Genomic DNA, 70,754 nt, shown 5'->3' with positions numbered 1-70,754 from the left:
GAGACAAGCATTCTCTAGTATGAAGAAATCAGACAACACAGAACCCATGATTGTTGAAAAATAGCTATTCCACAATAAAACAGAACATCAAAATAGAAAAAAAAAACTTTGAAACGGAAAAGTCATGAAAAAATGACAACCACTGAATACAATAAAATACAGAAAAAAGAAACCCTGTAGAAGAGAACCCAAGCATTATAAACTTAGACAAGGTAAAAGAATAATCTGATGAACAAAAATAGACAAAGAATCATCAAAAAAAAAAAAAAAAGAAGGAAGCCCTGCTAGTTTCTTCATCTTTCAGAGTACGGAGCCAGGTGAAATGGTCTGGAATTGAAACATCCTTAAAATGACTCTCAATTCACATTGTTTCTCACAATATTTTTTCTTAATCTTAGGGACTCTTTAGGGATGACATTTTTCTGGAGCACCTGGGTGGCTCAGTTGGTTGAGTGTCTGACTCTTGAGACTCAACTCACATCATGATCCCAGAGTCATGGGATAGAGTTTTGCATCAGGCTGAGCTTGGAGCCTGCCTAAGATTCTCTCTCTGTCTCTGTCTCTGTCTCTCTCTCCCTTTGCCCCTCCCCAAGTCTCACGCATGCTCGTGTGTGCGTTCAATTTCTCTCTCCCTTTAAAAAGAAGAAGAAGAAGGAGAAGAAGAAGGTTTTTCCAAGGTGAAGACACATTGCTCTGTTACTGTTAAATTCAAGCAAAACTTGACAACTTTATTTTTGAAGAGGTGTGTGAAATAATCCCATTTTATCAAACTGATTCTATTTATGTATCTGTATATATTCTTAAAGAGATATATGGAATGACCACCACCTAATTTTTTTTATTTTTGCTTGAATTCTTTATGATAACACATTTTTAATAAATTCAATAAATTCATTATTCCTAAAGGGAAGAAAGACAAAGAAAGAGAGTGAGGGAGGGAAGAGGGGAGGAAAGAAATATTCAGGTACAAAAACATGACTCAGGTTGGTTGATGGCACTCACTCCTAAGACTTTTGCTAGAACCACTGGGGATGGTGAGGGCTCTCTTTTTGCCTGGGCTGCTAACCTGTTCAGATGACAACCTATAGACAGCAAGGGCATCCATGTGGGAGAGACTGTGAGGGGATTAATCTCAAAGAAAAGCAAACACATGGAAATAGAGAGAGGTTGAAGCCCTGGATCAAGCTATGCCTGAAGCCTGAGTCTTTTAGTACTGAGTCAATAAACTGCCTTCTTTGCCTAATCCAGGTATATAATTGTCTTCTATCACCTGCAACTACAAGCATTCCAACAAAGCACCCTCCAAAGGCCCTTCTAGGTGCAATTTGGGATTTCCTTTGTCCTATAAATGTTTACCTGCTAAGCTCCTGCTAATACTCCTGATTAAGTCTCAGTTGCACATCCCATTCCCAAGGCTAATTGTCAAGTATAGCGGTTGGCAAGTGGCAGAGCCCACTGAGCCAACCCAGAAGCAGAACCACATGCTGCACGCAACAGTTCCTATGTGACCAAGACACATGTCCATCCATTCACCAGCCTTATGCTTCAGAGAATCTGCCCCAGCTGCTCTCATCACCCAGGTCTACATCTGCTTCCAAAGACCTACACAGGAGGGCTGCAGCTCTCCCGCTAATTTCCAGGAAGGAAAATTCTGGGGTAGAGAACAGAAGTTTAGATCAAGCATCAGCTTAAAGGGAACTTTGATTAAAAATAGAACTACCCTACGATCCAGCATTGCACTACAGGTATTTACCCAAAAGACACAAAAATACGGATTCAAAGGGGCACATGCACCCCAATGTTTGCAGCAACATTATTAAGAGTAGCTGAATTATGAAAACAGTCCAAATTTCTGTCGACTGATGAATGGATAAAGAAGATATTATATATAATAAAATATTACTCAGCCATCAAAACGAATGAAATCTTGTCATTTGCAATGACATGGATGGAGCTAGAGTGTATTTTGCTAAGTGAAATAAGTCAGTCAGAGAAAGACAAATATCATATGATTTCACTCATATGTGGAATTTAACAAACAAAACATATGAACATATGGGAAGGGGGAAAAACAGAGAGAGAGGGAAACAAACCATAAGAGGCTTTTAAGGATAGAGAACAAACTGAGGGTTGATGGAGGGAGGCAGGTGGGGAATGGGCTAAACGGGTGATTTCAAGGAGGGTATTTGTTATGATGAGCACTGGGTGTTATACGTAAGTGATGAATCACTGAATTCTACTCCTGAAACTAATATTGCACTGTATGTTAACTAACCAGAATTTAAATAAGAATTTAAAAGGACAAAAATACATATAGGAACTTTGATAAAAAATCCAAGCTGACTTCCTCAAGGAAAGTGGTCCTGTGGGAGAGCTGTGTATGGTCAGCCCCAAAGGCTGCCATTGATGAGGACAGTGACTTAGGAGCTCGAGGTTTCCAAGGGCCCCAGAAAACAAGGTGGGGTGAAGGTGAGAGGCACCAGCCAGCACATCCCCAACCGTGAGCCTGACAGGTCCTACACTGGAATTCCTGGCTCATTCCCAGCTTCCCTTGGCTTGTCATAGGGGCCTACCTCTCCCCAGCCAACCTGAATGTGGCCCATCTCTGAAAGGCCCAGATTCCAGCCTGGCCCAGTGTTCAGAACTGAATGAACAAATGAGTGAGTGACTGAAAGAAGTATATTCTGTGTGCCTGGCATTATTCTTGGCTCTGGGGGCCCTAGGAACTTAAGGCAGGCAGGCTCCCAGCTCTGTGGTGCTCACATTCTTTCAGATCATGCTAAACCAGAGAAAGAAGAGGCCATCTGGGCAGGAGCTGGGCATTCGGGACATCAGACCACCTTGTGCAATCTCTGTCAGTTAGAATTGCCTGACCTTGTAACTGGCGCTAAATGTCTCCTGTCCAAGCCAATTTCTTCAAGTGTCTGCACCAGGCATGGCATTTTCAGGTTCCCCTGAGCAGAAGAGCTAACATAAGGTAGCACAGAGAAGAGTCTTGGGGACAGGAATCCAGGAGAGGAAGCTCCCTCTCCTCTCTTGAGTTCTTGAAGTGACTGAATTCAAGCTGGTTCTAACTGTCCACTTCTGAAATGGGCTTTCCCATAGAGTCCTCATGTGGAGATGAATGTCACAATCCGTTTTACTGGAATCTAGAACTCATTGCTATAGCCAAGACCTGGGTGTGACTCTCCAGGGGACTAGGGACTGGGGGTCTAAGCAAATAAGCCCCATCTTCCCCAGCAACCAGCCCTGGAGCTCTGCGAGGACAAAACAGGAGGTCTTGGGGGTCCCCTTCTGCAGGGCCATGGGACCTCCCTCATTCTCTGTTTGCATGATAAAGAGTGCCACTCAGATGCTCAAGGTCAAATAAGTCCAGAGACTTTCTATGTCCAACAGAGAAACAGAGAGCAAGCAAGTACACCAACTCTCCCTTTAAAAATCAGTAAGCGAATATATCTAGGCATCTGGGATGTAGAAAGGAAAGGGAGCATGCTCCCCATGTCAGCAATGGAGAAACAGAGGCCCAAAGAGGGGAAGCGACTTGCCGGAAGTCACAGAGAGCCCCCACTGTGGACCCCTGGCCCAGAGTTCCTCCCTGTACCGGCACACCGAAGCTGGTCAATCCTTGCCTCCTATGCTGAAGTTACTGAAACACAGCCCAGTTGTCAAAATATCAGGTGCAAGAAGGCAAGAAGATCATGTGCGAAAAAGAGCAATAATTTGGGTATTCTCCAAAATTCTCCAATTGCTTGAAAAATAGTGCCTTCTCTGAAACTTGCCCCATGTCTAATGTGTTACCAATATTTTATAAAGTCACAGATCAAGTTGTTTCTGATGTTTCCAGGAGCTCCATGTCAAAAGCTGATGTTAATATTTTGTGAGAGACAGGCATGGTGGAACAAATGCAAAAATCAATGCCATCTGTCTCCAGGAAACTACTCGAGATTCCAGACATCAGAGAGGCCTGACGCAAGCAGAGTTAGGAGCCAGAGCCCCCACCCAAGACAGAGAAAGATGGGAAGTAAAAAGATTCCTTTTTGGTCCAGAGAAATACTTTGGCTGTTAAAAGATGAAGTTAATGAGATTGGGCCATTTCTGAATGATTCTTCCTTCTTTAAAACCCTCAACCCCAAAACAAGTTATAACACAATCATCACACTTTGCAGCAGAATGGTATGTGGTCGGATAGCAAGAGGGACTTCCTCACAAGTGATGTGAAGCTCGGGAACAAGTCAACCAGTGAGGCTGATCATTGAGAAGCCTTCAGCAGGCACACGATCGGAAGCCGTCTCTGGGAAGTCAGGCAGAGGGCATGGTTGGGAAGGAGGCTTCAGAGACTCACCAGGCAGACTCCCAAACAATGTGGGCTTGAGGAAGGGGCCAAGGTGGCTCCAGAAGTCCAAGCTGTAGGACACACTGTGACACTGAGCCAGCCATCAGCTGGCCATGTAGCTGAGCCCTACATGGTCCTTCCATGTAGGCATTTGTGATTCCTTGCGAATGTGGCCACGCCAGCCCTGGAATTCCTGAAGACTTGAGAGCCTTTAGAGTGGCTTCCCTTCCCACCTGGCATCACGGCGACTTGTGTACATCTTGCCTCCATGGTGGCCCCGTGCCCATGATGCAAGGTCTGATGACCAGATGTGTGAGGATGGGGAGAAACGGGCAGGCTTAAAATCTGAAGTCCAGCCCAAGGCTTGTCCTTATCACTGCCTGTCACTGCCATGGATCATCGTAGCGGGCCACACCGCATGCAGCTCTGTGCTCCCCAGCTGCCCTGGGCATCAGTAATGTTTGCGGGCCCGGCAAACAGGGCACTCACCCCACCATCCCACCTCCTCCCTCTGCTCAGGTCAGGGTCTCCTCTCCTGGATGGTGCTGCACGGGTGCCGGGGAGAGTTAGCCGAGGTCTCCCCATGACACCATTTCCTCTAACCCTGTGCCCCAAAGTGACTGAAGGGGCCACATCTAATGTCCTGTTCATTCCCTCTGCAGCCTGGCTTCCTGAGGACCACCTCAGCCTCTTGCTTGGTTGGCTTGGGGACTGCCACAGTCAGAGAAACTCGGTGGTAAGTGACTTTCACTGGATGGTGGAATCAGAGCAGATCTTCCAGAGGACGAGGCACATGGCCACTGCAGTCAGTTATTAAGTTTATAACGAGCGAGGGGCCCCTGTGGCTGGACAAACGTGACTTACTGTGGGTATGGCAGAATGTTTAGTGACAAGAGGCAGAAACAACCAAAGATGGATCAGGAAGGGACTGGGGGAGTTAATGGGCTCAGGAGCCAAACCCCAGGAAGGGTGGAGTCCAGGGGATCAGCAGACAACTGGGGTTGTCATGACTCTCTCTCCTCTCATCTCCAGTGAGCAGCATCCCATCAGACACACTTCCTTATAATAGCTGGATGTTGGCAGCCACAGCACCAGGGCTCACAAGTTCCTGGCTTCCTGGGGAAGGAAGTGGGCATGGGAAGTGGGGCCACTCCATTGGCTCCACTGATTTGGTGGCCTGGATCACACACCCCTCACTGGCAGCAGCCTCACCCTCCCTCAGAGTCACATGGTTGAGCAAGGGAACATGCCCCAAAGAGGAAGGATACTGAGGTTCCAGAAGAGGCAAAGGTAGCATTCCAGCAAAGCAAAGGATGCCCGGGCCAGGAACACTTAGAAACCCTCTTCACCTAGGGCTCCTATACTGGCAAGACCTAAGCCTGTATGAGGACTATATACCTTCTATTACCTATATAGAGCCCTTTCCTGGCTTCATCCCAAACCACAGGGAAGCTGGCAGGCAGTGGAGAGGGGGTGGTGGTGCAGAGGCTCCCCTCTCCAGAGAGATGTGCTCTGAACATGGCCCTCAAAGCTTTGGCCTCAGAGAAATACACAGTCGCCTCAATGAGTGTGTGTACTTGTCCCCTAAGGCTGCCATAGCAAAATACCAGAGATTCGGTGACTTAGACACCAGACATTTATTTTTGGACAGTTCTGGAGGCCAGATGTCCAAGATCAAGGTGCCAGCAAGGTAGGTTCCAGGCTGAGGCCTCTTTTCTGGGCTTGCAGGTGGCCACCTTCTCTCTGTGTGCTCACATGGCCTTTATTCTGTGCATGGGGATGGGGGCAGGGAAGATTGGTCTTCCTCTTCTTATAAGGACACCAGTCCCATCAGATTAGGACTCCACTCTTAACACCTCAGTTAACCTTATTACCTCTTAAGGACCCCATATCCTGAAGGTAAGGCTTCAGCTTATGAAACTGGCGGCTAGAGCAGTGCGCCATGATGAGTGGGGGGCAGCAGAAGAAGCCTGCAGGTCATTGGTGCATCGGTCAGCGGGCACTGCCCAGTCTTGGAGCACAGTCAAGCAGAAGCAGGGTGTGCTGCAGCCAGGCCCTAGTCAGGCCCCCTGACCTTGCCCTTTGAGCCATCCTGCATCCTCTCTGCTACTCTGACCACCCCAGGGAGCAGACCCTGAGATAGACTTTAAGCTCCAGGAGTTCTATTAGGGGACTGGGAAGGAACAGTGCAGGATGTGGCAGTAAGCAGGTTATTGCTAGGAGCGACCCGCGGGCACCCCTGGGGCACTGCAGACCTCAGAGTTGCCCCACCCAAAAGGTGGAAATGTGTGGACATCACTGCTGAAAGCTGCTCCTGGGATGTTGGCTCCCAGATGTGTAGCAGCACATGTTCCATGGCCAGAGAGACACACAAGCAGAGTTGCAGTTACAAACAGTAAGATGCTGCTGGTGTGGGGCCACAGTGAGTGACCTGGGGACACGGGCACACCAATGGCAGTTGCTACACTCTCCACGCAGGTACTTCCATGGGGCGGTGAGCAGCCCCAAGTGACCAGAGAAGGAGGACCCCCAGCAGGGCTTGGTCCCAATGGACAAGCCCAAGCCTCATTCAGAAATGACCAGAAGCCACCAAGGGGTGCTGAGTGTCTCCCGCCAGACACTCTCCTGCCCCCCTGTGAGCGCATGAAGCTTCGTGCCCAAGAAGTAGCACCGCCCCGGAGTACAATCCCCCTCCCGGGTCTGTGTCTGCGGCAGAACCGGGACACAGACTCAATCTGCCGTGTTAAATCAAGTCAGATAATTCTACTGTCTGCATCATAATTAACTTTACTTTCTTCACAGGAATACATTACAGCAAAATATATTAAGGAATTTTTTTAAAAAAGAAAAACCATTTTCCTCACTAGTATTATTTTCAATGAGCTAAGTGATGTTAGTTTTGAAATTGCAATCGGCAGAGAAAGCACGCGCACACAGAGTAATGGACAATTTTAATTTTCAACAATCGTGATTGTGTGAATAATGCTACTAATAGCTTCCACGGTGGTTTATATTCATTTGCCTAAAGCCAAACCCCAGACTTCTCTACTGAAGAATAAAAAGGTGAGTCGGGCCAACTGGTACACGTCTTGTGCCTCCCGCCCCCTCCTCTGGAAAACCATTCTGTGCTGTACCCATTTATCAGAACCATGCGGTGTTCTGGGCCCTTACTGGGGAGCAGAACAGTTTGGGGAAGAACTTAAATTTAGACCCTCTGGCTCATGACCTGAATCGAGTATCAGAGGGTGGGGGGAAAGCTCTGTCATTCCCCGCAAATGACTCTCCACTGCCACAATTATGAATCGCTCCAACACAAAACATTCAAATGGACAGCAGCAACCGGCACGCTGTGGGCTCCTTTAAAAATAAGCCCCATTGTTCCCCAACCGCCTATTAATAGCTAGAAAAGACATCTGTTCCTAATTTGGTCTTCTCAAATCAAGAAATCTTCCCTTCACTTCCCTCCGGGGCCAGGATGAAATCAATCAAGTGACAAAATTTATCAAGCACCAGGCACATTCCAGCCCAGAGCTCAGAGAGAAGTCTGCAGTCTGACCCAAGCCACCCGAAGGCCAGTGGCCGGAGGAAGCGTGCACCGCCTCTCCAGTATCGACGTCCTCCCACACTCAGCACTACAAAGATCTCTAAGGAAGACCCCTGTATGGGCTAGTCGCACCCCTTTGGTACTCAAGACCCCAGCTCCACCACCAAGGGCTGGCTGTTCCACCAGACTCCAACTCCAAGCAGAGCTCCCCTGGGACTCCACCAGTGACAGCCTGCTGACGACCCCTCAGGGTGACTCTTCTAACCCCTGAATATCTGTGACTGCTAAACACACCTAAAACCCATCTCCCACAGAAGGATGGATTCCACTCTCAGAGGCCATATAGTTCATGTCAATTCTTCTTCCTATGTCAGTCCCTCGACTACCTGAGTAGAGATGTCTACCTACTGTCGGGACTCATCTCCCGCTTGGATACCTGGATAGCAAGGGGCTCGTGATGGACCCAACTCCCAGAAAGGACAATAGAGTCTAGTCATGTCTAGTGACATGAGCCACATGGCGGCTCTCCCTCATTCCTGGGAGTGTTCATGTGCCACCTTCCACGCCTGTTCTTGCAGCTCCAGACCCACAGCACGCCCGCCATTGCTCTGACACTCCACACCCTCCCCCACCCCAGGGCCTTTGCCAGCTCTTCTCTCTGCACAGCATGATTTTTCTCTGGCTTCTACATGGCTTGTCCCCATCTGTCCTCCAAATCCCTGGTCCTTGGAGCAGCCTTCACTGACTGCCCTGCTGAAGGGCACACCCTGCCATGCCGAGGCATGCCCCTCTTTTTAAATTCTTTGCAGAGCAGTGAGCACTGCCTGCTCTATTTCTCTTCTTTCTTAGTCACGTGTTTGTTATCTGACTCACCTTCTAGAATGTAAGACCATGAACAAGTGCAGAGTAAGAACTCAATAAATGGTTGTCATCTGAAGAAAGAACAGTTTTCCAAGCAAAAGAAACAGCAGCCAGAGTCAAAGCACTAGAGAAGCCATGGAGCCTGTTGGTTCTGAGCACAGGCTTTGGATGGAGAAAGATCTAGGTTGGCCGGCTGTGTGGCCTTGGGCAAGCTCCCTGACCATCCTGACTCTTGGTTTCTGCACCTGCAAAAGGAGGACCATATAGCACATGCTTCCCCTTGATGTGAGTGAGGTGGTGCCTGCAGAGCACTTGGTATAAGAGCAAGGTGCGTCCTGAGACAAACCCTCCATCCATGAGGCTATGGTTAGTAGTGGGGAAGCTGTGGTCGGAGCTGGGGCCGCCCAAGGAGCCCCACATTGCAGAGGGAGATGAGGCAGGCAGGGTGGCGGGAAATATGAAAGCTTCTGTCCTTGACTACTGCACAGTGTGAGGGGCTGCCCAGCCCCTTGGAGCTGAGGGTGGAGTGGGCAGAAATAAATGCCACCCCTGAGGCCCAGGCTGGGAATCTGCCCCTGACTCAGCTGTTTCTCACTGTTCTCCTTTCTGCCCTGCGGAGGAGCTCCCAGCCCACTGGGGGCCTTGAGCTCAGAGGAGGGGACAAAAAGGGGAACAAATCCATAGCTGCTTTCATCGGCTGCTTACATCCCCTGAGAGCAAGGAGGCCAGTGAGAAAGGAACAGGCCTTCAGCATCCCTTTCAGGAGGCCCAGAGCCTCCCCCTCTGCCCATACGGGTCCCCTAGGTGGGGCTGTGGGAGAAGGCAGATGCCCTGGAGATCCAGGCTCCCCCGGGCCTGCCTCCAGGCTCCCCTGGGCCTGCCTCCAGCCTCATAGACCCAGTGCCCCCTGCGGCTCCTGGGACGGGGCCAAGCTGCTTCCGTTGGCCCCTGGTTCCCCAGTACACAGCAGGGATTGTGTGGCCTGCGGCAGGCGCTGAGCCACAGCTGAGGGGACAAGGCCCAGCTGTTCCTGGAGACAAGCGGGCAGCTTTCTTCCCACATGAAAAGGGAACCTGTGTCCCCTGGGGGAGGGGAAGGAGGAGGAGGAAAGGGGCCAAGGGATGCCTGGGCAGGGCTGTAAACACCCCTCCTCAGGGTCCCCACTGTGCCCCAGAGTGGGCCAGGTGGGGCCAGGAAGGGGAACTCAGCATCAGGTCCTAAATCAGCTTCCTAGGTTTGGCCATGGCTGAAGCCTGAGGCCTGGCCTGTGGTCCTAACCCCCATGTGCCCCTGGGCCTGCCCCTTCCCACTCTGGCCCCAGCTTCTTCACTGTAAAGAGGGAATTGGAGTGTTTCTCCCATGATCCTTGCAAAAGGGCAGATTCAAGGAAGGGGAAGGACTGTTTCCTACGAAGGCTAGTCTCTCTGCTTAGAGAGGAAGCAGGACACAGGACACATGAAGCGTCTGAATGGCTCTGCTGTAGGACCCTGCATCTGCTTGGCAGGTAGACCAGCATGGTCCAGGGAATGTTGTGGGCAACCACTCACACGTGCAAAACCCAAGACCCCAGGAAGGCACCCAAGAGGTGTTGATAGCAAGGTTAAGACAGACCATGCCCCCAGAGCCCAAATGCTCCATCACAGAACATGAGGGCCTTCAGAGCCCTCGTTGTGAAAACTCACTAAAAATATCCAAAGTCAGGTCTCTTTTTATGTTTCCTCTTCCCTGGGTTTTATTAATCAAACACTTCATTCTTTAGGAATAAGGAATATTTCTACACCAGTCTCCACACACACATACACACACACACACACACACACACACACACACTCCCCAGGGCAGCCCAGGGAGGGGCCTGTTCCCCTGGATTTCACTGCAGGTTCCAGGTCTGGATGAAGACAGTCTGAATGACCTTCATGAGTTCCAGGTCCTCCAAGGCTCAGTGGCAGAGCACTGGGACCTACCCTCCCAGGAGGTCACAGTCCATGTCACAGAAGAGGGACACACAATGTGCCAACAGGGTTGGAAGAAGAAACCATGAGCACTTCAGGGAGAGCTTCTAGAAGGGGGCTGAGCCTTATAAAAACCAGCTATGGACCACTATTCAGGGAGTGATTTTTAGTCAGGGATAAAGACCGGGACAGATACTGCCAGGACTCTTCCAGTCTTAACGGACAGACACTGGGGTCCTGGATATGAAAACAGAATGGGAAGGTACTGGCTAGGGAAGTGAGGACTATGGGGGTGCACCTCTCTCCAGGCATGGCTGAACCAGGGACATCAATAACATCATAAGATGATCTTTCTATGGGTCAGCTCTGGCTTCTCCCCCAAGGATGCAAAGGTGGCTCTGGCCATCCTCACAGCCCAGCACTGTGGTGACCAGGGAGTGCTGCCTTCCTGATGGCTGTGGCCAGACTCCTCATTATGACATGCACATGACGTCCAGCCAGTGCCCTGTGGATCTCTGAGCCTATTACCATGGACAGGACTCAGAGTGCTCTGACTGGCAAGATCTGGGTCACATTTACATCTCTGAAGCAGGGAATGGCCGGGCCCACTCACTCCAGAATAGGGTGTGGGGGGAGGAGTTATCTCCATTTGGAAAGAGCTGTAGGCTTTTCCCTTAAAGATCAGCTATTCATGGCCCTGTTGGCTCAGAAGGTAGAGTTTGAGCCCTACATCTGGTTCTGAACACTAACAGTGGGGAGCCTGCTTTGGATTCTCTCACTCCCTTTCTATCTTCCCCTCCACCACTTGCTCTCTCTCTCTCTCTCTCTCTCTCTCTCAAAATAAATAAATAAACTTTTAGAAAAAATTAACTATTAACTATAAATGTGAACAGCAAGCCAGTATCACCTTCCTCCACAATGTGGGGACTGGGGGGTGGAAACTTAAAGAGTAGAGAGAATGAGGCTAACGTGCAGAGAAAGAGCTTAGGGAGAGAAACAGAACAAGAGTTCCTGGATCAAGCTCTGCCTGAAATCTATTCCAGTTCTGTGAATCAACAGACCTCTTTTTTGTTTGTTTCAGGTAGTGTGAATTATTTTTCTGTCACTTGCAACCAAAATGAAGACATGTTTAAATTCTTGTCTTCCCAGATAAATGGTGAGCTCCAAAAGATCGGAAATCATATCTTCTCCAACTCTGTACACCCCATACGAAGCACAGGATCTGGCATGGGTAGAATGCTTAATGCATGCTTGTTGAATGAATGAAAAAGTATTGATAGTGATCACAATGATGAGGTCTTCTTTCCTTGCTGCCCTCTGCACATTCTTAGCATTTGTAGAGCACACTCCTGCACTCCACTGTGCCTGCACACAGCATCATCCCCACCCCTCACAATAGCCTCAGATTTGGGGTGCAGCAGGGGGGCTGGCTCCCCATCCTACAAGAAGAATGAGGGCTGAGGAAATTGTCACCCAGCCACCTTTCCTCAGGGATTGTCATTTGTTGCATGTTGATTAAAATGTTTTTGAGAGGCCCGTTTATGATACTAGGGAGCCACCTTTTGGACAGGTGGTGTCCCTGCCTCCTCAGAGGGTGTCCCCTCTCCAGAGTCTCCCTAAAGCTGTCGATATACCCAGGCACCTACTGATAGAGGGCTTGTGCAAAGCAAGGCGGCAAAGACTCGGACATGTTTTAAGAGTGAGATGGAAATCGTTAGCTCCCATTTTAATTTAACAAGCCCAATTTTATAAATAAGAGTGAATTTTCCCAGGCTATTATATCTAATTATGCATTTACATCAATTCACATTATGCGGTTCTTGAAATGTTAATACCAAAGGCAATTTTCTGCTGACGGGTGGCATGGAGAAGAGCTTGTTTCACATTACAAGTCAATATTTTTGGAAATAATTACCCAGTTGCTCACTAGAGTCTGCACTGACTAACCCAGTAGCTGTGTCTACACAGCCCCCAATTTGAGATGCTACGAGGGGAGATCCCCCGACAGGGAAGGAAGGTGGGAGGGACTGAGGGCCCCCCCCTCCCCCCCACTGAGTGACGAGTCCTGGCGGCCTCTGCTGGCTGGTGGAACAGGCTTCACCCTGGCTCCACCTAGAACCAGGACTGTGTCCTCTGACTGTATCACTAAACTGCTCCAGAGCTCAGAGTTTCATCTGCAAGATGGGAATGACACTAGTAACTCTCTCCTGGGGCGTAAACACATTTACGCCTTCACTCATTTGTTTGTTCAAGAAATGCTTACTGCAGGTTACTCTCTGCTGGGCGCTGGGTAGATACACAATGCAGGGTAATGAAGATTATGCAGAGAGTAAAGCCCACTGGACGTCACTCTTGTTCCTGAGTGATGACACATCTGACGGAGGTCAGCAGCTACAGACCCCCAAGGGGGCACCAGAAGGACCGCCCTCCAGCACACGCCCCAGGAAATTTTCACAGGGCTTCTCCCAAGTGGGAGGCAAGTGCTAGGTGCTGGGGCCATGGGACAACTAGGCATCATCCAGGAAGAGGTGGCAGAGGCCAGGTCGGGATGGTGGTTCATGAGATGAAGAGAAATGGATAAATCTGAGAGATATCCCAAAGGTGAAATCACAAGCTGCTCCCACCCCGGGAGCAGCGGAGAGAAAGGCATTGAAACCCCTCCTGCCAGGCTATAGGGAGGGTCAGGCCAGTTACTAAGCCAGAGATAACTACCAGGTTCATAGAGGACCAGGCTTTGGAGAGGGTCAGGCTGGTCAGGTTCCCTTATGACATGTATGTGGAAGTGCACACAGACAGAGGACCACCTCCATCTGTGGAGGCAGAGAAGAGGGCCTGGGCCCAAGCTGCCAAGCCTCCAATGCCCGGTGGCTCGGCAAAGACAGCCAGCCCCCTGTAAGACAGGTAACACAGCCAGTAGACAGGTAAGACAGCCAATGCAGGAAGAGGGAAACCAAGAGCTGCGGTCACAAAAGCCAAGGCTAGAGCTTCAGGAAGAAGAGAATGTGTAGAAGGTCAAGATATGGACTAAAAAGTGTCCCTTACACTTGAGAACATTGAGGCACTGAGGTATCTCACTGGGAGCCATTGCACTAAAGGCATGGAGTGCTGGCCCAGCCTGAGGAGGACTGGACAGTGAGGACACAGACACAGGACACAGACCTGCCCCAGAGGAAGGGGAGAGAAAGGTAGGTGGTGGTCTCTGTCAGCCTCTGCAAGAAAGCCTGGAATGACACAAGCCCTCATTCTCCCCAGCCTGGGGTTCTTAAGCCCAGAAGGGAGGGACAAAGCAGGCAAGGCAGGACCTATGGCCCAGCACCTTCTTCCTGTGTGTGAGCCCAGCCTCCTCACCTGTAAAAGGGAGAGGAATTCTAGACACAAGGAGGCTGTGAGGGTGACAGGGTGTGGATCCTGGCTGGCACCAGCACCAGGCCCCAGCCCTCCAAAGCCAGTGCAGGTGAGAGATCTAGGACTGGGGTGGGGGTGGGGGAACAGCATCCTCACCCAAACTTGAAATGGATGGAAAACTCAGGTGAGTCTGAAAACTCCACAGGGCCATATCTCATAGGAAGCTCTAGTCTCACAAGTATCCCTAGAGGGTGCACAGGGGAGCTGCCCAATCCTCTGTCTATGTCTCCACGGGCTTCAGATAAGGCTTGGCTGGGAGAGGGAGAGGGCTCCACCAGACTCCTGCCAGGACAGCTGCAGCTGGGCTGGGGCTGGTAAGAGGTGAGCCCCGGAGGCCCCAGCATGCTAAACCCATGAGGCAAACAGGACCCCTGGGCCAGGGTGTAGGCTGCAGATCCCGGAGGTTTATTTTTGTGGCGGAACCAACATTTAAAGATTCGATCCTGCGTAGAAACCTGGATTTCTACCTTCACTAGAAACACTGGAGCATCGGGCCACCTCTAGGTGGGGCATGAGAGCACCAGTTGCCCCAGTCCTCCCCCTCCCCAGTGATCCCCACCAGTCCCTTTGCCCTTTGCAGTTCTGCCTGGGCCCCGGATGGCCTCAGACCTCGCACCTTGAAGAGAGGTATTGGACTGCAGCCTGCCCAGAGTCCCCATCCACTCACCCACCGAGAGCAGCCAGGCAGGAGAAGGGAGGGGTGGGGGAGAGGGAGGAGGAGGGAGGCGGAGTAGAAGGAGGGATGGGGAGAGGGAGGAGGAGGGAGGCGGAGTAGAAGGAGGGATGGGGAGAGGGAGGAGGAGGGAGGAGTGGAGGGAGGGATGGGGAGAGGGAGGAGGAGGGAGGGATGGGGGAGAGGGAGGAGGAAGGGGGAGGGAGGAGGACGAAGGAGGATGGAGGAGGAGGGGGAGAGGAAAGGGGAGAAGGAGACATTGAAGAGGGTGGGAAAATCTGGGTCTCCTGCTTCCCATTTCATGCCCACAGGAGGCAAGCAGGAGGCCCAGCCAGCCACCTGGCTGCAACTTGCCACCCAGCCTTCGTGTGTGACACACCAGCCTGCACGCACACACTCCACATGCATACACACCATTTGTGCACACACTGGGCATATGCACACCACTTACACACATCTATGCTGTTTGACACACCAGTTGTCCCTGCAAGCAAATGCTGTCTCTGCACACACACACACACACACACACACACACACACAAACACACACACGGAGGGCATGCTGTCTGGGCACAAGCATGCCATCTGCACGCATATGAGAGCTACACCATCTGTAATAGGTACACTTGTGCATGTGTGGACACACACACACACACACACACACACATCCTCCCTGCAAATGTGTTGTCAGTGCACATAAACATTGCAGGTGCCCACCTCCTGTGCCCTGAGGTCACACCCCTGGGACCCCAGGTCCTGGAAAAAGGGATTCGGTAGAAGGCTGGGCTCATTTGGAGAGTGTGCCTACACCAGATAGTCTTTGAGGGGACAGGCTGCTTGCTGCAGGACGTGTGTGCAAACTACACAGTGACAGAGGATGGCAATGCCTGACGGCAGGCCCCAAGGGTGCCACCCTCCCAGCCCCTCCCCTGTCCAGAGATGGGGATGCAGGAGTGTGGAGAGCCATGCCCCTTTGGTTTACTCCAGGTGCACTCTGCCACTCTTACCATGAAGCACCCCAGCTGTCACCCTAAGCTCTGTCACCTTGCACAAATGTACCGCCCACTGCCCCTCCTTCCCCTCAACTTGGCCACCACGGTCTCCTCCCACCTGTCCCCAGCTGGGGGTTCCAGGAGCCATGTCCGGGCACAGGCCGCAGTGCTGCCATCCTGTGGGGCCAGTGCTCTCAAGGACCCCCACCGGGAGCTCCACAAACACGGAGCCCACCAGAGTCTCCTCCTCCTTGTCCAGGCTTGCCCTTCCTGACCCACCTGCAGAGCCCACTGTGAGCCACACACCCACCAGGCACTCTCGAAAGGCTTGCCAGGCTGGGTTGAAACTCTGAATGCCACTTCTCTAAAGTGCCACAGAGCAAGATCAGAACTTGACAAAAATTCACACCCGTTCTGCACCCTTGCCAGCTCCCTGACCTGAAATGAGCAGGACCGGTGTCCTGTTCTCTGGGGACAGCAGGGAACTGAGCAGAGAGAGGAGGAACAGGGCACAGGCCAGTGTGGCTGGGGGCCTGGTCTCTCCCCAGCCTCACACCTCTTCCCAAACAGAGAACCTTATTCAACAGCATTTTTCCGCTCTTGGAAAAGGAAAAATGACATTTTGAAACATTACTGTGAAAAATTAATTTAGGTCTGAAGCATCAAAGACGTTTTGCAAACAAAACGAAGGCATTTTGTGGCTGGCTACTGCCCGAGTTTAAATCCCCAGGTGCCTGGGTCCAGTCAACAGGCCCTGGGGGAGCAGGAACCATACCCACCTGAAACAGCTCTCCTGGAGGAAAGCCGTGGCCCGACTCCAGAGCCCAGAGGATGAGAGAGCAATCACATGCATGCAAAGCCAAGGCAGCCCCTGGCTCCCCAAGCAGAGTGACCTTTTGTCAACTTCGGACGGGAACACAAATCTGCCGTCACTCTGGATCGGCCTTGATTGGATCAAAATCCCATTGGAAAACAGGGGGGAAAGGCAATAAAATCTCCAGAATTGATATTAAACCACTGACATTTCACAAACCGAGCTGCTCTGGCAGCTGCCAGTCTACGGGCGGGAGGAACTCTAAAGGGGCAAGTCAGGCGTGAAGGTCACGGCGGTGTGGAGGAGACTCTCCCAGACCCGGGCATCAGCACCGAGGGACCAGGAGCCCAGAAGGCCAGGGTCCAGTATGCTCAGGCCAGGGTGGGGGCCCCTGCCTGGTGGTCCCGTCTCTTCTGGACCCACACATTTGCCCAGGTGCACCCCAGCAAGGGACGGCTGACCTCCAGGGCCATCCAGACCAGATGCTCTGTGGCTCTGAAGCCAAAGATGATGTTAAACTCGGAGCTTGAGCCTGTTCCCCTGACCCTGGTCCTGTACCTACTGGAGCCTAACAGTGAGGAGGGGCTGCCGTCCAGGATGAAACCAGGAAAAACAGACATTCCTTTGAGAAATCTGCCAGGAGCTGTGCCTCATGCCCCTGCCATCCAGCACACATTGAGCACCTGCCACATGCCAGGCAAAGTCCAGGAAGATACAGGCCAGTGTTCTTTTCCTGCAGGTAACCCAACTGGGGCAGGAGCAGGGAGGCAGGCTGAAACAAGGTGCTACCAGAAGCAGGCGCCTGTGTCTGCCACTATGTGTGGACAAGGAGGGGGGACCCGAGGGCCCTCATGTTTGCTCCCAAACTCTGCCAACTCTAAGCACAGACCTATGTGTGTTGGCCTCACAGGGAAAGCAGGAGGGACAAGGAGGCCCTGTCCAGAGCTCAGGGAGCCCAGGAAGCCCCTCCAGAGGTGGCACATCCTGCCATCTCCCCCTCCCCCACCCATGGCAATGGCAGATGTCACTTATCCATGACAGCAAGCTTTCCTGATGAGCCCAGATGTGGCCTCAGAGTACTTCTCAACACAGAGCCCCAGTAGCCTCCAGAACCTCACGGGAGTCGGCCTGTGGGGTGACAGCAGGGCTGAGCCTTCCTGAAGTGAGAGCTTAACCCAGTCATAAGGGGTGCTCTGAGCACAAGCAGGAGAAGGACATCATGAGGAAGGCTTCCTGGAGGAAAAGTCTGGCAGCTGGAATCAGTCAGAAGAGCAGGTGGACAGGCAGGTGGGCAGACCCTGGGCTGGAGCAGGGCTGGTGTGCCAAGACCACAGGGCTCCAAAGTGGGATTGCAGGAAGCAGCCTCAGTCCAGCCCTGGAGCTCCCAGAAGGGGCAGGAGGTGAGTCTTCCCCAGACCTGTAGGTCCCACTGTGGCTCAGGATGGTGGTAGGGACAGAGAGCCCATTCTGCTTCCTCACTCTTCAGAGCCATCCACAAGTAGTGGCACCAAGGGCGGCACCGCCTGGGCATGGGGGTAGCTGCCTGAGGACTGCAGTACCTCCTGATGACCCCAAGTCCCCCACGGGGATGCTTTGCTCAGAAGTTTCTAGGTGGTAGCCTGGAAAGATGCCAAAACCTTGGGGCCCTGGAAATAGAGCCGTCGGTTAGCCTGACAGGAATTTCCTGAGCTGTTCCTGGGGCCCAGAAATGCAGAGGACACAGGACCACAATCATCAGCATGAGTGATCCCCATGACAACTCACAAAGCTACTTGGTGGGCATCAGCTCTTTTGAACCCCACAAGAGCCCCGGGAGGTAAGGATCGCGGTGCCCTCTGATGGGGAGGTGAGACTCAGCTCAGCGTGGCAGGGAGACTCAACTACGACACACTAGGCTTCAACCACTCCATTGCTGCCCCAACAGCACCACCCCAGGGCCTTCATTCCCTGACCATGAGGCCAACTCCTCAGAAGGCTGGTCAGTCACAGACACAAGGGGGCTGCCATAGGCGCCTCTGGCCCCCAAAAACATCTCCACTGGAACCATCAAACAACATCTCGCCACAGGGGAGACCTTACCGTGGGTCTGGAGAAAGCATCGGAGCCGGAGCCCTGACCCTCTGTCCGACCCCTGGCCATTATTAGCCAGCTCTGTGTTTTCTAATCAACATCCTCACCATTAAGGTGAAGAAAGCACATAGGGAACTAACAGGGTTTTATCTCAAACAGATCGATCTGCTCAGATCCGTCTGGCCCCGGCCTCTTAATTCTCCATAATGTCAAAGCAATTTTTGGTTAAGTATATAGCCTGTCCTCTACTAAATTAAACTAATAGATCTAGTGGGAAATAAAACCCCAAGTGCATTGGGAATATTAAAAATTAAAAAAAATAAACTCTTCATGGGTCTGTAAGATTTACTTTGGCAAATGATTAAATAAATAACACAGAGACAGGCTGTAATAAGATCCATTAGTGGACACTCAGCTCCACTGGTCACCTCCCCCCGCCCCGTCTGTACCACCCTGCCCAAGCACCCGGGCTCAAGGATGGCCAGGCATTTCCCTGAAGTCCCCCGCCCTACATTCCTCACAACACAAAAGCCAGCAAGACGTGCACTTTAGTGTGTGGATCTCTGCTGGTGGTGGTTCTACACCTCAGGTGCTAAGCCAGCTGCTGCAAACACTTTATCTCAAAAATCAATGCTCCTGTTTCCCCCCCTGCTGTCAGCATGGCTGGGATACCCTCTTTACAGATAAGAAAAGTGAGGTTCCAAGAGGCCAAGGCAAGACCAGGATCTGAACCGAAGCCCATCTGATTCCATAACCCCGGACCCCACCTTGCTCTGCTTTGTTCTAATCTGCTTTTGACTTAATTTTTCATTGAGCCATCAATAACCTAGGCCAGGAGGCAGGATCTTGCTCATCAGAGACGGCGTCTGAAGCCCCCAGAGCCTGCCCAGCTGCTGTTCCTGCCAAGCCTGGCCCAGCACCTTTGGGCATGTTCATGGGCGGTGCAGAAGAGAAAGGAGGTAGGGTGGGAATTAAAATCACATTTTGCAGTTGGGGAAACTGAGGTTTGGGGGCTTTCCCAACCAAACCCCAGTGTCCAAGGCACCTCAGACAGGCCAGGGAGGGTGGGACAAGGCATTTTTCCCCCGGGACTCAAACACTGTGGGGCTCACCCTAAAACTTTCACACCTTCCTCATGCCAAGTGTGCTGTTTGTCAGAGCCAGCTCTCAAGTGCAAAGAAAGTGGGGAGATGACAAAGGAGAGGGAGGTGAGGTCTCATCACAAGGCCGCTGCTTGGAGCTAGATCCAAATAAGGAGAGGTCTGTGACAACGCCTAGCTCCTGCCCCCACCCCCCACCCCCCACCCCGACGCCCCATCCTGTCCTTTCCCCGGATTGCCAGCTTCCCTGCTCCCACCACTACCTCACGCTGCCCTCAGTCAGACCTCCTCCTTGCTACCTTCAATGCTAGTCAATGGTCTCGTCACACAGGACTCTTCTCATTGCCACACCAACTCCCCAGATCTCCCACCTCCACACCCCTGCAGAGGCTGCTACTCATCTGGGATGCTGACACACCCTACCCACACCCTCACTGAAGCCAGTCAAACTCCTCTCTGCGCACATTCCTGAGCAAAAAGGCCACACATCCATGAAGTCTTGCCAGAGGGGACCCAGCTCCCACTATTGGCTTCCCTGTTAGGCTCTAAACCCCATGACCAGAGCCATGTCCTGTTAATCTCTGAGCCCCATTGTTCTAGGCACAGAAATCCTTCCTGTGCCTGGAAAGCCACATGTGCCCTCACCTGCCTCCCTGTCCCAACTGTGCACCCTTCACTTATGAGGCTCTGCCACCTTCTATTCTCCAACTCCCCACCTTGCCCTGTCCTTGGCCTTCACCCTTGCCACGTCATTCTGCCTGAAGCACTCTGCCTCTCCCAGGTCTCTGCCTGTCTGTCCACTTCAGGTCTTCCTGTGTCCACCAAGACTCCCACTAGGTATGTCCGTGTGTGCGGAGTGGGCTGCAGGTTACGTGTTACACACCACTGAGATGATCAGGCTTCGGTTTTGTTTCTTCTTCGCAGGTGTGCCTCTGCCCCCTTCTGGGCTGAAATGCAGGTTCCGTGCAGGCAGGATGCCGCGGGGTCCCCAGCACCCTGCAAACTGTAAAGTCCATACCCACAGGTATGTGCTGGATAAATGAATACTGGGCTCTCAGGACATGCTGGCTGGATAAATATCTGAGGTGAAGCAGGCAGGCTCTGCCTGGAGTTTCTCCTCGCATTCCATCTCTCCAGGCAATCCACAAGCCCAATCAATCCTGTTTCTGACAAGCAAACAAACAGCCCCAGGCACAGGGGACCCTGAGCAGTGACACCGACACAGCAATGACAGCCCAGACCTGGGACTGCAAGCCAGGCCTGCTTCTCAGAGCACGCACGGGCAGGGACAGGGCAAGGGCGGACCCACCTTGCTGATGGCTCCAAGGCCCGGTGTGAGCAGAGGATGCCCTCCTGTCTCCATGTGGGGGTAGAAGACGACAACAGAAACCCAGACTGTGAGCTTTTCCACTTGCCTTCCCCGTGTCTTAGGGGCACTCAGTCATCAGTTCCTCCCCATCATCCAGGCAGAGAGGGCCATCCTCCACCATCTGGAGCAGCTGACCTGACGTTTGCCCTTGGATGGCAGCATTCCTGGGGCTGGACTTCAGGCCCTTATCCCCTGACAGTGAGGCCAGTGAATGACTAAACTGGCCAAAAATGAAAGCCCCCATAAATCTGGTATTTTCCTTTAAGCTGTCGGGTACACAGAGTGTGCCGGGATTATTGATAGAAGAGTTTATGGATGGGTTGCATCTTAAAATCAAAATATATTACCCAAAATCAATGTTGCTGTACGAGGCACGGGGAGGACAGGAAAGGTCAACCGAGACAAGAATATCGAAACCAAAACTCCAAGAGGAACTGAGCATTAAAATAAATAAATTTTGAAAGTGAGTTGCAGGAAACACATTCACTTAAGGGCTGTAATTTAAGGGTACTTTCACGAAAGGCTGGGCAGTCTTTTTAAATAACACTTTTTGAAGTGCCTTTGAGAGTCTAGTGAATCCATCCACAAAATGGTATTGACAAGCACAGCATACCCCAACTGGCAGCCGGATCACAGCAGCACAAAATGACAACGGGCAGGACAGAGCGAGGTAGACTCAGGCAAGCGCCCATGCACAGCCCCATCGGTGGGTCAGGTACACTGAGGGCCTACTGGTCACGTTACAGTAGGGTTCACCTCCAGGCCCCTCTACACAATGATCCTGCAGGCATTTTGGAGCCTGTGGAGGGAGAAAGGGAAAGAAAAACCTTGTAGTCTAAAGGGTGCCTGTCACTACCTACTGATGAGCTGTTGATGAGTAGACAACAACAGTTTCAGAGACACAACAGTTCTGAAAAGTCTCTCAAAAGTCCATCAGTGGGAAACCAGCCTCATTTCACATGACCAACATTTCCTCCAAACAGGGCATCTTTGTGGGAGCCCAAGGGACTGGCAGTTGGCAGGGGTGAGTGGGGTGAGTGACTGTGTCCCCAGAGAGAAGTTTCCTTTTGAGAAGGGAGCAAGAGGAGCAACACACGTGCCCCGTTACAGATGCCTTCTTTAGAGCCTCCGACTGAGACCACGTCCCACAGGTCACTGCAGATGTGGCGAGAAGGAGCCGACTCCCCTGCAGAAGGGGGGAAAGATGCAAACAACAACCTTCCCGCCATAACCAACAGCACTCTTAGTTGCAACATTTACTGAGCCTAAGCAAGGGCTGGCCCCACTGGGAGTTAGAGACCCAGAAAAGAAGGGCACAGCTGCTGCCCTCGAAGTCTGCCAGCGGGGACAGGAGAGCAAACAGTCTCTCCGGACACGGGACTGCTGTGCACCTGGTAACAAGCAGGGAAGAAGCTGTGAGACAAGTTCAGGCTGCCATTAATCAAGGGCAGAGGGTCCCCGCTCTCCGTACCAACTCCAGGTACTGAGAGACAAGAGTCTCACCTGGAATAGGGGAAATTTCAGTGTTTTGATTAAGAATTAGGACCCCAGACTAAGACAGATCTGAGCTGAAGCTTTACTCTGCCACTTACTAGCTGTGTGACCTGGAGCTAGTTCCTTAAGCTCTCTGAGTTTTAGCTACAGTATCTCTAAAATGTGGCTAAATCACAGTGCCTACCTCATAGGGTTGTTACAGGGGTTAAATGAGCTCATTCATTGACTCCAAAGTTTTTTACTGAGTTTCTATTCTATGCCAGACCCTGTCTAGATGCCACAGATGCATCAGTGAACAAAGCAGTCAAAGAGCCCCCATCCGAGTAGAGGCTCCAGGCCACAAACAAGAAATACAGTAAATAAGGATGCTGTACCATATGCTGGAAGGCGGTTAGTACTAAGGAAAGGAGAAAAAAAGGAGAGCAGGTAAGCAGACCGCTGGGGAAAAGGGTGTGCAGATTGCACTCGAAATATGGTGGTCCCAGGGAGCCTCATTGAGAAGGCAGCTTCTTAACAAAAACCAGAACATGACAGAGTGTGTGAGCCAGGTGTCCGGGGAAGGAGCATCCCAGTCAAATGATATAGCTAGTGCAAAGGCCCCGGGGTAGAAGCGCTGTTGCACTGTAGAAGTATGTTGTGCTGTAGGAAGGAAGCCAGTGTGGCTAGGGAGCATCATCAGGGAAAGGACAGAAAACATAAGATGAGGACATGGGGGCGGGGCAGAAAGGGAAGGCAGCCGGTTTGACCTTGCCAGCCAATACAATGCTGCTGGTGTTTATCCTGAATGAAAAAGGAGCCACTGTAGGGTTTTGAGCAGAGAAAGAGTGATCTGATTTCTGTTTGAGGAGGATGGCTTGACTGTCAGGTTGAGAACTAATGTGTGGAAAGTATATACCCAGTGCCCGATACATGGAAAGCGTATGAAGGAGTATAGCTATTATTCTTGTTAATAATAACACCAACTCACACAATAGGCAAGATACACCTTACCCCACGTGGTGGGACGGTTCAGAAGACTTGCAAATCTTACTGATAACAGGTGTGACTCCCTCTAGCTGCAGAAATTCTGCCCCGTATATCCCTGATACTGGCCATCCATCTCTGCTTGCACCTGGTATCAGGCCAGGAGATTGCCCCTCTAGGCAGGCCACCGCACAGTGGGCCGTCAGTTCTCTTGCCATCAGAACTCTGCTTGGTATCAGTCCCCAAAAGAATCTGCTCTCCTAGAATCCCATCAAGGTCCTGAATCTGTATAGCACAGTGCAAGTCTGCCCCCTCCCTTCAGATGCTGAGGACAGCAGTGGGGTCTGCAGGGTCTCCCATTCAGCAACCCAAAGCAGTGTGTAAAGGAAGGTGAGGTTGCTAAGGAAAAGTTCCTGGTCCTACGGGGGAAAAAAATGGAGACAGCACCTGGCAACTGCCTCTTTGGGTTGAGTTCCCCAGAAAGAAACTATAGGAAGAAGAGGAAGGCCCTAGACATTCCTCCCTTCCCAGCCACAGACCTTGGCAAACAAGGGCTCCGTAGCTGAGCAGCAGTAGCCTGAGGATGTGGAAATGACTCCTTGGTCACAGATGAGGATACTGACAGACCCAGGAAGGGCAAAGGGACGCTGTCCAGGGCATCGTACCGGTAAGAGCAAAGCTCAGGAAGGGCCTAAAGCTACTTCTCTACTGAGGGCGTGCCCTGGGCAGCATGGACCAGCTCTGCTGCTGTGATGTGTCTGCTCTCTGGGTTTCCTTCTCCCTGGCTCTGGGAAAACCCTCTGGTGGTGCCTCCAGGAAGCCAGTGAGCAGGGAAAGCAGACCCGTGAACCGCAGGGGCACGGGGGTGCTCTCTCACCCCAACAGCAGGACAGAGCTGAGAGGTTAGGGCCAGGAGGGTAGGGAGATACACTGAAATCGACCATTTGGGTTTCCCATGAGAAAGGAAGCAAGAGAGACCTGAGCCGAGCTGCGGGACTTGCCCCTACAACTGTGTGCCCATCGGAGCCACAAGCCCGCCCCACGTTTCCCTTTAGGGGCCAGACTGCACTCCCGCAGAGAGCTGGGGAGGGGCAGGCTCCTGGTGAGGGCCCGGAGAGGTACAGGGATGCCAGGGACGCAGGGGCGGGGGATGGGTTCCGGAAAGCGGCTATGGACCCGACCTTTGCCTCTAGCTGCCTGGGGATCCCCCCTCCTTGCACCCGGTAAAGCGAGAGCTGCGACAGGCGACGAACGAGTGGGGACGCAGGGGCCAACGACTGAGGTGCAGGAACCCCACCCCCGCTTGGAAACCTCCGGGGCCCTGAGTCGTGCTGGGCGCTCCCCACCCCACCCCACCCCCGCCGCCTCTGCCGTCACTCACGGCCGCTGCTCGCTGGCTTGCTCGTGCGCTCTCCGCGCCACAGGCACCTGCTCGCCGGGCGCTCTGCGCTCACTTCTCGCTCGCACACTGCAGACTCCCGGCGTCGCCTCCGTCACCCGGCCTCGTCCCCAGCCCAGCACAGCGCTCCGCCCTTCTCCCCGGCCCCTGGCGCCCACCCACCAGCCATGGCCTGGGCCTGGGACAAAGAGCGGTGCAGCTCTTTGCCCAAACTGGGGTAAGCAGTTGAGGGCGGGGGTCTGCGGAGAGGGCCGCGGGGCACGCAGGATAAGCGGCCGTCTCGGGAGAGGGAGATTGGGAAGAAGCCAGGGAGAGTTTGGGTGGGAGGACCCCCAGCCAAAGCGGGTGCTGGGCGGGGCTGCGCTCCAACCACAGAGACTGTGGGCCCTCCAAGCGACCCCCTGGAGGGGGGGGCGCTCTGGGGCGGGGGCGGTGCCGGCTGTGGAAGGGGAGCGAAGGGCGGGGGTGATGCAGCGGTGGAGGCGGCTCCGCGCCTAGCCACTGACCGCCTCCTCCCTTTCCCCTTCCCTTCCCCCTCTCCCCGCCTCTCTTCGTCTCTGGGTCCGCCACGCCGGACCCGCTCTCCCCGCGCTGCACTGGGTCGGACGCCAGGTCTGCGCGCCGCGGCTGAGCGCCCACTCGCCTTGCGGAAAGAGCCGCGAAGGGACCAGCGGGGGCGGCGGCGGGAGAGCTCGGCGGGAGCCAGAGGAGGTGGCAGTCGGGAGCCAAACCATAAGGAGACTGGGAAGCAGAAGCTCGCAGCTCTGAGGCGCGCACTCCCTTGGCAAGGGATGGGTCCCGGGGCGGCCCAGCCTCTGTCCGGCCCGCCGGGCAGAGACTGAATTGCGGTTCCCCATCGTCCTGTGGACAGCGGGATAGAAGGAGGCACGGACAGATCACCGGTAGCCTCCCGGCGGGACCTCGCGTCCTGAGCCCCCCGCGCAGCGCCCCCCGCCGGAGCCGCGCCGGGCAAGCCGGCGAGGGAGCTGGGCTGATTGGCGGCCGCCGGCGGCCGGGGGAGGGGGCGCCGCGCGGGGCCATGGCAGGCTCGGAGGCGTCCTAGCCCGAGCTGGAGCCGGATCCGAGCCCACGCTGCCACCACCGCCGCCTCTCCGCGCCCGGGCCCCCGCCGCCGCCGCGCCCCCCGCGGGAGATGGAACAGCGGAACCGGCTCGGCGCCCTCGGATACCTGCCGCCGCTGCTGCTGCATGCCCTGCTGCTCTTCGTGGCCGACGGTGAGCGCGGGAACTTTGCTGCCGCGGGGGGCTCAGGGGATCCTTGCTGGGGCCGCCTGAGCCAGCCTGTCCCGGTCGCCAAGGAGCAGGAGGAAGAAGAGAAGGGGACGGCTTCACGGTCTCCAACAATCCCGGTGTTCAGCCCGGGCCCAGAGGGGCAGGGGGAGGAGAGCAGCGAAGGGTCGCCGCAGCTGCGGCGCTCGAGCCGGGGTCATTCGGAGCCGGACCCGTGCTCGGGTTGCGGAGAGGCGGCTCGCGGGGAGCGGGAGTCGGCGCGCCCCAGCCTGGCTCCGGCAGTGCGGCTGGGCGCCGGGTAGAAGCGTAAGCCACCCCTGCTGCCCCGCCCGATCCTGAGGGAAGCAGCCTGCAGCGGTAGCTGATCTCTGCTAGGGCCCGGCAGCCGCTCGACCGAACTTTGCTAACGCCTGGGCCACGCTTGTGGCTTGGGGGTGGCAAGCACAAGGCCGGCGAGCCGGGGACGCACCGTCTTGCTTAGGGTTGCCCCAGGCCCCCGCCCCACAGCTGGTCACGCCTCTCTCTTCCCCCGCCCCCAGCTACATTTACCGAAGTCCCCAAAGATGTGACAGTACGGGAGGGAGACGACATCGAAATGCCCTGCGCGTTCCGGGCTAGCGGAGCCACCTCGTATTCGCTGGAGATTCAGTGGTGGTACCTCAAGGAGCCGCCCCGGGAGCTGCTGCACGAGCTGGCGCTCAGCGTGCCCGGCGCCCGGAGCAAGGTAACCCGCCGCCCACGCGGCGCCGGCGCTCTCTCGGCTCAGGCCGGGGCGGCTGGGGTAATCCTGGCCGAAAAGGCAGGGCGCGCAATGGTGGAGCAGCCCATCTCCCACCTTCCCCATCCCCACAGCATCTTCAACAGCAGCAATCGTTACCCACAAATCCTGGTAATCCTTCTCCTTTCCCTTAAAACCTCCCGAACTGCAGCCTGCCGCTAAAAAGCGACACCTCATCCAGTTCGACTGCTCTTGCTTGCTGGCTGCGGGCACCGGAGTCAGATGGGTGCTGGGTCCTGAAGGAAGACCACTTGGTAGGGCCAGGCTTTCCCGGCCCTCTGCTACTCCGAGGTTCCTGGGGCACAGGGCCAAGGAGTTAAGCTCCTCTTGGCTGGGTTCCAGAGGCCCGCAGTGCACCTCAGGATCGGAGGGAAGGCTCCCACTGTCAGTAGGCCTCTTAAACCAGTCTCTTATGTACACTCGAACACACACACACATACACACAGCTGCCCTCTACCCAAGGTCCCACCCAGAGTTACTGCTCACGTCTCCCTCTGCGTCCCGTCCAGATACACCGGCCCCTCCATCCAGCTTTCCACCGGGTTTAGGGAAACACCGCAGGGAATGAGGATGCTCCAGGGAGGGTGATGAGCCTTTCTTCCCACCCTGCTGGCAATCCAGCCTTTCCTCTTTGGCCGGCAGGTGTGCTAGGGCAGCCCCTCCTAGGTCAGGCACCATGCTTCCTTCAGGGTAAAACTCCAGGAGATCCTGATGTCCTTCGTGCCCTCAGCCCCGGCCACTTCCCGAGCGGTTTCGAATCCTACCCCGCCCGCAGAGAGTCCCCTTGCCGGAGGCGTATCTGAGTTCCCCGGAGCCTGAAGGCCGAGAGCCTAATGTGTCTCTCTCCCTCTTTGCATTTTAGGTAACAAATAAGGATGCAACTAAAATCAGCGTAAGTGTGGAGCCCAGCGCGGGCCGCGGGAGACCCCTTCTGGCCGCTTCGCGCCCCACATCTTCCTCCCTTTTAGAAAGGCTCAGCGGCCGCCGCGGTGTAGGGCCTTACTCGCAGCCCTGCATAGTCGGCTGCTTGGCAGGTCGAGGGGCCATCTGTCGCCGCTAGCGGAATCGGGTTCGCTTTTGTGTAAATCAAGGGTCCTTTCTCCGTTCGGCGCTCACCTGTAAAACTCTCCTTCAGCCGGCCGGCGCGTTCAGGCCCCTGCGCATCCGCTTGCCTCTGTTCTGCTGGCATGTCTCCCAGCAACTGGAGCGCGCTGCTCCTTGCGCTAGCAGCGACCTGTGCTCCGACTGTGGGCCCACCCCTCCTGCACACACACATACACACACCCGGCGCCCAGGTGGCGCCTTCCGCCGCAGCCCTCTCCTCTGCCTCGGGTCCGGGTCCTGTGCCCGGCGCAGTGGGCTCCTTGTGGAAGAAGGTGTGGGGCGGGGGTTGGCGGCGCTGAGAGGCTCGGGAGGAGATGCGTCTACGCTTCCCCAGCTGGAGCGTGGAAGTATCGGGGCCTGGAGACCACCAGGGCCTCATAGAGCTCTAGGTTCCGAGGTGAGGGCCCCAGAGCTGTTGCTTGCCCACGTCTCCTCCAGGACGCGGGGGAGGAGAGCTTGGTCGGGAGCTTCAGGCTGCCGCGCTGAAAAGCAGACTGCGAAGTAGCAAAGCTCTGGGGGCCCAACAGCAACCTCAGCGTCGCCTCCTTGGGAGGGCGCAGGGTTAGCTGTAAAGAGCTGGGGGGCGGGGGAGGAGGGCAAGTTTTTATGTGTACTCTGAGAGCAGAGTGGCTGTCCTTCCGGCACTACCCAGGCCCTCTGAAATCCAGAGTAAAGGAAACATTGGTGTGAGTAGATGTGGAGAGCTGGGCTTAAGGCCATGCAGCAAAGAGGGTGGTTAGTCACAGGAGGCCGAGCCTGAGACTTCTCCAAGATGCAGGAGGGAGGAAGGACGGGTAGGTTCTGCAGCTCTGAAGGTCAGAAGCATAGTTTGGCAGGAGGATGCAACGTGATGAATTCGGTTAAGATGATGGGGACACGATGCAATGGGTAGGGCCATCCAAGATCCAATCAGGATTGGGAGCCCCAGGCCACTGGGGAGCCACGGAATGAAAGGAAAACCGGGTCGCGACAGGCAAACCTGCGTCCAGAGGTGTTGGGGTGCTGTGGCATGGGGGCGCAATGGCAGAGCTAGGCGCAGGTGCACTTCGCCGGCAGGGAGAGCGCGTCGCGGACCTGTCCATCCCGGCCTTCTGACCCCAGCCCCTGCTGTCTTGCAGACCGTGCGCGTCCAGGGCAATGACATCTCGCACAGGCTGCGGTTGTCGGCCGTGCGGCTGCAGGACGAGGGCGTGTACGAATGCCGCGTGTCCGACTACAGCGACGACGACACGCAGGAGCACAAGGCCCAGGCGCTGCTGCGCGTGCTCTCGCGCTTCGCGCCGCCCAACATGCAGGCCGCCGAGGCCGTGTCCCACATTCAGAGCAGCGGTCCGCGTCGCCACGGCCCCGCCAGCGCTGCCAACTCCAACAACTTGGGTGCCACCGGCGCCGCAGGCCGAGCCACCTCCGACCCCGGCCACGGCGACAAAAGCCGGCCTCCGGGGAGTCCTCCTGCCGCCCCAGGTCCCGGAGTCCCAGAGGCGGCCGCTGCCTCTGCGGCCCACGCAGCCGCCACCACTGTCGCGGCTGCGGCCGCTGCTTCGTCAGCGTCACCGCCACTGGGCCAGGCGGTCCTTCTGCGCCAGAGGCACGGCTCAGGTAAGAGCGTGTGCAGAGAGGGGGGCGCGCTCGAACGGGGGCTGCGGGGACAGGGTCCTGAGTGGCTCTGGCCAGAGAGGCAGCCCTGCTCTGGCACTTGGGTTTGCCTAGTGGTGGTAGTTCACGTGGGTGCGTGCGCCTGGGGCAAGTTTTCTGCAGCCTGGCTTGGGTTCTCTTCTTGTTGTTTCCTGTTTATTGCTGGTTGCTTCGAAGCTTTCAAGACTTGTATTTACGAAGGGGGGAGGGGCGGCCTTGCCCCAAATTCTGGGTAAGAGTAGGCAAGCGGCTCCAGTGTGAGGACCCCTCTCATGATGAGTTTGGAGAACTGGACCTTTTTCTCCTGGGGTCCTTAGAGTCTAGAGGGTGGGGCGCTAGCATCCAGAGTGGAAGGAGGTGGTTACCACTCAGGCATCCTGTGTCTAGATGCTGATTGACTGATGGAACAGACAGAATTTGTCCAAGGCTGTGTGGTTGGGCCTGGCTGAGTAGCCTCTGCTCTCTTTGGTTAAGTCCAGAATGGTCCTAGGCACAGGCTGTGCTATAAATAGTCCCCTTTGGGCCTTCTTGGGGGATGGGAAAGTAAGGATAGAGCTTTGTCATTGCTAGGAGAGCACCCACATGTTAAGGCCTGCTTTCCTAGGGAGCCAAAAGGGCTGGGGGAGATGGAAGGTGGGCAGGCAGAGGGGAGTCAGAGAGCAGGAAAACATACTGACTGCCAGGGCAGGCAGCTCTGGGGCAGAGTGTGTATCATTCTTGGAAGATTGAGAAAATAGCCACTGAAATCACTTTGGTAGGGGTTAATTCTCTCAGAGAAAAGCTGCTGTAGAGACTGGCAAGGCAGGTTTTTAAGGCCCAGGACTAGAAGTGGTATATATTACCTTCACCCTCACCTTTTGGCCAGAACTAAGCCACTTAGTGCCCCATAGATGCAAGGTTAGCTTAGGAGCTGTTTTTGACCTCCTCTCTTCTGGGTAGAAGGAGAGCATAAATCCTGGGGGGACTTAGCCATCTCTGTTTAGCACACAGTAGGTGTGCTGGAAAAGTAGTTATTGACTTGCAATTGGCTTAGTTGCATGATTAAAAAAAAAAAAAAAAAAAAGCACCTCTGCTGCACTCTTATGGGATGTTCTACAGACCATGAGTGGAGTGGCAAAGCAAAGGATTTGGAAGGCAGAAGCCCAGATGTGAGCTGTGCTTCCATGGCTTACTAGCTGTATGACTTAAGCAAGTGGCTTAACATGTCTGAACATATTTCTTCATCTGTAAAATAGAATGGTATTCCCTGATCTCAGAGGGAGCTCAGTATGGAGATTTCTATGTAAATGTTTGTTGTCATCACCTTGGTCATTACCTGCTCTGGCCAGAAAGGAGGGGATGGGGGAGATAAGGCTGAGTGGTTGGCAGTTGGAGGCCAAGCTGCTGAGGGCCTTGAATGCCCAGCAGATCCAACAGAGACTTTGGTCAAGGCTTTGGTCAAGGAAGTATTATATGAAAGAGATCTTTGAGAATAAACTTGGTAGTGCTCACAAAAGGTGTTAATGAGACCAAGGCTATGGGCTCATTCCTGCTTGAATCTCCCTTTCCGCCTGGCCAGAACCTTGACACCTTGAGCAGAACCAAGGCTGATCGGACTATGCCCCGCATTGCTAGTCAGATATTCAGTCTCTGGGCTGGCCACAAGGGGGCTCTAGGGCAACTCATCCCAACAGGGAACCTGTCTGTGGAGGGTGGCACAGATAGTAAGTACCCTTCTTTCTGGGAGATCTGGGGGTCCTCACATCAGTTCAGTTCTGATGGCACAGTGTCCAGGACCTCCCAGCAGGTGGGGCCTTGGGCATCTGCCAGTCACAGGGCAGTATTTTAATGCCTGCACAGATCAGGGAAGCAGCCCAGGCTGGGGTTCCTCTGCCCTCCCATGGAGTGGCTTGTAGTGTGCATTTCCCTCCAAAAAGCACAGCCAGCTGGGCTCCCATCAGGGCAGGGAAGGCTCCCATCAGGCCCTGGCAGGGAAGTGCCACCAGGATGGGGGTATGGTGGCCCCTAATGTCTCTGTCACCCCAAAACTGTTGCCAGCTCCTGAATAGGCCAGGAACCACGTAGACACATCTCAGAAAGAACCCCAGGTTTCTTTCCAACTCCCATTCAGAAGGCCAGAAGGTGGGCCTTCTGCCAAAAGACCAGAAAGCCTACATCTTCCTGTCTCCAGGTGAAGGTCTTGGGAGAGTCGCGGTGCAGTGGGCACCTCTGGAGATATGCGCATCGAGAAATGGGTTAGCTGACTTCTAACCCACAAACATACCTGAATTATCTTGATCCCAAGGAGGGACCCATGCTGTCTTAAATGTCCCATCCTGCCCACCACCCAAAGCCACCCAGGCTGGGGCTGTCGATGGGGCAAAGTCTGAAGACTATCTTTTGGTGGCAGGCATTAATAACCTTTCTTCAAGGCTGTGTTGTTGAGCCGTGTGTAGTCCTGCTGAGCCTCCCTGGGGTGCAGCAGGCCAGCCAATCACCCAGAGCTGCCAGCAGCATGAACCGGAGAGGGAGCTTGAGACAGCGACCTCAGGCTTGGCCTTCCCTGCTCAGTTCTTAGCAGCCTAGAGGGCAGGGGACCAGGCAGGACCGCTGCCACCTGGTTCACAAGCAAGGTGATAGACTGTTGACAGAGTCTATCAGTCAGGGTGCTTGGTTAAGCAAATGGCACATTCAAACAGGGTCATGGGGGAGAGGCGATGAGAGTAGTGTTTGAAGGTGTGGACAGGGTTAGGGCAGCCAGAGAAGGGTGAGTGCCAGTCCCCAGGGCTAGTGGCAGTGGGAGCCATTAGCACCTCTAATGGCAAAGGGGGAGTGGTTAGTATAACCCAGAGGGGCGCGCCAGATGGAGTGACCTGCCTGACAGGAGCTGTGGCCTTGGTACGATGGCCCAGCAAGGACCTCAACTTCCTCCTGCCCTCCAGTTCCCGTCAGGGCCTCCTACTGGCCAAACCCCCCTAAGAGCAGAGGCAAGGGTGCTGGCTGATGCAGCCTATACGGACCAGTGCCCAGAGGCTCAGAGCAGAGTGGAGAAAGGTGGATTGCGGGGGGAGGGGGGGGGGACGGGGGGGAGGGGAGGAACAGAGGGAATAACCTGACTCTCAGAGAGCGGAAGATAAGTTCCACCTTAGCTCCAAGACAAACCCAAAGGTCATCCCAGGCCGGGTCAAGTGGTCACTCTGGCTGTTTCAGAATGGCAGCCTCAATGGTGGTCCCAATCCACCTCCCCAGACGGTCACCGGTTAAGTGATTACTCCCGGAAGAAAGTCAGAAGAAGTCCCAGACAGTACTGTGGTACTCTGTTATTCAAGCAAGCTACTTTGGTGATGACAGAGAAAGGGTGGGGTTCCCTCACCCTTCAGCTTCTGCACAGCCAGGCCAGGAAACCCTTCCTGTGCCCCACTTGCACCCAACACAGCCAAATACATATTTGTACTAAAAGTTTATGTGCAAAAACTCATTCATTTCACGTCTCATTTGTCAAGAGACGTTTTGATATTTGTGCTTAAAAATAACATGGGCTGGATTAGCACAGCAGAGCTGGCACAGGAGACCAGGCCCCTTCCTAGCCACGTTCTCATAAATCTGGCTCCTGATTAATCTGAACACTGACCTATTTTATATGAACACTTTGTTGCTGATTGCCATTTCTAGAAAAAAAGAGAGGGAGAGAGAAAGAGAGAAAACAAAACAGAGTACCTTCCAGACAAACCCTTCTAATCTGGAAAGGCACCACAGTGAAGCTAAGTGTGGCCTCAGAAGAATACAGTTAGCAACTGATTGGCTTGCATGTTGGCAAGAGGATCCCCTCTGCAAGGACCTGGGGCTCAGATCTTGTGGCATGTGAACGTCTAATTAGTCTCAAGGCTCCAGCTCCAGGGAGAGGTGCCCTGGCCCCTACAGAGAACCGGCTGATGTGGCAAACTCCTGCCTGGTGCCCACACGGAGAACTGGCTCTCAATATTTCATTTCCTAATGAGAGAAAGACAGCCAAGGCCATGGGTGTGCTGGCTTTAAAGAGGCTCTTACTGCTGGGAGCCATCAAGGGGAGCATCCTTGGGTGTCTCCATGGCAACCGTAAACCATGACTGAAGGGGGCTGTGGACAAGGTGAAGGCATTCACTCTCAACCTATGCCCCCGTGGCTGACAAAGCTGGCGGAAATGGTGCCGGCATGACCTGGGACAATCTCCACGGAGCTGGGAAAGTCTCCAACTAGGCCAGCAGGGCCAGGCGGCAGTCACCCAGTGTTCCCATCTCCCTGGACCCACGAGGACCCAAAAACAATTGGCTTAAATAAACAATCCACTCTTCCCTCAAGCTCCGATGTGACACGAGGATCATAATTAAAGAGAAAATAAATCTGGCACAATTTGTCCCAGAGAAGAGAGGGAGAGGCTCCCTGGGCATCCTGAAAGAGAAAATTAAAGGATTTCATAAAGAAAATGGCTGAGTCTCACAGCTGGCGAGAGATGCCTGCATCATCCCTGACAGCAGCAAATGTGTGTGATTATTGGCTGCATGGCGTCCTCTCCCTCATCAGCCTGTCATGTGATTGCCATGAGTGGGAACTGGCAAGGCCAGCCATGGGCCCAGCTCAAGAGTGGCAAGGGCGCCCATGTATGTCCAGGACAAAGCTGTCTGTGTCAGTGGGAGTCCCAGGAGGGGGTAGCCCTACTCCAGCTAAGGCAATCAGAGGAAGCTTCCTGTAGACAGTGTGCGATTTCTGACTTGAAGGGGCACCTGGGGCTTTGTCCTCCTGCTTAGGTCAGCCCTGCGGAAGCTTCTGGAGGCCTCACCTCCCTCCCTGTCCTGTACCACACAAATAGAGAAAGTCACACCAAATGGAATGGCATTTGTCCAGTCGTTAGCCAGCTCACTGCATGGCCATTCTCTCCTCAGAAGAGAGACCCCAAATTGAGGATAAAATGGCTACACTGTGGATTTAATGGTGATAAATAATACTTACCTTTTACTGAGCACTGATTATGTGCCACACGCACATATCACAGGTCTCCCTCCTTTTTGCCATTCTCCATAACTCCTCTTGCCTCACTTCATCTCACAGTCCGTCCCCAGGGCCCAGACCCTTTCCCCAGCTGGGGTGGCAGCCCCCATGAGAAAAGCCGAGAGCCGGCCTTTCTAAATGTCACTGGGAGCCAAACCCACCACGGAGCTTCTCATTAAATACGCCAGGCGCACATTTTTAAAGCTCTGAATATTAAGGATTCCCCAAGCATCTGTGGGGATAAATGAGGTCAAGTGCTTTTGTAATACGATATTGATTAGTTCTGCCCCATGTGGACCAAGGCAAGGGCTTGGCTGTGGTCTAAACCCCTGAGCTTTATGGGAGAAGGCAGCTTGGTTTTAGCACATCTTTGCAGCACAGGAGAAAAAAAAGTATTATCTTTTCTATTCCCCCATGCTTTGCTGACTATCACCAGGCATCTCTCAGAAACTCATACCCGAAGCGTGAGAAGCTTCCCTTTGTCTTCTGTAAGGGCTGCAGGAAAGTTTAAGATGACCAGCAAACAGGCCCAGCACCTGTAACTGCTGATCCCTACCTGTTCTTAAAGGGTGACAAACCTCCTTCCCTGGGGTGGGGCTTCTGGGGAAATTAACCTGCTTGTCAGTGGCTTTGGTGCTCTTGGGGAAGGTGTACTGTAAATACTAAGATAACTTATCCAATTTGTCCTGCTCTGGGCTCAGGCTAGCTGCTATTGTGCAGTGAGTCATGGAAGTGGCCGCTGGAGGGGCTCAGCAGCAGCCCCTCAGTGGCCAGTGAGACCTGTACCCTCCATGAGATGGCCCTTGAGATGCAGGTCTTGTGAAGTCCTGTGTTGGCAATCCCAGGGGAGGCTGTTTCTAGAAATTATTGGTTGTTCTGTTCTGCATTACCACCCCCCTGGGCTGAAACATCAAAGCTACTTTGGACTGGCTTCTGGTGTTTATGGTTCAAGTGGAATGTTGAGGGGAAGGGGGAGCTCTGTCTATACAAAATAGAGCCAAAGTGGCCATTACAAAAGCTTTCTCCCCACTTATAATCCACCCACACTTAGCTACCCCTGGGGGCTCTGTTCTGTCCAGCTCAGAAGTGACCACCTTGCCAGAAGGGCTGCCATGGGGAACAGACCACTGGTGTCTGTGGAGGCCACCTGTACACAGGGCACCTCCTGAGTGCACCTGCTGGACACCCAGTGCCCATTAAGGGATGAGCCCAGGGGGAGGGGCCTGGGTGAGGTCAGTTCTCTCAGGAGCAACCTAAGAGACAGGTTATGGTGGAAGAGACAAAGCATAAACCCGAAAGAGGTTGAGAACATTCAGGAGGAAGTTATCCTCACCACCTTTTCCAGACATTTCTTTCTTCCTCCTGACATTTCAAATGCTCTTCACTGTTCAGCTAGCTGGTTCATAATTAAGCCAGGGTTGGGTGACATAACATTCTCCCTACTTCTGGGCCCTATAGAGCTCTGACAGCCCAGATATCAAAGTGTGTGCCTTATCCTTCTTAACCTTTGTAAGTCCCGTGCTTCCCATTCTCTGCATGAGTCCAACCACTTGCATTCAAATCCTGATCCATGCACCCCACATGTGATTTCTGTATCTGTTCTCATCTGGATGGCACCCATACCCATAACAGAGAACAAGTGACAGCATCAGAGGAGATAATCCACAGAAAGAGTTGAGCTTCAGGAGACCTAGCACCTAGAAAATGCTCAATAGATGTTGGTTCTTGTTCTCTGCATTATTTGCAAGAATGGAATTGACTGTCCAGGATCATTTCATGGTGTTCCTATCTGAGACCTCACTCCGAGACATTTCTCCCTCTGCACATTCTGTGAGCATCATGGAGCTAAAGGTGATGGAAGGAAGCTGATGAGCTAGCTTCAGAACAGAGAGTGCCTTCAGATTGCAAATGGCTCAGCAGGTTGCTATTTTTGTCCTTCTCTCTCTGTGCCACTTCGAAGGGGGAGGGTAGGAAATGGGGAGGATGCCACGTCCTCGTCCTTGCCTGGTTGTGGCTATTTTCCATGAGTTCGGAGCTCCTTGGTGAGCAAGGACAGGTTCATCATGGCTTCTCACGTCCAGCCCCGAAGTTACACCACCACACTTGCACACCTGCCTGTAGGCCTCACGGTGCACCTGTGTTATGCCTGGTCTTGCTTCACTGTTCTATAGGTTGTTGGCAGCAGGGAGGCCATTGTGATGGGAAGAGGGGGGCCCTTTAGTGGCTAGAAAGCCAAGTTCTGAGGAGAGGCTGGTGTTTGCAGCACAGGACGAGAGCCTCTCCACAGGAGAAGGGAACAGAAGGAACAACCCCCTCAGTGGCAGTCAACTAGCCAAAGAGCCTCCAAAGCAGGCCTGGGCTGGAGAGGAGGTGCCCCATGTCCTCCTCACTGGGACTCTTACCAGTAGAGGCAGAGGAGGTTTTGTGGGCAAGCCCAGTGCTTCACAGGGATGGGCCTATGAAGTGATGGGGATTGGGGCCACTGTCATAGGCTTGGGCATGCCCGGGCTCTTCCATGCAAGTGCTTGCATTTGTTTTTCCTATTCACGCCCTACCCAAATGCCCTCCCTGTGGCTCACAGTGCCTGCTGCCTGCCAACAAAGGGGTACTCAAGGATCAGTGAGGAGAAGGTAGGACAAAGACCACCAGAAGGAGGTGTTGGGAGCATAGCAGGCTGCTTGCAGGGCCAGAAGACCAGGACCGCTCCTGGCCTGCCCCACGTGAGCCTGCTTCCCACCAGCACAGGGAGCTTACACAGGCTCACCAGAAAAGAGGCCCACTCACTCTTACTGGCTGTCGCCAGAGACAGAGAGCCTCTCACTCTGCTGATCCCTGGCCCCCTGCCATTAGCTCTCCTCAGGAGGATGTCAGTTTTCCTTAAGCCAGGAAAGCCCAGCTGCAACATTAGTCCCCTTATAGCAACTTTTATTACAATTGATTCTCATACAAATGCCACTTGGCCCAGATGAAGGATCTTTAATAAACCCGGGGGAGGGAGAGCTGACATCATGTCATGGCTCATTCTGAGCTAGGGTGGGGGTTCTTGGCCAACTATATCTGGTATGGCCAGAGCCAAGGGGCAGGGGTCTTCCCAGAGCATTAGGTAGACTCAGCCCCCACCTCAGGAAGAAGCTCACAGTCTCACCATGGCAATCAGAATAAGCAAGAAGTGCTCTGAGAATGAATTCAGGGCTTAGCTGGGGCACAAGAAGGACTCAGAAAGGGTGGCACCAGTGGAGATCACTTCACAGAAGGGAGGAAGGCTTTGCTGACCCTGCAGCCAAAGGGGTCTCATCCACCCTGAGTACCCAGAAGGGCTCCACTGCTGTCTCAGGGCCCCCAACATTTCCTTCCCTGTCATGGAGTCAGTGCCTAGCTGATTACCCCATCCAGACTGATGCCCCTGGGAGACAGGCCCAGTTCCTTCTCATATCGGTATCCTCCCTATTCCATGTTCATTGGGCCTGGCACTAGTTCATTCATTCATTCATTCATTTAACAAATGTCAAATTGGGCATCTTTTATGTGCAGGAACTAGGTATGGATGACACAATGTGAATAAGACCTACAAGGTCCTCAGAGTCTGATAGAAGGAGAAACAGACATTGATCAAATAGTCACATGGCAAGTGGAAATATATACCCATGGCTGGTTACTCTAAAGGAGAGACCCATGGGTCTCTAAGGAGCTAAGAATAGGGGGACTTGACTCAGTCAGGGAAGGGTCCTTGAGGGAGTGACACTTGAGCCATAATCTGAAAGATGGTTAAGAGTAAAGAGAGAGTGTAAAGGGAGTGGGTAGAGCCTTCGGGGAAGAGGGGGTGGCATGTGCAAAGATCCTGTGGCAGGAGGGAGCAGGGGAGTACAAAGGCCTGACAAAAAGTTACTGTGGTTGGGGCAGCAAAGCAAGAAAAGGAACAGAGGGAAATTTATTTTTTTAATGCCTTAAGCAAGATTTTATTTTTTATATGAAATTTTTGTCAAATTGGTTTCCATACAACCAGTACTCATCCCAACAGGTGCCCTTCTCAATGCCCATCACCCACTTTCCCCTCCCCCCACCCCCCATTGACCCTCAGTTTAATCTCAGTATTTAAGAGTCTCTTATGGTTTGCCTCCTTCCCCCTCTGTAACTTTTTTTTTCTCCCTTTCCCTCTCCCCTGGTCTTCTGTTGGGTTTCTCAGGATCCACATATGAGTGAAAACATATGGTATCTGTCTTTCACTGCCTGACTTATTTCACTTAGCATAACACTCTCCAGTTCCATCCACGTTGCTGCAAAAGGCCATATTTCATTCTTTCTCATTGCCAAGTAGTATTCCATTGTATATATAAACCACATCTTTATCCATTCATCAGTTGATGGACATTTAGGTTCTTTCCATAATTTGGCTATTGTTGAAAGTGCTGCTATAAACATTGGGGTACAACTGCCCCTATGCATTAGCATTTCTGTATTCCTTGGGTAAATTCTTAGCAGTGCTATTGCTGGGTCATAGGGTAGATCTATTTTTAATTTTTTTGAGAAACCTCCACACTGTTTTCCAGAGCGGCTGCACCAGTTTGCATTCCCACCAACAGTGCAAGAGGGTTGGGAAATTTAAGTAAAGAGTAGTTCAGAGCTCAAACTCCATAAGGCCTTATGATAGAGATGGGAGCTTTGGCTTTGTCCTAAGGCAACAGCATGGGGAACAAGTGGGTGGCGGGGCATGATGTTTTTGGAACTGATATTCTGGCTGCAGTGTGAAGATTAGAGAAGTGGGGACAGAGTGGATGTGAAGAAATCACTGTAGAGGCAGTGATCCTGCTAAGAGATGACAGGTTTTGGACTACCTGTTTGGATAGATAGGTGGATAGGTAGATAAACAAGTAGCTGGTGTCTGAGTTAAGGGAAAGATGTGAATGGATGGATGAGAGTGTAGGGGATGAGTGGAAGGAAGGATGAGTGAACGTGTGGATGGGTGGATGGAGGGAAGGACACGTGGACATGTGGATGAATGGATGGAAGGATTGATAGATGTGAGAATGGATAGAAGAATGAGTAGATGGGATGGATAGAAGGATGAGTGGAAATATGGATGGATGGAAGGATGAGTGGAGGTGTGGGTGGATGGAGGGATCAGTGGATGGATGAATGGATAGGTGGGTGGGTGGATGGATGGATGGGTGGATGGAAGGATGAGTGGATGGGTGGGTCGATGGAAGGATGGAAGGATGGGTGGATGAGTGGAGGTGTGGATGGAGGGATCAGTGGGTGGATGGATGGATGGATGGATGGGTAGGTGGATGAGTGGGTGGATGGGTAGATGGAAGGATGAATGAGGTGTGGATGGGTGGAAGGAAGAATGTGAATGAGTGAGTGAATGGGTGAGTGGGGAGATGGAAGGAAGAGTGGATACGTGGTTGAAACAGGAATGGGAAGATGGGTCCACGTGGGAGACAAGTTGGGTATTGCAGGATGAATGGGCTTGGGGCTGCAGACATGCCCAGCGTTGGCATTCCCCACATGTTACACTGCATACTCAGTCCATATCTTCTAGGATAGAGGCTACAGGGAGAAAGGTCCCAGGTGGTGGCATGGCACAAACTGACTAGGCCCAGAATTCCATGCCAGCCCTTGCTTCTCTCTGCAGTCCCCAGACCATAGTAAGATGGGTGGGGTGAGTAGACACAGCTAGTCCCCAGCCTGCTCCAGCTCCCCCAACACCTCAGCCTTTACAAGGCACCAGCATGACTCCCAGTGAAGGACATGAGCAGGGGCCTTTCCATATGCTGAACACTGGTTACTGTGGTGAATGCAGCCTGACCAAGACTTGCTGAATATTGTCCATGTAAAAGTTAACGTGGATACATTTTTTCAAGCATGTAAAAAATCAAATCTCCAGGTGGGCAGATGAATAACTGTATTCGCATTAAAGACTAATGTAACAAAAAATACACAAGGCAATAATTCATAATGCATGCTAGTCTACAGAGTCATATTTTAATGCGTGACATATCCTGGGCAGCTCCTCTGTGCTAATTTTATTTAATGAGCACATGTTCTAGAATTTTCAGAGCACTATCCCTGGGCAATTAAAATGTGTTAACCTTTTCAGTTAAATTGTGTTCTAAAGAAAAGTCCTCAGCATGAAACAGAAAGAAATATCTAGGCACCATGGAGGCAGAGCCTAGAGGAAAGGATTGCTATTGTGTCCCAGCCGTGCCAGACTCAGGGGCCTCCAGGCCTTCCTCCCTGGCCCTCGGGGCTCCTGTCTGTCACTCCTCCTCATCTTGGCCAGGCCCACCTCCATGGAGCAGGGTGAGAAGGCTGAGGCAAGGACCCACACACTGAACAGCCTTCACTGAACCAGCATTGAGTGAGTGCCTAACATTTGCGTGAGCCAGGGGATGTGAGGCAGACTCTGTGTCAAGGGACATGAAGGCTATGGAGGGGACATGAGGGATTTAAAAAGGCCAGGATGCCCCCAAAGAGGGGCAGGGTCCACTCATTTGAAGCCCATTCCCTATCTGTGTAATGGTCACACTAGTACCCCAGCATCCACAGGTCTGTGAGTTTCAGACCTGAGCCTCTGGTGAATGGTTCCCAAACAGTGTTCCTTGGAACCCTGAGCCCCAGCCCTACCCCCAGCGTCAAACAGACCTGTTCTGTTTTTCTAATGGTTTGAGATATCAGGCTTCCATGCAGCAATTAGCTTAAAATGGGGGTTCTACTGCTTTAGAAGATTTGAAAGCAACTGATATAGCCCATATATATATATATGTATATAATATGTAAGTATATAAATTATATAGAGTATACAAATATGTTTATGTGTGTGTGTGTGTGTGTGAGTATGCCACCTTCTAAGAAAATAATTTGAAGTGGCTTTCAAAGCTGCATGTGACCTAATAGAACAGAAATTTTTTAATAAAGAAATCGGAATACAGGGAAAATGAATGTGAAATGGTGAAACTAGTTTGAGGAAAAGTTGGACAAAGAGATGTGTGCACACAGTCTCGGGCAGTTGAAAGGTCAGATCAGGGTGATAGCGATGGGCCTCCAGCACCAGCTTGTATTTGAAGATGAAAAATGAGATTCCAAGCATGAAGCATCTGGTGGATGTCTGGTGCATCGTGGCTGCTTAGACCAGCTGGGGACACCTAAGAAGGACTCCCATTCATTCATTTGACGAATATTTTATGTGTGGGACACGCACAGGGTGGTGGGAGAGAGGATTCAAAAGGTAGGCCTTCCGTGGCCACCAAACACAGCTGGGAAGGATCAGAACTTGCTGTAAAGCCCATAGGATGCAGGGAGCCTCCAGCTGGAGTCTGGGGGATGCAGTGTCTGAGGGAGGCCTGGGGGTGCAGAGGAGGCAGACAGGTGACATGGGGTGAGCAGCACGGATGATGGTGGGGCTGTAAGGGAGGGGTGAAGTTGCAAGGTGGTCTGGGGTGGGGCCAGGAGTTAGGTCTTCAACCTGGGATGGAGCCCCTGGGGGATTGGGGGGCATCGTGTGTTTGCAGGTGACGTGTTTTTGTGTTTGCAAAGGGCACTGTGGCCTCTTTCTGGGTAGGGACCTGGCTATTTAGAGCTAGTGGATGTGGGTCAAGAACGTGGCCCTGTCAGGAAAGAGCTGATGTGGTGAAAGGAGGGTAAAAGGACCAGCAAAGGTGGGCCAGGGCGGAGAAGTGCACAGAGTGAGAACTGTTTTGGAAGCCACCTTGTAAGTGGCTCTGGGCTGGGCTGGCAGGGAAGGGTGGGTTGGCTGTGGGCAGCCAGAGGAGACAGGATAGGGCTAACTAGTGAAGTGGACAGCATGAGTGGCTTCCATGCAGCACCCCAGTGTACTGGGGCTGGGGGCATCTGAAGCATCGTGGAAGCAGGGGAGGCAGAAATGACCCTGGGTTGGGGTCAGGAAGAGCCTCGAGCAGGCTAAGGAATCTAGGTTCGATTCACAGGTACCAGGGAGTCACTGCAGATTAACTCCTGTATCTGTACTGCCTACTAGCTGTGCAACTTTAGGGAAGCCACTTAACCTCTCTGGGTCTCGCCTGTGAGAGGGGAGTGGCTTCTACCTCCTAAGTCCACTGAGAGGGTGAAGGGAGAGAATTTTCTTGGCACTGAGAACCCAGAATCATGTGCCTGTTAGCATCCTGCAGGCTCAAAGCTCAGAGAATCTGGATGGGCGGTGGGGGATCCCCCTGAGACCTGGACCCAGCACTGAGAGAGGCCCCCCACCACCCCCGCATGGGGAGAACCCTGATGCTTACTGTGGTCTGGGCTACCCCTAGCCCTACCAATGCCAGCCTCCTGACCACACAGAAAGACCTGTTTACCATTTTCATTAAGCGACACCATTAAAGGATCATTTGAGGCAAGATCTAATTTCAAAAGAAATAGAAGCTGGAAAGGCGTTCACAACAAAGTTGGCTGCATTAAAAAGCTATTACGAAGGTTAAAATACAGAAAAACATCTCATCCCCCCTGAGGTCTCCCTTGGAAGCAGCCTAGGGCTGGGGTCAAGCCGAGGCATCGGGGAAAGGGTCCGGCTCTTTGGTCCCGAGAGGTGGCATATGTGGTGGGTAGGTGTGTGGACGGCAGCCACACTGTCTGAGTGCAAGTCCGGGCTCTGCCATTTCTCTTAGTGTGGCCTTGGTAGGGCCAGGTTTAGCAAATAAAAATATAGGACCCCCAGTTCAATTTGCATTTCAGATAAACAAGAGGTAGCATTTTAGGTTAAGTAGGACCCGTGCAGTATTTGAGATATACATGTACTTAAAATTATCCATGGTTTACCTGAAATTCAAATTGAACTGGTGTCCTGTATTTTCTCTGGCAACCCTAGGCCTTGAGTACTTTGCTTCACATCTCTGGACCTCAGTTTCCTCACCTGTAGAGTAGGAATAAAAGAGTGACTCCTACAGTTATGAGGATTCTATTTGATGTAATATACCTGTGACAGTGCCTGTCTGAACAAGAGCTAGCCAGCTTGCTGTAGTCATCCTGAAGCTGATCACCTCTATCTGCTCGAGCCTGGCTGGGTCTGCCCCCTGCCATGCACTCCCCACTGCTGGTCATCTGCTCCAGCATCAGATCCATTCTCTGCTGGGGGTGGGGCTGCTTGCTGGGGGCAGAGGAGAGGAGGAGGTCTGAGTCCAGCCCTCTGGTGCTTGGGCTTCCAGAAAGGTGGAGGGGTAGGACATGTTGTAAGAAAGGCATTTATGGGAGTGGGGGGAGAAGGGGAGAAGACAAAGGGCCACATGAACAGCACAGACATTTGTCCCAAGCCCTCTGTGCCTAGGTGCTCAGGGAGGGCTTCCTGGAGGAGGTAGTGCTTGTTCCAGGCTTGAGGCAGAGGTCAGAACTAGACAAAGGACAAGGAGGTTCTGCAGGTGAGCCCAGAGTCTGCTGTAGGCACTCACCAGGAACAGTGGACTGGAGTGCAGGTCAGCTGGCCGGGCACAGCAAAGGCGAGGTTGTTTGGGAGTGTCACAGAGAAGTCCTAGCTGTGGCACTGAGCCGGAGGCTCTTTCTCCTGTGGGTAGAGGGGCCGCATCGAGGTTAGAACCTCAGGGAGAGTTCTTGGGTGTGTCTGGAGGAGGGGGGTGAGCAGTGGGTGTTGTGGAGACAAGAAGATGCTTTAGGAGGTCACTTGGACCATGGCAAGGAAAAGAAGGCACAGCAAACAAGGCTAAAATGAGTGTCCCACACCTGCCCCTGCCCCCCTTCACCCCAGGGAGTGCCTAGGCTCCCCCCACTGCCTGGACACTGAGGCTACCGGAGGACAGCTTGTGTTCGAACCCAGGACCTGGGCAGGCCAAGCCAGCAGGGTGGATCAACACGGGACCAAGGGACCCACGTCCCATCTGCTCTCCTACATCTCTTCATCCACACTCAGCTCTCCTTCCAAACGTCTCTGTTTCCTTTAAAGCCCAACGGCACTGGTTGCGCCTAGTTTTTGCCCTAGTTACCAGCACACATTAATTTTATGGCAGAAATTAATTCTGTCCAATTCTGTTAGTGCCCGGTTATTCCTTGCTGACTCCCTTTGAATAAATATCCATGAAGAGGCTTTAATTAAAACGTCAACAAGGGAAGCAGCCTCCTTGCAAGGCGGCATCTTCCCGCTCAGCTGTGGCCGGGCTGCCCGGCCTGCTCGCCACGGCATCCAGGGGAGGTAGAGAGCCACAGGGAGGTGGGCACAGCGGCCATGGGGAAGCCAGGAGCGTCAGAGCAGGGACAGCCAGCTTCACACAGTGCTGTACGAACCAAGACGGGACCCTGGCCAGGCCTCCTGGATGCTACAGCAGAGGCTCAGAGGCTGCAAACTCAGCCCCCACCGAGCGCCAGACAGTGTGGTGGAGAGGAATGAGACTGGCTGGACAAAGGAAGCCCCAACTGTTTGAGGGCCAAGAAGGGAACTAGCAGCCACCCTGGGTCCATTTGGGGGTCAGGAGCAAGCAAGGAGCAGCAGATTCCTGCCGGAAGAGGAGCCCGCTACTGGTCATGTATCTTGGAGGAAACCGTGCCCAGGGTTACCTGAATCTGTGCTTTCAGGTAAAAGTCTCTGAGTTTTACATGTTGGATTATAATTTATAATTTTTTTAAGTTTTTGTTTATTTATTTTGAGAGAGAGAGCAAGAGGGTAGGGCAGAAAGATAGGGAGAGAGAGAATCCCAAGCAGGCTCCACACTGTCAGCACAGAGCCTGATGCGGGGATCAAACTCACAAACTGTGAGATCATGACCTGAGCTGAAATCAAGAGTCGGACACTTAACCCACTGAGCCACCCAGGTGCCCCTATAATTCATAATTTTTATTTTAAAAAAATTTTAATGTCTATTATTTTTGAAAGAGAGAGACAGAGCGTGAGCAGGGGAGGGGCAGAGACAGATGGAGACACAGAATCCAAAGCAGGCTCCAGGCTCCGAGCTGTCAGCACAGAACCCAATGCGGGTCTTGAGCCCATGAAGGGAGATCTGAGCCCATGAGATCATGATCTGAGCCGAAGTCCGACGCTTAACCAGTTGAGCCACCCAAGCACCCCAATTTGTAATGTTTGAAACTCTGTGTGCCAAGTCAGACCCCTCTGCAGACAAGACTGAGCCTCCAGTGGCCATTTTCCTTTCCTCCCCTTTTCCTTGATGTTGCCCCTGGGCTCTGCAGGAGATGGTGATTCGTAGCCAGTGAGGCAGGGCTGGAGAAGGGGGTAGGGTGAAGAAGAGGGAGAGGCCAGCCCCCAGAAGTGCCCCCAACCCTGCCCTCAGCTCTGGCCTGGTGCTTCCAGATCACGGGCATCTCCACCATGGCCAGGGTGACTCCTACATGCCCTCTCTGCTTGACTCCACAAACCCCTCTAAACCCAGAGAGAAGCCTCTTGCTCCCTGGCACTGGGTTGCTCTAAGAGGGTGTCCTCTCCTTCGACTGGGGGCTGGCCCTCTGCTGTGGGTCCAGGATGGGCAGGGCACTGGTGGGAATGGGAGCGAGGGCCAGTCCAGACAGGCCTCCATCCCATGTCTAAGCGCATGTCCGAGGCCAGCCCATGAAGGTTGCTGCCTCTTGGGGGCCAGCTGTCTTCTCTCACTTTGAGGCAGAGCAAAAGGGCAAAGGCCCAGCACTGAGCATTGGCCTTGACAGGGGTCTTGTCCAGGGCACTCACTTGACTTCCTACCTTTTCTAGCCTAGAAGCCTATATTTAAGAGATGTGTTGTGACAGCATGAAATGCAGAATATTCATGTGGCCTTGCTCTGTGTGACATGGAGGGGACTGTCCCCAAGATCCCCATCACAGTCCTTATGTCAGGATACCCATGCTTACTGGTGGGATGGCTCTGTCCAGAGAGACTGGACTAGTTCTCTGGCTGCTGTAGTCAGCTTCTGAATGTTCTAGTGCAATGCTGGACGGGGAAAGGCCAGGCATCACGCTGTGGCTAGAGTGAACCTCCAACTTAGCCCAGGATCTTTTTCTGTAGGTAGAGCTAGGCCTCCAATGTATCTGAATTTTATTTACTCTTTACAAACTTGAACCAAATTTTAGTTTTCAAGCTATAGCATAAACAAACACAAAAACAGCCCCTGAACAACCCTGGACTCCGAGGGGTACTGTTTGCAAAGCTCTGACCCAGGCAACCCCTCCAGTACAGCAAGCAGATCATCAGCAGGCCCCTAGGTCCCTCCTGCCCGCGGCCAGCATGACAGGGGCTACAGACCACAGCAGGGCAGACGTCACCCCCGAAGCCAGGGAACCATCTGTGACCCTGGGAAGGACAAGCAGGGCACAGGGAGGGAGGACAGTGGCTTCCCTGGCTAGTGTCCCCACTGGTCAGCTGGGGAGCGGCTCACCATGCTCCTGATGCCCACAGAGCGGGGGCGGTCCCCTCAGTGCACCCACGCCTGTGGGAGTCTGAGACAGAGTGGGAGCGGGCAGCTGCTTCCCCTGCAGGCACTGCCCCACCAGGAACCTGACTCATGGGCTTAGCCTCCAGCCAGTGCAGGCAAGGGTCCCAGAGGATGACCCAACCAAGCAAAACCTCCTCCTTCACTTTTATCACCAGGCCTCAAAGCTTCTGTGTTGTTCTCTGACGGGGCTTTTGGCATTCTGCCATTGCCGTGTAAATGGAAAAGTGGGATTTCCCAGTCAGAAGCAGCTTGGCTGGTGCCTTTGCGGTGCCCGTGGGGGCTGAGTGCCCCCACTGTTTTCTTTGGGAGCCTCTTAAATGGCTCCAGCAGGTGTCTTATCCTGTTCACCATTTCAATGATAAAAGCTAATATTCGCAGAGCCAAAGCAGCTTTGATTTCTTTAAGAATGATTAGCAAAATGATGATCCTTGTTAAATCAAAGAATGAATCAGCCACTATTCCATCAGAGGGCTTCCCTCACCTCTGATTTTCCAGCCTGATTTCAAGCAGCCTGATTTTCCAGCTTAATCATGACAAATAAACTTCTGCGTGTTCCAGTGCTATTCCTGGTGCTCTTAGGAGGGGAGGAAATAGATACAGAGACTGTTAGCATCCAGACACAGCAGCCTCATAGGAACAGAGCCATCCCCACACTGCAGAGGCCAAGATAGGAGCTCCTACCTCAGCTGAGCCAAAGGCATCCTCCTGGCCCTGGAGGGTCCAGGTGAGCCCCAGGCAATAGCGGGAAGTCCTGCCTCACTCCAGGAAAGCAAAAACAGGGACTGAGGCAGCAGACGCTGGGGGCGGTGAAAGGGGACCGGTAGCCATGTCCTAAACAGTTGTCGATCTTGGAAAACATTCCTCTTGAGGGAAGGACAACCCCCCATATTATATTTTCTCCAACGCTTTTCAGAGAAGTAGTTATGTTACCCTTCTCAATTGTATCTATTTTCGGAGCAGCTGACTCTGTTTACGTAATTGTGTAACAGAGGACGCTCAAATTCGGTGGCTTTGGTATGACACGAGAACCATTTATTTAGCTCATGATCCTGTGGATCAGTCGGGAAACTCCTCTGCCAGTCTCTTGTGGACTCATTCCTGCTCATGTGGACAGCTGCCCTTTCAGCTGAGGGCTGATTGGGCTAGAGGGAGCCCAGCTGGGACGTGTCATGGCTTTTATCCTGCAGCAGGCTGGCCCAGTCTTGTTCATAGGCAGTGGGTTACAAAAGGCACAGAGGAAGGGCAAGCCTCAGTGGACAAGCACTTAAAAAAAAATTTTTTTTTAACGTTTATTCATTTCTGAGAGACAGAGAGAGACAGAGCATAAGCGGGGAAGGGGCAGAGAGAGGGAGACACAGAATCCGAAGCGGGCTCCAGGCTCCGAGCTGTCAGCACAGAGCCCATCGCAGGGCTTGAACTCACCAACTGTGAGATCATGACCTGAGCGAAGTCAGACACTCACCGACTAAGCCACCAGGCGCCCCTAGACAAGCACTTTTTTAAGGCTTTGCTTACTTCACATTTGATAATATTCACTGGCCAAAGCAAGTCATGTGACCAAGCCCAGCATCTCGGAGGGATGGGGGGGACACACTATCACAGGGTGTGGATGCTGGGATCTAAGAGGTGAGGGGGGAAGGAGATTGTGGCCATTTTTGCAATCTACCACTGTGATCTTGCTTGATCTGGACCCCAACCTGGAAAGACATGCCAAGCACGTGTTAATTTTATAGAGCCATGCATATGCGCATCCCCATTCTATAGAGTGGGTGGCACAATGCCCAGAGAGGTAAAGGGTGTTGCCCCAGGTCACACAGCTGGCTTGCTTGAAAGCCTCTCTTCCAGGTGCCAGCCTGCTGCCCCTGACCACCTCCCTTGGCCCCCTTTGTGGTGACGCTGGGCCAGGGAGTAGATGAGGTGCCACCCAGGAGCCAAACCCTGGCTGAGCCCCCACAGACATCCACCAGCAGAGACACCACAGACTCTGGTGTCTGCCCTCCACAGGCTCTGGTCTCCAGGAGCCACCACTTCAGCCCCTGGCCTCTGCTGCTCCCACTCTGGCCCAAAACAGAGTGGCAGGCTGCTTGTTTCAACCCGGGGTCTTTGGAAAGTCTTGTGCAATTTTAAAACTTTTCATTGTGAGTAGGTGATATTGTGACAGCGGGAAAGGCCAGTCAGCAGTCTCTGGAGGCAAATTAAAATGTCTCCTCACATCTCCTCTGTCCCCAGTTCCACAGGCAACACTTCCCTTGTCCAGCTTGAGAGCCCAATTGCCGTTCGTCCTGCGCCCGTGTGTCCTGAGGCTCCATGTTTTACTGCACACAGACATCTGCTTTCCAGGGCCTCGTGTGGCTGTTTCTATCCTGCCTGCACCTGCCTGCGTGTTGGGTTTGCAGGAGCGTGAAGTTCTGAGCCAGGAAATCTGGAGGCCAATGGGCCCAGTCTGGGCACACAAGCCCTGTGTGGCCAGGAGGCAGCGTTCTGCCAGCAGCACCGCTGGTTTCCGTGCACCTGAGCCCAGGCACCTGGCCATCCATCAACACACCCATCACCACGTCCACCCTCATTCTTCCCAGTGATGTGTGGCAGTGACAGCAGCAGAGGAGGAGGACCCGAGTCTTGGGAGTGATGGCCACACCGTGGTCCTCTCCATGGATGGATGGCAAGGGGCAGAATGTCAGTTCCTGCCAGTCTGCAAGCAGGGCCAGGAGGGACAACTGTGTAAAAAATTAGTGTCTGAAGAGGAAGGTTAGCACACCTGGATTTGTCCTGTCCTTGTGCTTCTCCACGGGGTCTCAGACCATGCATGGAAACAAGTAATGGTGGGCGAGATGTGCACTGCAGACGGCTCCCACCCCCTTTTCATTCAGATGTTTGAACCTAGCCTGTGTTTCCCAAAATGGGCACATAGAATCTCGGAGTCTCCAGCAGGAATGGCCCCTGGGTCATTATCCTACCCCCTCCTTTCACAAAGGGACACTAAGGCCCAGGACACAGTTATTGCCAGAACAAGATGGATTTGGGATTGGGGGAAACACCTTAGATAGAAGATTAATGGCTCTTCCAACTGGAGAGAGGGGAAGGTCATGGGTTCAGGCCCAGCCTGGTCAGGAAAGCCAGAAACCCGGCCTGCCTGGCTGCAGCTCCCGTGGGCAGATAAGCAGAGGCGGCCACAGCCTCTGTACCATCTGCTTGGCACAGGGAAGGGCCTCCTGCCTCTCTCCATCCAGGCACAGAGCTCCAGCCCAGCTGGCTGGCTGAAGTGAAGGGAGGAGAGAGGCCTCCAGATGGTACAAGTGAGCAGGGTAGGGCTAGAAACTGTTTACATTAATGCAGTCTGACCCTAAGCAGGGTGGCAGTGACAGTGACGTCATCCCCACGGTTTGGGTAGCACTTCTTCCCTGGCTCCTCTCAGGACCCCTGGAGCATCCCACCTTCCAGGGAAAAGCCTGTGATTCACGGGTAGGCTTTCCTCCAGTTGCACCGAAGGTCTTCCACTAGACGCAGACCCCAATGACAGATGGGCAAGACACCAGGCAGGCGGCCCAGGGGAGGCAGGATGAAGGCACACATTACAGTTCCAGTGGTGGGCCAGGGGCCCAAGTTAAGCAAATGGAAGTGACCTCACTAGAACAATGCAAGGGTCACTCCTCCAAGAACCTAGGAACCAGGAACCCCTCACCTCCATCAACCAATGATTTCTGAGTTCCCCACTTTGACCCTAAGGTAGGCTAGACCAACAGTGCATGAAAACAAGACTCACAGAAACATCAGGATGCCTAAGACGGCATCTGTGAATACTAAGCTGTGTAGTTCAGGCAGGGGTTGGAAGGTTTGGAGTTGTGTGCAATCATGGAGTATCCTTGGAGGAGAGGGGAAGCTGGGCCTTTGATGCAGAAGGCACTTTCCAATATAGTTCTGGGGAGAGTAGGGGGGTGGTGGTTGGCATATTGTCTTCTTATTCAGCTCAAATAACAACTGGGACTTTAGAACTGCAATTGCGATCTAGCACACACGGCTTTAGGCCAGGGGTACCTGGTGTCTGACCACAGTAGGCTCCTAAAACGTGTGGTCTGTAAATAACAAAGAGCAAAATGCTTCATCGTTGTGCAGAAGTGCCACTAGGCACCAGCTGAGTACTGAGGTCAAGACGTCCAAGTTGGAGGACGTCTCATTCTCCCGGGTTTGCCCGTGGCCGCTAGGTTCTCGTGAATCCGGCATTGACCGTGCCCATTTTCTCGCCCCCTGCAGGCACTGGCCGTAGCTCCGCCACAGACCCGCTCTTGTCCCTGCTCCTGCTGGCTCTGCATAAGCTCCTCCGCCTGCTGGTGGGGCACTGACACACACAGCCATCCCCCCCACACCTCAGCCCGCCCACACGGCCTGCCCAGACCCGGCGTGAGGCTCGCGTCACCAGATGGACACAGAGAGACTGAGAAGCATGACCAAGTCCATGTGGAAAATAAATCATATTTTTGGGGAAGTTACACAAATGTAGAACACCTAAAATAATGCATCTAGTTTCCAAATAAGATGGAATTTGGACCATGCGGTATGCATGGGATCAGTGAGTTCTCTACTTCAATGTATTTTTCTTTTCTAAACTTTTCCTCCAAGTGTTCATTTTGCACGAACTGTTGAGCAGTTATCTTTAGGATACTATGTAAAAATGTTGGGTCAAAGCCTTTCTGACAAAGCAAAATATTTTTAGTAGATTATTGTGTTTAGGGATTTTTTTATTTACTTTTTTTCTTTAGGGGCTTTCCTTTTTTTTTATTAAAGTAAATTATTTCTTTTGAGACATTTTGATTAAAAAAAGATACATCTTATCATAATTAAAATTCACTGTCAATAATATTTATTTTTAAATAAAGATTGGAAACAAGGTCAGACACTTGTTTATAAACTGTATTGTATATTGCTGAATAACAGTTGAATAAAAAACAACTTTGAAATAACCTCTCTGCAGGCATGTATGAATGTTAAGCCCGGATGCCATGACCTCCTGTTCTTTGACGCCAGCTGCACCCTTGGCTGGATACAGCCCAGGCTGGAGGACAGCCCCGGGCACCTGGCCAAGGCCGCACAGAGCAGACGGGAATGCTTTCCCAGCCTCCACTAGGGACAGGGGACCTCATGAAGCCAGAAGTCAGAGGAACCTCCAGCTTGGGTTTGGAAGGAAAGAAGGTCGCTGGGAAGGGGTGTGATATAAATCAAGAACCACTTTTTCCCTCTTGGTTTAAAGTAATTGTGCAGTGCATTTGCCCACGTGGAGATGACAATGACACAGCCAGGTATACTCACTGTTACTGGATTCACTGCTAGTTTGAGGAGGAAATTTGGGGAGAAGGTGAAACAGCTCACACCCTCTCTTCATGCATGAAGAGATGGCTTTGAGCCTCTGAAATACATGTGTATGGGCAGGCGACACAGATCTTAAAGAAATAGACGTGACTCGGGGGCTGTTATTCCTTCCATGATAGGATCGCATTAAACTGCCAGGACCCGTTGGATTTGTTCATCCAGCCAGTTTTTACACAAGTGTCTTTGTCCTTGATGTTGCTCATCTTCCCGCATTCTGTGGCAGGTGGAGCCGTGTACCCAGCTCTGGCCAGTAAGTGATGAGCAGAAGGGATGTGCCTGACTTCCAGACCCAGGCATCTGACTGCTAGTGCAAGACCCTTCAAAGCCCTCTCTCCCTCTGATAGGACCATCTGCAATTTTCAAGACGAAAATACCAGCCTAGGTCCTGAGCTTCTGTAGTAGGCAGAGCTCCCTCTGCTGGCCAGCACTGGAAATGCAGCACGAAGGTGAACCAACCTGTGCTGTTTCAAGCCCCTGAGCTTTGGCTCATTAGTACAGCATCATCCAGCCTACCTCCACTGATTCGGCAAAGTACTGCCTGCTTACTTGAGGGGTGAGAGAAAGCAAAAGTGCTTTGGATGACCACTCGAGTGCAGAGACACTCCCCCACCCCCCCACCCCCCCCCCACCCCCAGTGTGGAGCACAATGCACGTGAGGAGACCACCTCAGGCCTGCTGTTTCTGGTGGATACATTAAGTTGTTCACATTTCATTTATATTGATCGGCACCAATTGAGCTGTAAATGTAATCATTTTGTCTGGTGGATAGTGATTCTGTCCAGAGGATCGTCTCTTTTATAGTTAATACTGCAGCAGGCTAATGTCATGTTAAATACAGGCCCCGTGTGCTTGCAAAGAAACAGGCATCTGCCGGATGCCAGGTTGAATGGAAACGGTGTGTCAGTGACCAGCTAACATTGTGCCAGATCACTCCGGGGACCAGCAGTTGGGAGCCATCTCCCATCCCCAGAACCAGACCCTTTGCAAGCACAGATGCCAGCAGCCAGGTTTCTGCCCGGAAGCAACTGGCCCTGGTGTGAGGCATATGGGAAAGAGGAACAGAGGTGCTTTGGGGAACTGGGCCACCCTGACCCTGCACAGAGAGGCAACAGCTCACGCTCAGAGAAACAAGCCCTTATGTCTCCTCCTCAGAACCAACGATTTCCAGGAAGGAAGTCACAGGTGAGGCTGGGCTTAACACCCCCAACAGAGGCGTGGAAGTCACACCAAAGCCAAGGAGGAACTGGGGTCCATGAGGGGCAAAAGCAAATCACTCTGACAGTGGACTCCCCTGGACTATATCCCTGCTGGCTCGGTGCCCTGAACTCAAAGCAAGGAGAAGTGGAGTGTGCACCTGTGTACCCACAAAGCAGATAGATGGGGACACTTGCACATGCCCTCTGAGGTCCCTCATGTCATGTCCCAACACGGGGACAAAGAATGGGCAGGCTGCACTGAGTTTTAGGGGATATCTACAAGCCAGGAGGAACAGCTCCCACAAAAAACAGACACTGAGACAGTGGACTCACCACACAAACCACCTTTTCCTCAGGATTTCGGTCCCAGTCCATGGCAGACAGGGGCTCGGGTATGAAGACAAAGACGAATATTTTAATTTGAGAAGAAGAGACTGTGGGGGATTCAGGAACTCTGGCCCCAGGCTGTGAAGACCAGCCCCTTGGCTAGAAGGGATTGCAGAAGTGTGGATCATCAGTGCAAATAACACCAAAATAAGGGTGAGGAGGCAAGAAGGGAGAGGAAGGAAGTGACAGCAAGGCAAAGCTCCAGCCCAGGGGGAGACTGAGTGAGGGGGTGGAGGGGCCGTGAGGGGGCAAGGGGAACAGGCCCGTTGGAGAGACTGGGCCACCCACCCCCCAGACCCAGGGGAGTGGCCTGCACTCTGCAGTGGTGATAAGGGCTGCCCTTCGCTGGTAGCACCTCGTGGTGCTGTCCCACATTTCTCCTCCAGGCAGCAGGCTGCTCTTCCAGGTGAGGCCTTGGGGGAAGGACAGGAATCCTCAGAGAACTGACAGAAGGCGATGTGACCAGAGGCCATGGCATTCTGAGTTCAGTTCCCGGTCAACCCCACATTCCTAGCTACGCCTCTCACCAAGAAAAAAAAAGAGCTCTGACTGATCAAGACGGGGCCGTGGTTGGAATATAACAAAGTAAGCCATGTGTGAGCTGAGCTCATAGCTAAGGGGCTTATGACGCGGGCAGGCAGGGGTATAACCCCCGCACATCTCTGCACTGCTTCCCCCATGCAAGCTCACCCCCCAGTTGGATGACACCAAGCATCCATGTTGCCAGTGGCTGGGAGGGTGCACCCCCTGCTGATACTGGATAACAAGTGGCAAGAGGCCTGGTGCATCTCTCCCCTGTGCGCACAAGTCTGTTTAGCAGGCAACTGCTTCAGAAGGGCTTTGCTTTCTTTCTAGTGAGTGGTGAAGCAAGGGGAGTGGTCCAGCACTTGGGGGAACTCCAGCCACCCTGGGCGCTCATTGGTGCTGCCCCTTAGAGATCTCTGCCTTCATCAGTCAAGAAGAACCCTTACCAGGAGCCCTCAAGCACATGGAAAACCCATGACTTATGAAGGACCCACCCCTTTTTGTGTCTGCAGACACAACACGAGGCAAAGTCTGAAAACAACACCATCAGTGACCCCTTTTAAATGACAGGGAGCCATGGATCTTTAAATATATATATCAAGTCAGAAAACATGACTTCACTCCAAGTCTAAATTGTTACCAACTAACAGACACGCAACAAAAATCAGATTTGTTCCCTGAACTTGATTTTTTAGAAGGCAAGTGATAAGTAATACTGTTGTCAATAAGTGATAGTCTTAGAATATATGGATGATATCTTTTAGATTTTGAGGTTGAGTATTTCTTAAATAAGCCCCATAAAGGGGTAACTATAAGAGATCAGATGGATGATTTTGACCAAGGATAATGAAAAGTACTTGTTTATCAAAAGCCACCATAGGGGCACCTGGGTGGCTCAGTCAGTTAAGTGTCTGACTTCAGCTCAGGTCATGATCTCAGAGGTCTGTGAGTTCAAGCCTCATGTCAGGCTCTGTGCTGACAGCTCAGATCCTGGAGTCTGCTTTAGATTCTGTGCCCCCCTCTCTCTGCCTGTTCACACCTCTGTCTCTCTCTCTCTCTCTCTCTTCCTCTCAAAAGTAAATAAACATTAAAAAAAATGTTTAAGCCACCGTAAATAAAGTTAAAAGTGGGGCACATGGGTGGCTCAATCAGTTGAGCATCCAACTCTTGATTTTGGCTCAGGTCATGATCCCAGGGTCATGGGATCAGGCCTAGTGTCGGGCTCCACACTGAGCATGGAGTCTGCTTAAGATTCTCCTTCTCTTTCTCTCTCTCTCTCTCCCTCTGCCCCTCTCCCCTGCTTGCACTCTCTCTCTCTCTCTCTAAAAAACAAAAAAAGTGAAAAGAGACTTAACAAAATGCAACCAAAAAAAGATTAATATCAAGTATGTATGAAGAACTCCCAGAATCAGTAAGAAAAGCACAAATGATACAATGGGAAAATGGACAGAAGACATGAACCACAAAAAAAATATGGCCAGTAAGTATATAAAAGGTGCTCAGCCTCAATAGTGGTAACGGAAATGCAAATCAAGTCCACAATAAATATGTCCACTCAATTAACAACAATTTGAAAGTCTGACAATACCAAGTGTTAGGATGTGGGTCACATGACTTCCCATGCACTGACTGTGGGAGCGTCTTCATTGGAAACACTTTGTCACTGACTCCCAAGATTGAACATGCATATACCCTGTGGCCCAGCAACTCCACTCCTACGTGGCAAAAGCCTTGCTTATGTGCCCCAGGGAACATGTAAACAAAAGTTAATGGCACCCCCATTCACATAACCTGGAAGTAAGTTCATATAGACAGGAGAATGGATGAATATACTGTAGAATATTCTCGGGATGGAATACTACACAAGTCAAAACAAATGAACTACATCTTAGCATCTATTAGCATCTATTAGTCCCAAGAGATTACATACAGTATAATATTCTTTATAAAGCTAAAATCCAACTAAAACCAATAGAGAATGGATGGATGGACAGACTCTTTTAAAAAGCCTATAGATGAGATAAAACTATCTAAAAAGGAAAGCAAGAGAGTGATGAATATGGATACAGAACCATGGTGACTTTGGTCAGAGGCAGAGAGAGATGGAGTAAAGGAGGAGCTGGCAGGTAGCTGGCAGCTGGCAGCTGGTAGGGATTATCAAGAGCTTAGTTTTCAAACGGAGTGGTGAGTTCAGGTACTTACTGCACTATTTTTTTTTTATAAATTTTTTTCAACGTTTATTTATTTTTGGGACAGAGAGAGACAGAGCATGAACAGGGGAGGGGCAGAGAGAGAGGGAGACACAGAATCGGAAACAGGCTCCAGGCTCTGAGCCATCAGCCCAGGGCCCGACGCGGGGCTCGAACTCGCGGACCGCGAGATCGTGACCTGGCTGAAGTCGGACGCTTAACCGACTGCGCCACCCAGGCGCCCCCTTACTGCACTATTTTGAATGAATGAATGAATGATGCTATACTCGAATCAGTGATGAGTGCTTACCATAAACAAGGACAACGATTAATCAATTCAGTGCAGGTGAGGTTCAAACCAAAAGAAGAAAAGACTGAGTCCCATCAGGGATTTATATCAAAGTCAGAAAAGGAAAATTCAACTTTCCCTTTCTCCAGTCTTCAAGACAAATTCACGTCTAACTCAATCTCCCACCCAGAGGTTGCATACTGAAGGTTCATGAGCTAATCTGGCTCACAGACATATTTTGTTTGGCCTGCACAAAGATTTTTATTATTACTTTACAATATCAGGGACTCTCATGTAAAAATCCGAATTTCTGGCTTCTCTTGAAAAAAAAAAAATCATAATATGGGGCTCACGTCCCTGTGTGGTGACAATTGATGGTTGTCAAGCAGCTGTCGCCTAAGAAAGAGCACAGGCTCCTCACTTCCCAACAATCCCTACCACTCTCTGTCGCCTCACCCAGCCTGCCTCATGCAGGTGCCCGGTCTGTGAGCATGGTGGACAAATGAGGTGCCCTCAGGAGGCCCTGTTCCTGTCTCCATCCTTCCTCTGCCCTCAGCAGCCTCTGACAGATGTGCTCACTCTCCTAGCCTTGCAGGGCCAGAAGGGACTGCAGCCATTCAGAATGATCCCCAAAGGGGGCTGAAGCAAAAGAAGTTTTAGGGTTAACCAGAATTCCATTCCCAAAGCAGGTTGATGTTTTTGTGTAACATGTATCCAGTTTTCGATTTAAGAACACAGTGAAGTTAAATTGGATTGCAGATAACCTGAGTTTTCTTTTCCTTGCAAATGTTGATTTTTTCTGTGCTTTTTTTGTAGTAAATTATTATATACAAAATTTTCCATTTTGCTTTGGAGGTCTGCAGTATGTCTATAGCACAATCTACTAACGTACCCTTATCTACATAACTGACGATTGCCCTGTTTGCAGCTGAACATATTCCTGCTCCCTAAATACCTAAAAGCTTGTTATTGTTCGAGCTCCTCTCCAATGACCCAGCTCTAAGCCCCTCAATGCTAAAAATTTGATCCCACCAACCACCACCTCCCACAGCTTCTCCAAACAGTGTCCTAATGAACCGGTGCTTTTAACTAAAGCAGACCACAGTCACTTTTCAGAACGTTAATTCCCATAAAATGGAATGTCAGTTTTACAGGGAGGGCTCTCCTTTATCAGCAAAAACTGATTCCATTTGACTGATTAATTGTCCTTAGAACTGTCAAAGGCTTCCAGACTAGCGGTGACAGCTGAGGAGGAGGTAGCCATGCAGTGTTGTGATGTGGTGCACTCCTGGGCTGGGGAAACCATATTACAAATGCACAAATAATTAATTCAAATCAATACAGCAAGGGGTTCAGGCTGAGAGACATTCAATTATGTTGTTCAAAGAGAAGATGCTGATCTTCAACTAGTCCACTCCACGCTGCAAATAATAGAGTATTTTTAATTTGTGCAGCAAGGATGTTAATCTTTCCTGGTGTAATCCAGTCTTTGGGGAACGCCATAAATATGTGGCACTGAGTGTGTGAGGCTCCCTGAGGAGGGCACTCAATCAACCCAGCCCTGGCTTCCCTGCCTGTCTCTTTATGTCAATCTCTCAACACTCAATTAAAAAATATATGATAGGCTAATAGATGATGGATGGACGGATGGATGGATGGATGGATGGATGGATGGATAGATGGATGGATATGGAGGCAAAGACAGAAATAGAAATTTCCAAAGATTGTCAGACATACACACCCCCAACCATAAACAGTTTATGACCTCTAGGCTTTACCTGAGCCAGTAGCACCAATAAATCCCAGAGGAATTATTCATTTTCCAAAAGGAATTACTTTAGAATTCCTTCAAAAGCAAGCTCCTACAGCATGTTTAAAATGAGATTTGAATCCTAATTTTATTACACAGAAAACAGAAGTGCACGCGCGCACACACACACACACACACACACACAGATTTGGAAGGTTACACACCATGGTGTTAAAAGTTTATGTCTCCCTGGCAGGTGGGACTGTGTGTACTTTAATGACTGACTATAAGGTTCAACTTTTCTGTGATGGACATTGCTTCTGTAATAAAATAAAAGCAATAAAATATTTTTAATTAAAGACAATTCTCACACACAATAAGGAAGATTCAGTGTATAAAAAATGTAACTTCCCAATGGTTTTCAGAAGAACATTTACTCTATGAAGAGGCTCCCCAGGAACATGGTGCTTTGCACATCTGGCTCCCTCGCGGCCAAGCGTGTAACAGGTCATGTGGGTGAGAGTTTGAGGTTCGTCTGAGGTGGGTGATCTATCACACTCCACCACCCCACAAGAGAAATCTGCTTGGTCCAAGCACAGGAGACGTGGCAATCAGGGCTCAGAGGAAGGGGAAGCTAGGGATATGGGGTGTCCTGGGGGCCAGGGACCCATGAGGTCTGCAGAGCCTGGACATCATCTACTATTATTCATTCAAACACACATTGGTTGTTTATTCCATCCACAGCTCTGCATAGGAGAAAGAGCTGAGTAAGGGAGGGTTCCCCCACTTCATTACAGGAGCTGGTGGTCCAGCAGGAGGGGGAAACCCATCCATGATTAACTGGAATTCCAGTTGGACCAAGATAAGCACAGTAATGGAGTATAAAGAGACCCAGGGGGAGAAATAATTAATTGTGACAGGGTGTGGGGGAGGGAAGCAGGGGCTCATCAAACATTCATGGAATTGAATTGAAGCGGCATTTAAGCTGGGCTTTAAGAGCCCTCCCTCCCTCGCCCTGATGCTCAGAGACTCCTATTAGACACAGACACAGCAGGATTTCCCCTATGACCGAAGCTGCTGTCATTTGAGCAAAACTCAGTGCTTCTTCGCAGCGGCTGTCACCAGAAGTGGAGGCCTCACTGCACCTCTTTCTGAGATGTGTTGAGATGTGGAAACAAGAACTAGTGGGTCTCGCGTCGGCTGAGCCAAAGGCAGCCCACGAGGGAGTCCCAGAGCCCACTCACAACATGGATAGATCTCTGGACAGGGCCGTGACGCTCAGCACATGCCAAGAGTTGAGTCAAATGCAGGCAGTGGTGTGTTCTGAGCCATTCCAGGCTGGCACAGCCGGGGAGACAGTGCTGTGCTGCATGCATCAGAGGGCACCTGTCATGACAGAGACAGATGTGGGAGGAAGCCAGGCAGACCACAAATCAAAAATAACAAGGAAAACCCCAGTCAAATAAAACTAAAGAAATGCCAGCTCTTCCACTCCTACCTTCACCTGAGCCTGGACTTCCATGAGCACAGACTACCCGGGACAGCAGAAAATGGGCCCAGTGGAGATTTTGCAAATGAATAGGCAGGCCCAGGTCAAAAAGATGTGTTTGTTGACCATGTAGAAAACTGAAATCAGTCAAATAAATGAGATATTTGCCATCTCCCCCTAAATTTTATGAGGCAGGGACTAAGAAAATGATCTATCAAGCAGGAAATATTTCAGCAATTGGTTTTTATTTATTAAAGAGATGTATGGCATTTGGCATGCTACCATGTACATTTTATGTAAAATAGAAGTCGTAGAAACAAGTCCATAAAACCAGAGAAAAAGATCAGAGATTTTGTCCTTGCCTATAAAGTTCCCAACTTCCTAGTTCATGCCATTGGTCAAGGTTGAAAGGGAAACTTCCACCAGATCATTGACAAATGCCTTTTTGAGGTAATTATTCCATCATTCCAATTTTGGAGCATCTAGTATGTCCCCACACCTTAAACATGACCTGTCAGTGTGTTGTGACTGGAGCAGATGCTTTTTATGCCATGCAGGACCTTCCCTCACCCTTCTCTGACTTTAGCCAGCGGTGATGGATGCTTCCAGATGCTGGCCGAGGATCCCTCTCAGAGGCTTCTACTTTCCCACCCAGGGCTTCCACTAAGCCACTGTTCAGTCTGGAGCAGGCACAGTAGAAGCACAGTGGGGTTGGGTGGTGCCCAAAGGATCCCATGGGTGAATACCCTCCTCTCCATTCTCTGGTGGATGGTTCTCAAAGGCATTCTGCCTGCTTCTTAATAGTGTACAGCCTAGCCCCCATTGACCATGGAAGTGACCTTTATTCCATCCTTTATTGTCTTTTCCTTCTTCCAGGCTCATTTTCTGATCCCTCCATTTCTCTTTCTGGACTCACTCCCAAATAAATTGCCTCCACTCAAGTCCTTGTCCCAGGCTTTGATTATGACTCAGAGATTTGCAGTGTGGGGCTGTCCAGCAACCATTCTTCCTTTATAAGGGCATAAACTGGGTGTTTCCTTGGGGAATTACCATGCTCTGGGTGTGTGCAGATCAGTGGGAGGTGGATCCATGAGAGACCCATGAGAGAGCCAAAGCAGCCAAATCTGCCCCCTTTCCCACCCCCATGGCAGCCTGAGGGCCACTGAGCCCCCTGGAGGGAGAGACATAGGGTGAGAACAGCTTGAGGCCATTCCCTGGTGACAGTTGCTTATGTTTACTGAACTGTCTTTGCTGCATAGCCTTGACTGTGTCTTCTGCTACCCACCCACCCAGTTCCTTTGTTGCCACCAGCCTCCAATGAGCTCCTGACAGCCTTCAACAACCAAGAGATTCTCTCCAATGGAAGATAGCCAGAGTCAGGGTTCCATTGCTGCCACCATAAATCCCAGCTGACATGGTTAGCCAACTCAAGCCAGGCGAGGCTGACCAGGGGAATTTATCAGGATGTAGCCTCATGGAACCCAAGGGTGGAATTTGAGCTTGTGCTTCAGAATGAGGCTGAAACAAGACTATAAAAGCCATCGCTATCCATTGCCTAACACATCCCCTTGCTCAGGGCCCTGCATCTGGTAAAAGATGACCCACTCTCAAGTATATAGTTATACACATGGCTGCCCAGGGTGACCATGTGTATCTCTCTGTCTCAATGTCTCTCTGTCTCTCTCTCTGTCTCTCTGTCTCTCTCTCTCTGTCTCTCTCTCTCTCTCTCTCTCACACACACACACACACACACACACACACACACACACACACAAACTAGTCCTAATCCAAATTCCCAGGGAAAGGCTGTGACTGACCCAGCTTGGGTCAGATGATTAGCCCTAATCCAATCAAATGTGACAAGGAGCTGGGGTTATGTTATCCAATATAGCTTCCAGCACCACCTCCTCCTGCTGGTGAGGGAAGAGGGTGCCACTGTGATCTGGGAAGATACTATAATGGATGTCCATGATATCAGTGCTGCTCACACTTCTCTGTGCATACAAATCCCTGGAGGATCTTGTTAAAGTGCATATCCGGGGTAAAGCCCGATAGTCTGTATTTCTAACAAGGCGGTGTTGACATTGCTGTGCACACTCCATACTTTGAGGAGCAGACACTACAGTATCAACAAAGGAGGACCCTCTTCAGTCTCACTAAGTAGGTGCCCATCCCTCCCCACAACCAACAAGAGAAACCACTTTGCTACACAGCAAAGATTACAAGGAAGCCTTCTTGCTGGTTGGGATATGATAAGGAGTGAGTTGTCAATGACATTTTGATGGGCTTTTTTTTTACACAGGGACATTTAGCACAGCCTACAAACCAAGCCATTAAACTTTCAGCCAAGTAATTACTTTCACCAAGTAATGATCAAATCAGATCAAATCAGACCCCAGCCCTGAGCCTCACCCTCCCATCATCTGTCAGTGATTGTGATGGGGACATCACTGATTAATTAAAAACAGTGATTGTACATTTCATCACAGCAATTTTGACACAAAGGCATCAACTGACTAAGTCAAAGTGGTCTGCTTCTTCTGCCCCCTTTACTCAGTCCCTGGAGTGTTCCTGGGTGCCCTTCCTCTTGTAAATTTCATTTCCCTACAGCTCCAGTGTCTTCTTCCCTCACTTGGAAGGGCTCCCAGCCCACAGAGTACCACACTTGTGCCTTATGCTCCCACTCCCAACCTCTAGTCTCCATCTGTGTCTGTTCTATCCTTCCGTGTCCATGGACTTAGCAGCCACCAGTAGCAGACACTTCTATTTCAACTGCTTTTCATGGTTGTGGCCATGTTGTCCTTCATAGCCCCAACTTCTTACTAGCCAGTCAGGAGATCACCACGATCTCAGGCTGAAACACCCATGAGGTGTGGGGCCATGTCCACCTGGGGCAGCAACTAAACCTCAGTGGAGACCCTACCAACTGGATGCTGTGAGGCTCCAAAATGACCAGGGAGAGTCACGTGGCACTGTGATTCAGGGATGGCACCGCATGGGGCAGCACAGCCTTAACACCTGTTACTCAGTATCTCATATCACCGTGATCCCCTGCCTTTCTGTCCAAACCCTGCACACCTCTCTTCCGGAAAGGGCCACTCAGGGCAGTTGCCCAATACAGCCAAACCCAGAATTGGGACCCACAATGATCTTGCAGACCTGATGGAGTTCACCCTTACTTGTGTGCCTGACCCTGGAACCAGGAGTTCTCTTGTCAATTCCCACACTTGAGAAAAGCCCACAGTCCCCATTTGGAAAGCAATTTCTGGGAAGGAAACTGTGTACACCTCCAAAGAAACCTCCTCCCCAGTTCAGCAGTGTGGTCACAACTGTAACAAGTAATAGGAAAAATAGCTCATGTGATGAAAATGCAAGCATGGCTGGATCAAGTGTGCAAATATCATTACCAGGTATCAACTCCCTCCATCTCCCAAATCTGCTTTCCTTCTGGCTGATGTGGGTCCTGGACAGGCCCCTCTCTCCGTGGTGACTCCCATGGCTCTTGGTTTACATCTTCTAGTTCAGCAACCAGTGGAAGGAGACTACCTCTCTCCATAAAGCTCCTGGGGTTGCCTATCAGTGGTCTCTCTTAGGTTATGTGCCAACCTGAGACCCAGTCACAGTGGCCAGGTGTGGCACTCTCATTGGCTGGGTATGAGTCATAACCTCTCCCTAGAGCTAAAAACTGAGGGTGGGACAACTGTGCTCTCCAAGGGGAAGTTGAGGGTTGCTAAGAGAAGAAGCAAATTTCAATTTGTCTAAAACAACTAAATCTCTGTGGACCATGTGTAAGGTCTTATAATTTCAATTATTATATATAATATCACACCAACCACTTATTCAATATGCCCAAGGAATAGAATGTTCTGGATAAGCCTATATTTCAGATTAACATGATGAGATCACTCAAAGATCATACCCAGATCACCAAATGTCATGGATTGCCCCAGATGCAGATCCTGAGATGAAGATTTGAGCAAAAGTAGTTTGTTTGGGAGGTCATGAGATATCTATAGGGGAAGGGGAAAGTGAGATAGTTCATAAAGTGTATGTTATCAGGCTCATTATCACCATAGGTAATTGAAAACCATCCCATCAGGGAACTCTGGGAGATGGCAAGTCACACCTCAGCCATCCCAACCAGGGGTGAGGAAGCTGGGATATTTATACACCAACTCTGCCTGATGGTTCCCAGGAGCTTTTGGCTTGCTGTAACCAGTGACAAAGGAGCCCTGAGGCAGAGAGATGCAGGTACTGGCTGATGGAAGTGGAGCTGGCATACACTAAGGTAAGAAGGGTGACCAGATATAGGTAGAGAGCCAACAACATCCACAATTTCCAAAGACTGACTAGGACTGAACCACATGGTCTTGGAGGTCCCAGGGTCATTAGAGAACCTTGTGTTTCCTCTAGGTCTACAATAGGAATATCATTTACTACTGTATCAAGTCCTTTACAAGAATATGGTTAGTAGAGATTTTTGTAGGTAGAATATTAAATAAAATCACTTTAAGAGATTTAAAAGTTAGAAATGTCTTCTTGAAGAATGATACTTTTTCCTTTTTGATATTATTCTTACTCAGAATTTCAAAACATTTTATAATATAACATGGTCTCTAAGCCACCCTGAGAAAAGAAAACTGAGTTTCAAGGTTTTTTTTCTTAAAGTCAATTTCTTTTTTTTTTAAAAGATCCAAACTGGTTGCATAACCTCCTGGAGACAAAGTAACTGACAGACTGATTTTTGCACTTTTAACCCAATTGTTCTGTTGATGAGGTGCCACTATGGCACATACAGCATTTAGTATCTCACAAATTACCTTTTCCAGTCTCCAGAGCTGGTCCCTAGAAGGAACAGTTTGTTCCCAGAAAGCCCAAGCCAAAGGTTTGATCATTATACTTAAGAATCATCCCAACTGCAGGCCATTAACCTGACACATGCAGGGCACTTTACCCCTTTAAGAGGGAATTTAATACCCATAATTCCACATGACTCTGGAGACCAGGTGGACATTGACTATAAGATCCACTCTGCAGATGGGCTGAACTTCATCTAGGTGAGATCAAGTACCAAGGTTGCTGGAAAAGGTAGAAACCAACCTCAACTCCAGACTCTAGCATGAAGGTCTTTCCACCATACCACTGGGTCCCAGATGGTTGGTTCCTTGTGCATTAGTAAAATTATTAGATTGAGCCATCTGAAATGGCCATTTTTATTGGTTAAAATGATCAAATTACAGAAAATGTGCCATGTTTATAGGTCAAAGAGATCAAAACTGAATATTCTTAATTTCATGTGGTTCAACCTAATACAAATAATTTGGGAACCTAATTCTAGTGAGCAAGAATATCAGGAAAACCATTATTATTACCATCTCAAATAGGAAAGACTCTTTTAATCAAAAAGGTGGAAAGGTCACCATCTCACCATGTGAGACATTGTGCTTTGTGAAGCATTTACTGTGCTGTCTGTATTATGATCACTGCACCTGCTTTGGGAGCCAGGAAGCCAGGTCACTCTGGAGTTTCCAAGGGCTGACGGTCCCCATATTGCAAAGAAATGTCAGGGAAGCCCATCCTGGGACCACTGCCATGGAAATCCTGTGCTCCAAGGATAGAGCTCTGCTTCGGTGGCCTGCTTCCATTGCACTCCACACTGCACACTGACCCAGGAGAGGGAAGAGTAGAAGGTAAGAGGTGACTGTCATCTCATCAGGCCCCCAGGAAACAACATGGCAAAGCATCAGAGGGGCTGCACAAGTTGCAAGGACGTGATCTGCCTGCGGAGCCACCCCCACTGCATGGCAGAGATGAGCAAAGTGGATACCACAAGGGAGAGACTCCTCTGATGCATCTCAAGGCAGAAAGCTACAGGCTGAACAGACATTATGACTCATAAAATCCACAACTGTTTTGAGACCAATTCCTTTTTATGTAAAAAAGAAGAAAAAGAAGAGAAGAAATATGTCTGTTTATTCTTTCTCTGCAACAAGCTCAATATTTAAATGAAGCATTTTTATGAACAAGCCCCACAGATCATCATCTTTGCTGCATTAGTTCTAATTGCATTATTGCTTAATTGCAGAGCAATAGAGTGTGTAATTTGGGAGCTGTAATGCCTGGGGGGAAGGGGGGCAGGGATGATTTAAACTTTTGTGCAAAGCCCGGAGTTCAGAAAACTGGACTGAGAATAGCAGCCAGGGTCCAACTTCCCTCTCTAGCTACCTTCTTGGATATCTCAACTCTTCACATCAGGGAGACAGCAGAGAAAAAAGACCCTTGGATGGTACCTCATGCTACCCTTGCAGCTGAAGCTCATGAAGCATGAAGTTCAGGAAGAGTACATCATCCAGCAGTTGCTGTATGCCTGCCATCAGGCTGCATGAGCACCGGGGATGCACAGATGAACATGGCTTAGCTTCTGACCACAGGAGAGCCAGTCTGGTGAAGGGAAGCAGACATGTCAACAGAGCCACTCATTGGTGGAGACAAAAGGGGGAGTTTTCTTCATAGAAGAAAGCCTAGACCCAAGTGTCTAAAAGACAAAGTTAGGCCAATAAGGACCTGTGAAACTAGTTAGATGCTCACCAGCACTTGCTTCTCTTGGGTGCTATTGATTTGTTGAAAAAGTGCTGCTGAAGAAGCTAGTAAGGGAGTAGGGGGGAAGCAGGACAGAGAAGGGAAAAGGCAATCAGGAGTGTGATTCTCAGTGAAGTTCCAGATTCAACCTGATCCCTTGGGAAGCTCTGAAACATAAAATACACCTCAGAGTCTGACCTGCCTCAAAGCAAAGATTCTGAGCATTTCTTCCCTAACGGCAGACAGTCATGTTTATGGGCTGCTCAGAGGAGGCTCTGGTGCTCAAGAACATCCCACAGAAGGCTGCAAGTATGGTCTATTAGTCGAAAGCCCACAGATGCTTGGGGAGAGGTGCATGTGATGAATGAAAGCGACCCAAGAGGATCAGGGTGGGCCAACATCCAGTCAGTAACACAAAGTGACTCAACCTTGGCAATGAGATGTGAGTGTAAGATTTGCCAAACCAGGCCTGGCCATAAAACCCCAAGTACAATTGGCCACTTACCTGCTCCCTGTCCAGTTAATGCAAGTCTTCCAACTTTGTCCTTTTTTTTTTTTTTTTCAAAATTATGTTAGCTAACCTAGGACCGTTGCACTTATATATAAATTTTTTAATGTTTATTTATTTTGAGAGAAAGAGGGAGCATGCACATGAGTTGGGGAGGAGCAGAGAGAGAAGGAGAGAGAGATTCCCAATGTGCTATCACTGCAGAGTCCCATGTGGAGCTCGATCCCATGAATCATGAGATCATGACCTGAGCTGAAATCAGAGTCAGATTCTTAACTAACTGAGCCACCCAGGTGTCCCTACATATAAATTTTTTAATTAGCATGTCAGTCTCTACAAAAAACTTCTGGGATTTTGACCGGGATTATGTTAAATTTATAAATAAAGTTGAAGAGAATTGACATCTTAACAATATTGTCTTGTGATCCATGAAAATGGTATATGTCTCCTCATTTATGTGAGTCTCTAATTTCTCTCAGCAGTGACTTATCGATTCCAATCTACAGGACTTGCACATATTTTGCCAAATTTATCTGTATATATTTCAAACTCTTAATGCTATCATAAATTGCATTATTTTAAATTTAAATTTCTCATTATTGCTAGTATGAAGTAATGTAATGTGCTTATTCATAGTGATCTTTTTATTGCAACCTTACTAAACTCACTTATAATTTCTGTAGCTGTTTTTTGTAAATTCCTTATAATTTTCTACATAGGTAGATGCTATCAGCAAGTTAATATGGTTTAGCTTCTGGGGTGCCTGGGTGGCTCAGTAGGTTGGGGAACTGACTTCAGCTTGGGTCATGATCTCACGGTCCGTGGGTTAGAGCCCCTCATTGGGCTCTGTGCTGACAGCTCAGAGCCTGGAGCCTGCTTCAGATTCTGTGTCTCCCTCTCTCTCTGCACTTCCCCCACTCATGCTCTGCCTCTCTCTCCTTCAAAAATAAATAAACATAAAAAAAAACACTTTAAAACAACATGGTTTAGCTTCTTCCTTTACTAATTGTATGCTGTTTTGCTTTGTTTTTCTTTTCATGCCTTATTGCACTAACTACCATCTCCAGCATACAAGTGAATGGAAGAGCTAAGAATGGACATACCTGTCTTGTTATTGATCTTATGGAAAAGTACTTTGTCTTGCACCATTAGCAGATTTTCCACAGAAACCCTTTATCAGGTTGACAAAATTGTGTTCTATTCCTGTTCACCATGTATTTTTACCAAGTTTATGATTTTTTAACAATTTTTACCATGCTTGAATGTTGGATTTTGTCAAATCAGTTTCTATGTCCATTGAGATGATCATATGATATTACATTTTAGTCTGTTAAAAATGAACTACACTGATTTATTTTCAAATGTTAAACTACTCTTGCATTCCTAGGATAAACTCTACTTGGTTGTGATTTATTCTTTATGTTTGGTTGAAACCAATCTGCTAAAATTTTGTTAAGAATATTCACATCTATGTTCATGAGAAATCTTAATTTTCAGTCCTCTTTTCTTGTAATGTCTTTTTCTGGTTTTGAAATTGAAGATAATGCTGGCCTCATAGAATAAATTAGGAAGTGTTCCCTCATCTTCAATTTTCTAGAAGGGTTTGGATTGAATTGGTATTATTTCTTCTCTAAATGAGTGGTGAAATTCTACACTAAAGCCATCAGGGGAGTTTACTTTAAGGAAAGTTTTTTGCTGGTTTGTTTTTTGTTGTTGTTTTTGTTTTAGTATGCTCCCCACCGAATGTGGGGCTTGAACTCATGACCCCAAGATCAGAGTCACATGCTCTATTGATGAACCAACCTGGTGCCCCTTTGTGAAGGTATTTATTTTTATTTTTGAGAAAGAGAGAGAGAGAGAGACAGAACACGAGCAGGGGAGAGGCAATGAGAGAAAGAGACACAGAATCCAAAGCAGGCTCCAGGTTCAGAGCTGTCAGCACAGAGCCCAACACGGGCCTTGAACCCATGAACCGGGAGATCAAGATTTGAGCTGAAGTCAGACACTTAACAGACTGAGCCACCCAGGTGCCCCAGGAAGGTATTAATTTCTTTAATAGATATTGGGCTATTTGGATTATCTACTTTTTTCTTGAGTAAGCTTTAGTAATTTGCGTCTTTCAAGAAATTTGTTCATTTCATGTAAATTGTGGAGTACAGAGTATATTTCCTGGGGCACTGGGTATTACAAAATTTTTCCACTTTTGCTATTGAGAACAAGATTTATCCCAGCCATGTGTGAGTTCCAGGGATTTTTCTACCTACGTCTTTCCTGTGGTCCCTTTCAATTGCCCCAAGTGGTTTCCTTACAGGCATGCACTGATTGGTACTCAGCTGAAGACTTGAGTGGAACCTGAAGAACTCCAAAGTCCTCTCTCCTCTCCTCTCCTCTCCTCTCCTCTCCTCCCCTCTCCTCCCCTCTCCTTTCCTCCCTTCTCCTCTCCTCTCCTCTCTTCTCCTCTCCTCTCTTCTCCTCTCCTCTCTTCTCCTCTCTTCTCCTCTCCTCTCCATTTCCCTCTCCCTCCCTCCCTTCCTATCCCTTTCTCTTCACCCCCTGTCTTGGTATCTGCCTGCAAATTTTAGCTACTTTGGCCTCCCTGGATCCTCCACGCAGAGTCCTTATCTTAAGGAAACCACTGGGTTCTGTATGGACTTCCCTCTCCCTGGAAACTCACTCAACTCATGGGAGAGTTTAGGACCAGAGGTAAATATTTAGGCACAGTACATAGAGCTAGTAACTAAAACCATAAGTGCAACTGGAGGAAACTTGTAATGGAGTAAGGACAGTATCCTAAATATAAAACCCATGGGGTGGGGTACGTACAAAAGAGACCATGATAGAGGAGTAGAAGAAAGACATAAATGGAAGAAAGCTCATCAGAGAATTAAGTTGTAAAACCCAGGGCTTGTAGAGTTTCGAGACACTGCAGGACTCTAAGTGTCCTTGTCCCAGAGGCCCTGGGCATCAATGTCAGAAGGGCATATGCAGGCACAATGCCACCCCTGCTATGAGTACATCCTGTGCAGTGGCTTTGCATGTGCTTGTTTCACTGATTTTGCCAATATGGAAAACTGGTCCCCTTTACCAGAGAAAATTGAATTGGGAGTAAGTGAATGAGATGGGCGGAAGTGGTACAGGCCATACTTTCAAGAAGCTTGGCTGAGAAGGGAAGGAGATTAGTAGCTAGGAAAGGCAAGACCAAGGTGTTGAGGGTGGAGGGGACACTTTCTGCTCAGTGTCCAAGTCTTCAATCTGCTCATAGTCTAAGGAAAAAAAGGCAGTTGACAGGTAAAGGCTGAGATGTGGAAGGAGAATAATTGATGGAGCAAGATCCTAGGAGATGATCAGAGAGAAG

The 70,754-nt window shown here is 51.0% G+C and overlaps 1 protein-coding gene and 1 long non-coding RNA gene across 4 annotated transcripts; both read left to right on the top strand.

Moving 5' to 3' along the window:
* The first annotated feature begins 11,075 nt into the window (after nucleotides 1-11,075).
* On the top strand, nucleotides 11,076-11,861 carry LOC123578387. The gene is made up of 2 exons (XR_006702352.1): nucleotides 11,076-11,402; nucleotides 11,772-11,861. It is a non-coding gene; the product is annotated as an uncharacterized LOC123578387 (long non-coding RNA).
* A 13,071-nt stretch (nucleotides 11,862-24,932) lies between these two features.
* On the top strand, nucleotides 24,933-52,082 carry VSTM2B (V-set and transmembrane domain containing 2B). 3 transcript variants are annotated; one of them, XM_045442619.1, is made up of 6 exons: nucleotides 24,934-25,185; nucleotides 25,581-26,203; nucleotides 26,758-26,942; nucleotides 27,859-27,888; nucleotides 29,219-29,699; nucleotides 51,375-52,082. In XM_045442619.1, the coding sequence occupies exons 2-6, from the start codon at nucleotides 26,122-26,124 to the stop codon at nucleotides 51,461-51,463; spliced, it is 867 nt and encodes a 288-aa protein (XP_045298575.1). In that variant the 5' UTR covers nucleotides 24,934-25,185; nucleotides 25,581-26,121; the 3' UTR covers nucleotides 51,464-52,082. The 3 variants fall into 3 exon arrangements, with proteins under 3 accessions (XP_045298577.1, XP_045298575.1, XP_045298576.1); XM_045442621.1 differs by lacking the exon at nucleotides 27,859-27,888 and having other exon boundaries at nucleotides 24,933-25,185; XM_045442620.1 differs by lacking the exon at nucleotides 24,934-25,185 and having other exon boundaries at nucleotides 25,415-26,203.
* Nucleotides 52,083-70,754: the final 18,672 nt, after the last annotated feature.

This window comes from Leopardus geoffroyi, chromosome E2 (genome assembly GCF_018350155.1).
Source record: "Leopardus geoffroyi isolate Oge1 chromosome E2, O.geoffroyi_Oge1_pat1.0, whole genome shotgun sequence".
Classification (NCBI taxonomy): domain Eukaryota; kingdom Metazoa; phylum Chordata; class Mammalia; order Carnivora; family Felidae; genus Leopardus; species Leopardus geoffroyi.
Note: the sequence above shows the minus strand (reverse complement) of the source record. Positions and strands in the feature narration are given on the sequence as shown.

Bases quoted from the DNA above. Each gene is read 5' to 3' on its own strand.
- VSTM2B (XM_045442619.1), top strand. From the start codon at position 26,122: ATGGAACAGCGGAACCGGCTCGGCGCCCTCGGATACCTGCCGCCGCTG. The intron at 26,204-26,757 runs GTGAGCGCGGGA...CCCCGCCCCCAG, and splicing joins GCTGCTCTTCGTGGCCGACG to CTACATTTACCGAAGTCCCC. The intron at 27,889-29,218 runs GTAAGTGTGGAG...GCTGTCTTGCAG, and splicing joins AGGATGCAACTAAAATCAGC to ACCGTGCGCGTCCAGGGCAA.